Source organism: Mercenaria mercenaria, chromosome 17, assembly GCF_021730395.1.
Source record: "Mercenaria mercenaria strain notata chromosome 17, MADL_Memer_1, whole genome shotgun sequence".
NCBI classification, from domain to species: Eukaryota; Metazoa; Mollusca; class Bivalvia; order Venerida; family Veneridae; genus Mercenaria; species Mercenaria mercenaria.
Genome location: NC_069377.1, coordinates 58,006,855 through 58,069,747, shown reverse-complemented (window position 1 = coordinate 58,069,747; position 62,893 = coordinate 58,006,855). Strand labels below are relative to the sequence as shown.

Here is a 62,893-nt window from a genome sequence, read left to right as displayed (position 1 = left end):
GAGCAATGTCATTATACGATTTTTTTATTCATCTGACTTTTTTATTGAAACTCTTTTAACATTTCGTTGGAATATACATCCACTTGATCCAGCTAGTTAGACAGACAAGTAAAATTTATTTTTGACCAAACTAAATACGTTACTTGGTATCATGGGAGTGGTGGTCAAGTATTCAATGTTTCGGCTGTTCAACCTGGAGGTCTGCGGTTCAAGTACCAGCTCATATGATACCAGTACTGGAGTGTTCCACTTCAGTAAATGTCACAATGACACTGCACAGCTGATATGTACATTTCATTATTGTAAGTATTATAATATTACCTGAAAAGAATCACTAATTCATCAAAAATGATGTATTTATGTCTTGCAGCAACAGATTGTAAATATCGGCTCATCTTTGTCCCCCATATACTCACTTCTATTCATGCTATAGAAACAACTATTATTGTTAAATATCCATAACCTGTGAAACTGTTCGTTGGGAATAAGCATTTTATGTAAAAAAAAATGAATGCGTGAAGCGATTTCCCTGGCTCCCAAGTGATGGTCAGGGCAAAAATACCAATCTAAGGTCCCTCCATGTAGTTTCAGCTTGACATTTCAAAAAACGTTATTGGTTGTAACACAATTTTTCACTTCTGGGCTTATTATGCGCTTAAAGCGTTTTTGCCCTAGTTAAAAGAACTGAGTACATACCTTTATATATAGTTGTTAGGCTTACTTTGTATCTAAATTTACAGAAATATTTTGTGTTGTACATACTTTGAGATCAGGTCTTTTATTTACACTGCTATGCAACTCTGAAACATTGGAAGGATTAGGAGGAAGGTTTATTACACTTTTTACTGGTTTACTTCCCCTGTGGTGTTTTTAAATTGGTGCTCCTCTTTGTTCCTTTGTATGGGCGTTTCTTTCTCGTTGTCTATGTATTTTACTTTGTTTGTGTATTTCAACTGTAACGTTAATCATGTACACATCTTTACAATCACTGATATGGGGTTGTTGTTTTGAGGGGGTGGTTCTTTCTCCGAACGTAGCTTTTCTTAATAGATATTCGTCCTTGAGATTTCTAAAAATACTATCAAAAAGTAAAACTGCAACATCCATTCTTAGGACAGTCTAAGCATGATCTTTGTTGCATGAGCATGTGGCACATGTGTTGTAATTTATTTAACTACCACCTTAGAAACTCGTATTCGCATTAATTACATTTCGATATCGTCAGTAAGGAATACCAAATATCTGTTAAAGTCTTGGCACTGTTAAATGATTAATAAATTCACCAAGATGTTAAAATATGTTTGATTGTTTTATAAAACACTTTTGTGTTTGATGTTGACGCGATTACAAACATTTACGTGTAATGTCATACGAGGTTTTCTATATTGCCGTATACATCTAGTGATTCCACCATTTCATAACAACTGAATGTTAATTCGTTTTGTAGCATACCAATGCTTCAACAAAATATTTTTGAAAAACGCCTGTTCTGGACATGGATAAAAGCCGATAACGATTTTAATAGCAATAGCCAGTGCTCTCGACTATTCGACAACTTCTAAGTTAAACAACAAGACTTACGAAAACATGTTGCAGACTATTACAATTTAATACAAATTAACTTTTTATTCTGGTAATGACAGCAACTTGCTTTCAAAACTTCAACCAGATTTTTTAAGTCAAATAAAGGTAATATTTTTTTCAATAAATTTTAACCGAGAGTTCTGGCATCAGTTGTCAGTGTCTTTTAACAATAAATCTTTCAGCAGTCAAATCCTTTTTAACGCAAAATGGAAACATAATTTTTCATCTCAGTTATTTCCGTTGGCTTGATGACAGGAAGCACTCAGTGGAGATTTAATCAAATACCTGTAGGTACTGAAATACAGCTTGTTAGTTAGTCACAGGCCTTTAACCAAATTTTCTAGGTTGAAAAAGGACCATAATTCGTATTCAATTCAGCCAAGAGTTATCTTATCTAACTTTGTTATTTTAGTAGGTTAGATGACAGAAAAGACTTATGTAAGATTTTAATCCAACACATGCATTGGGTGCTTACATGTGAACGTACATGCAAAGCTGACACCAACACCAGAGTGAACAGAATAGCTCTCGCTATTCTTTGAATAGTTGAATGCATTGGAATTTGGTCAATTTTATATGTGTATCAATGTACATCATATATTTACATACATGTTGCAAAAATGAAATATTTGCCAAAAAAAATGATGTTGCGTTTTTACTTTTTTCAGTGTATAGGTCGGTTCAGTATTCCATATTTAGGCAATTTGACTAGCTCTATATTTGTCTCAAAAGTTAGTGTCATTAAACCGATATTTTATGCACTCTGATTGTAGTAACAATTAAATGAAAATAATGAAAATCAAGTTGCTTTAATTACAGATCTCACTGATTTATAATGTTATGCTGCAAATAAAATGACATGAAAGTTTATGTCGTGTACGTCTTTGTAACCTCAAAAGACGTCTGACGTCATTTTCGTCTATGAACGTCTCTTTCCAGTGCTGAGATTACATTGTGTAATCTTGGTGAGATGTATTCCATATTCTTTTAAAAGAACAAGAAATATCCTCTTTACCACGCACATTCTGATTGTGTACGGGTGCATGTGAGTTTGCAAATTGTAAAAACTTGCTGCTTCTGTATTGTGCAACATTTCAATTTAGAATGCTATAGCCTTTCTCCAACGTATGTTACTGTTTAATCATACTAGCGGTTGTATTCCTGGCAGAGTTGCGTACCCTACTTTTTACTGAAGAATGCAAATTCATTGTGTCAGGATTCGTTCCAAAATATTGGGATTGTCGTGCATTATTAGATATAGTGTGTAGTTTACCTTATAAGGAATATACACTTCAAGTAAATTCCATATGGACATTACTGACTGTCGGTGGATTGCGATAGCCAGAAGATGTCGCTTTCATCAAACTTTATAAGTCGTCCAAATAAATGGCACTTTTTGTATAACATTTCGTTATTTGTTAAAAAATAGTATTTCTCCAAAATACTATATATTTACTTATTATGAATAAATATATGTTTTAAAATCAATGGTAAAAAGTCAAAAGCCTATATTTATGTTTACAGCAATCAGGGTTTAGGGCAATCAGTTAAAAATAATTTGACGATGCTCTTGTCAGATGTATTGTCTTCCCTCAATATACAATTCATATCTAAGTCATAATTCATTTCCATGATGATTTAGGCTGTGGAAACATAAAAGAAGAGGGTATGATGAACGTCGATCGTTCACCCAATGTTGACAGAAGATCAAACTGGCAACAAGTTTTGTTAACCAGTCAAGAAACGTTTCCGCCAAATTACTTTAAAAGCTAGGCTACAGATTTTAAAGATAAGATTTTCAACATTTTCAATATTTTCCCGAGTGCCATATTGTGAAAACATAACCCAATCTCCGCCTCTTCCTCACCAGTCATTTTCAGTCTTTAAGTGCCGTGTGGCGGATGTAAGAAGTCTCTCTGTACTTGGACTCAGTGTTGTTGCATTGTCTCATGGAGTACTACATTCATTTTTTACTGTAATAGAGTTCCACTTAAACCGGGGTTATGGGGCGTGTTGCACATTTCATTACTTCTCAAGAACAGACTCGATCAAATCAAGTCTGCTATTATGTTGCTTGGTTGCGTTATATGCTTCCAAAGGATCTATTCCTATAAAGTGTCTATCTTTAAGATATCAGTTTTTAAAGAAATGATAGCGTTTGAAACCGTTTCTACTTTTATTTCTAGTGGCCTTTTAAATAAAGGAATTATATTTTTGGTAGAGTCACATTTGTGTGAAATTATTTTAAAATCGGGAAGGCGGTCTCTGACAAGAGGTGTTGTTTTTTTTAAATAAAGTTCCATTATCATAAATATAGGAAAAAGTGGCATCGTCTTCGGGTGCCAATGTTATTGACAAATACATTACTTGCTTGTCATCAAAGTAAGATCTGTGCAATTCAACGTTTTATTACATAGATATAGGAGAAGTGACCACGCCCTCTAGCGCCATGGTTTTGACGAAAATAATTCGAACAATCTTGGCAGAGGGTCAGTCAAGAAACATTTCTAGGATATGGTTTTGAAAGCTAGCCAATAGTTTCTGAAAAGAAAATTTATTTCTGAAAAGAACGTTTTAGAAATTACACTCAAGCATGATCGAGAGACCAAGTTTACTGCATTTAGAATGAACGAATTATGCTGTATTAAGAGATCAGTTTTTAAACGAGCCGCGTTTTGCCATTCCTTATGTGGTCTCTAATACATGTGCTGTAGTTCCTTTCCACGACAACCTAAGTATGGAGTGCATTTGAAAATGGTTAAATGAGAGTTTTCGTTCAAAGAAAGTACTGACGAACGACGGAACGGCTGAGTGTGGAGGGTAAGTGGTCACTGAGTTCATATTGAGCACGTTGCACTCTAACGGGTTAAATTAAAACATTTAAAAACATTTCTACTCCAATTTACCTGCTAAAATATAAACCTGTAGACTGTAAAAAATGACTGATTTTGCATGTTTCAACCTTAAAAACGTACTTCTGTAACTTCTAAAGCTAAAACAAACATTCCAGTGCTCAGTAAAACTACGCTGTTATCATTATTTTCCATGATTATATTATTTGGATTTTTAAGTAATTTTCATCAGATAAGTGAAATATATCTGTTATTTTCACAGTCAAAAATATTTCACATAAATGAGTATTTTTCACTGGTAGGCTAATGCACAGACTTGAAGATATATGAATTAAATATGGGTCATTCCATGAAAAAAAAACTGTGAACTTAGTAAGATAATCTGATCCATTGAAAATACTGAAAAATCATTGTTTTTCTGGCATTCATGCAAAAATTAGAAATCAGTAAACTGTAACCGAAGAAGCAAATGGACTGTAGTTTTAAGTTATTTTACAGAATAATATATTATTAGTGTTGATACGACAACAAGAATTCAAAATGGGAAGTCTAGCTAAAAGACCGTAGATGAAACCAAAAATATACGATTAAGTTATTTCTCAGTAGAACGCTTTCAAACGTATCTAAATGTTTTTAAACAAATTATGTCAAGTAAGTGTCAGATGACGTGACATACACATGCGATGAACGACGACGTCAGAATGTTTTCACAATGTTCTTAACGTCAAGTCTCTAAACGCGTTCGGCATTGTAATTTGTCAAAATTAATAGCGAAAATGGCTTCTTCAAATTTTCATATTTGAAAGATATAGATAATAAAATGTTCTTCGCGAATATTTCGTTATCTCCATTTCCGATTTTTTGTGTAGTTCATTTACAGTATCAATATATAAATAAACAATTACACTTCCAAAAATATGTATGGACACAGACGTACATAAATACTTAATAATTAAGAAATGTAAAACTGAATGCACTTTCATATAAATATAAAAGAAATCTATCTGCCGAGTTATCGCTTAAACAGTTACCCGAGAGCCGGATATTTTCATCTGTGTCTACCACCAGTGACTAAATCTTTTCCTTGCATGCTATATTCAACAAATAACAGTAAAAATGAATTCAAACAAATGATTTTCTTGTAGCACTTTTTTTTTCTTGCAGTAGCGTATTAACAAAGCGCGGGAACTTTACATCCGTAAACAGGAAGTACGTCGTGACGTTACATAGACGAAAACAACGTATTAGTTTCGGTTTTGTTTTATCATCTGTAGTGAAACGATATGTCCGTTAAATGACGTGTTTTTGAATCGAGAAATATAAGGAACGAAGAGAAACTATCAAGGTTTTGATTTTTATCCCGTTTTACGTAAAACATAATTATTACTACACAAATCTTATACGAAGATGTAGTTCGTTAGACGTCATGTACAGCACGAGAGGGTTTTCCAGCACCGGTGAAATCACCAGAAATTCCAGTCTGGTATGCAAGGAAAGATGTTTCCCTAGCTTGTGTCATTCCTTTACTGCGTAACTTTAAACAAGCAGCATCTATAAATGATTTTCGTTATATAATTTTGTAAAGGAAACAAAACTGAAGAGCAATTAAAATAACATTTATTTCATTTTTTCAGTGGTTGTAGCAATATTATTCTTGAACCACCAAAAAATGAAATAAAAGAACTTGATTGCAAGGGTACTTCAAAGTGTGAAGATATGCTGACAAATTCCGTAAAAAATGTTATTTTAATTGTTCTTAAGTGTTGTTTCTTTGTCAAAATGATTTAACGAAAATTATTTATAGATGCGGCTTGTTCAAAGTTACGAGGAAAAGGAATGATATAAGCTTAGGAAACACGTTAATGCAATACATAATTTCCTAACTTCTACACTTATTGGCTTTGAAAAAAAACCACAAGGTTGTGCCAAAACTTATTCGGATTATCTTAAATGAAATTTTTGATATCAACACATTTTAGCTCTACTACGTGCAAGTTCAAATGTTTAAAATTTTGAAATCATTTATGCGTGAAAATAAAGTGAATGATTTAGCGAGAAAATCATAGTGAATTCTATGCTACATAAAAGTAAAGTAAAGTGCTTGTTTATTATAGTGTCACCTCTACTGAAAGGGCCAGCCAATTTGGCTGATGAGACACCTACATACATTGAACAGCATTACTTACCGATTCCTATTCTTTAATGCTAGGCACCAGGCAGATAGGCAGTCGGCAACCATTATTTAACTAGCTGGCGTCTCACCAACCGGTCTCTCTTTAGTAACAAGACCCGCCCCTTACAGGACTGGAACCTTCGATTGCGGGGCAGGTGTCTTATCTATTAGGCCACCGCAGCTCATTATGGCTATATATGAGAGGAAAAATGAAGAAAATCTCTTGTCTTGCAACTGCCGGACTGGGCAAAACACTTTTCATTTCTCATGTATAGATTTTTTAATTGGTGGCAGTTTCAAAAATCAAAGCACACGATGATTTGAAACCACATTTAGAAACGTCGAAGTACTTTATTCAAATGAGTTATTTGGTTATACTTTTATATGTTAACGTTATTCATTATGTATTTTCTCTTCCTGTGTAAAATGGTTTAAAGTTCCTGTAATTCTACCCTCATTCTAAAAATGGATAACAAAAGTTTAAATGAGAGTTCTTTGATTAACACCAATTATTCAAAGCTAATATGCACGAGTGTAAGGTTTCGCCAACCTTTTAAACACTGTTTGACTGGCAATTATTGGAAAAGTTATTTTGACTTTGGTGATGATTCTGCTGATATGCTCAGCGTATTAGATTAATGCCAGTATCTGAAAGAATTTTGTGTCATTTTCGCAGTGGTTGTCTCCTCGTGAATATGCATTTCTTCATGTGAAAATCTATGCAGTTAAGAGTGACTTGCAGTGCTGTGTCCTTAAAAGAGCTATATATATATTTCAAACTTGTGCTATTCAGAGCTATGTTATGTGTGTGTTTTCAAAACCGTTCAGTGTACCGCAGGTCTTTGAAAAAGTAATAACAGTTTTGCATGCAGGTATTGCATATGTGACAACGTACATAGTAACAGATATTTGCATGTATGCGACAAAGTACATAGTAAATACATGTAAGCTGGCGAGCGAAGCGACCTTAACAAATATGCTGAGAAGTAGAATCTATATAAAAAAAGGCGGTAAATGTATGTTAATGGAATGAAATTTACAAACTTTGCTGAAAGGGGGGTTCTTTTGCGCCCGTGGCACAGCCACGCGTACCCCATCCCCGCCCCTTTCCCTTCTGTAGTGCAACATGTATAGCACTTAATTACAATGGTCAAGTAAGGTCAACAGTCATGCAACAGTCAAATAAGTCTCATTAGTCTGTTCGACTTAGTAAACAATCCACTTTACCTTACTGAGCCTACACTACGTAGCTGCCATTCTTGAAATTTAATTTAATCTTATTGCTTTTGAAACATGTGGATTTATCTAAGTTAAATTTACAAAAACAGAATAGAATAAGTACAGAAACAGAAACATAATTTGTTTAAAGCAAACGGGTCGAACCAAACGTTTTTACCAAAAATGACGCGCCAGCTCCAACAGTATTAAGGTAGTTCTGCACGTTTGATAAACCTGAAATAATGGCATAACATAATTTATCTGGAAAAAGTAGAATATAGCCTGGAAATGAAAATCATGTATGAATTGATGTCAACCTGCGAGAAATAAGCTTAAATAATTCAAAATAATGTCTTAAAATTAGCATGAAATGTGCGGTTCACTTTAATCGTGTTCAAACATCTCAAAAATATACACACGGACATTTACTTTTTATTTCACCATATTATAGGCCATATGTTTATTTACAACTGTGAGAAGTTTCATTAAAATCTACATAGTAAAAAAAATATATTCGCGAAAATGTTATGAAAGTTATTATTTTCCCATAGGCTCCCATTATGAAAACTTGCGTGCGGTCCAGATTTTTTAAATAAGTCTAGCAAAAAATCAAGCACACGACCCTATCTTTTTTATTTGCTGAATTTTCTAAGTATTTTCTATTCTGAAGTTTTGAAAAATCAGAGATTAATAAAATTCTACATTGCAGAAAAAAATCATTCCAAACTTGCAGAACTACCTTAAGAAACAACATATTCACCTCATTGACACAAGTTTAGAATCCAAAATTCTGTTCGCTTTCAAAGCCTATTGCAATTAGAGAAACCGTTAGCGAACAGCATGGATCCTGACCAGACTGCGCGGATGCGCAGGCTGGTCTGGATCCATGCTGGTCGCAAATGCACTATGTTGGTTTTCTCATGGTGTGGCTCATTTTATAAATAAAATCTATAAGAATATCCGTTGGAAGCATATAATACAACCAGGAAAAATAATACAACAGACTTCGTTTGACTTAGTCTACTCATGAGCAATGCAATGTTCTGCAACATTCATGCCCTCTAGTCCCGACTTAAGCAGAAATCCATGAAACAAACATACTGAACTGATTCCATGTTTCCAACGGACGGGTAAATATAACTCAAAACATTTCAAGTCTCTGCACAGTTTGATATCAAACGCTCTACTTCATAACGTTAAGTTGAATGCAAGTGCGTCTGACTTTATTACGTAGCTTGACTGACACATTTAAAAGCAAATTGCCTTGTTTTTGTTTAAAAACGCAAAATAAAACAATATTTTGCATTATTGTTTACATTTATCCAAAACTTATTTCAGCTCCCTTGTTGTCTATCAGTGTAAAGTATGCATTTCATGTCAAACTATGTGTCTATGAAGATTTTTTCTCCATATATATGTACGAGATACGTTAGTCTTTCCAATGAAATCATTATCAAATTATTTACACAGGTACGAGCGCAGTTGAACGACTTGATCCTGAAGGATAAAAAAGATAATGAGATAGTTATTGAATGGATCGACAGTAATGTTGATGTTTCAACTAGAAAACAGCCTCGATTCATAGGTGCTCTTATGACCGTGATATGTAATACCGCAATTAAAGGTTCGTTTTATTATATCCCTCAAGAGTGAAAGAATTCCAGATGGTCAATCAATATATAAGGCATCCTTTACTATAAATCCTTTATAGAGCGGACGCAGTGGTCCAATGGTAACACTGTCCAACTACAAAACCAGGGGTCGTGAGTTCGAGCCCCTGCTCCTCCAACTAAAAATTATTAACATTGGGATAAGAGTCCCGTGTATGTGTGCTTTACACCTGGCACGCTAAAGAACCAGGGAAGCTTCTGGAATTGGAGCGTCTTCTGTATCTTGCACTATCCTCCTACTAACATTACTAACAGTCTTCTGGAGGAGTCGCCAATATGGGTTACCGGTGGCGACTATAAATAAGCTTACAAACAAACAAACAAAATCCTTTACATTTGTTGATAAATCGATTACTGAATGCATATCTCAAATTGTGCAGGTGTAATCCCGTTAGTTACATGTCCCTGTGCTTCATACAATTCTTGACAGATTTTGGCCAAACTTTGTCGAATGTATAGGCATAACAAAGTGTAATGTTACTTGCACTATTACATGTACGAGCGTTGTTGACTATTTCAAGTACCACAAGAACAATGAATATATTCAAAGTTAGAAATTAATATGAATGTATTATTTTTAGTACCACAAGAACAATGAATATATTTCAGAAATTAATATGAATGTATTATTTTTAGTACCACAAGAACAATGAATATATTTCAGAAATTAATATGAATGTATTATTTTTAGTACCACAAGAACAATGATTATATTTCAGAAATCAAAATGAATGTTTGTCTAAAATTCAGTAGATATTTTCATATATAATTACGTTAACTTCTAGGAAACGAGGGCCATGAGAAATTAGAGCCAAAGAAAATCAGCGCTAGGAATGATTTATTAGAGCGGTATATCAGTCATGAAAGTGAGCTGGACCTACAAGCTCTTTACGCTGTACAGGCATTTATAACTCATCTTGGACACCCTAAAGGTATATTCCTACATATATGCTTTGGTTACTGTATTTTTATACATGACTTGAAATTGCATTATTTCAAAAGATTGTAAAATTTTGATTCTTTCCAAACATTTTGTGAAAAGAAAATAGCAGCTTTGCAATTCGTGTATCATATAACTTATATATATGAACAAACTGTCAAAATATTTACAGTTACTACACTATTCAGTTTAATCCAATATCCTGTAGCATAAATCTTTTATCTTGACAAGGAATGGTACTACTATATTCTCTTAAAAACATATTCCAGTGGAAATAATTTACCCTGACGAGTTTCTGCTGGAGCTGTTCATTTACCTTTTTATTACGATCATGATTCCAATCTTGCATTCTAGCATAAAACTGCTGTCGCTTTAACAAGAAAAAAACATGGGCTAGCTCACGCGCTGTTAACACACTGTTTGACATATGCGAGCGTGAACGTGCTGCGACCCCGTAGCGGATAATTCGAAAGTAAATAACGTCAACGTGATCAAACAACACTAACATGCCCGCGCATTTCATGAACGATTAAAGACGTTGATGGACAATATATTCATTTTTTTCAGATTTTTAAACGTTTTATGCCAGATGAGCGCTAGCGCATGTTTATTTCGTGTTATAATAGTTGAAGAATTCATCGGGATACGTTGGCACCCCGCCCTGTAGGACTCAGGCACCAACCAATCCTTAGAGATTCTGCAAACGTTATAATACTAAAAACATGCGTTATCCCTACAACATAGTCAGTTTGAGAAACAGTACCAGTCTTTCAGGGATATTGCGCGGATTGTTCGACACATTATATGACGAGGATCTTATAAGTGAAGATGCATTTTTTAAGGTACGTTAACTAAATCCATTAACTGTTTTATGTCAGCAACCATTTTATAAGCGTTTATCTGTTTATTTGTTAGGTTGAAGGTCAGTAATTCAAATCTTCTTTGTTTCATATAAAAAACGACAACTTCAGGTCGTTTTTACGTATCTCTATAGAACATCACTTTTTCCTACATGAAAGTTCTATCATAAATTAACGAAAAAATGAAAAAAATATATAGGGGGTTGAATAGTTCCTAGCGAAATGCCAGTCAGTTGTAGTCTGCTACCCTAAAAATGGCGCATATTTGCTCTTGTCCGCACAATAAACCACTACTTTCGGTTTCGATCAGTAAAACTTGCCATATGAGGTTTATAAACATGAATGCCGTCTCATTTCATGCTGAATGTATTCTAGCAGTAAAAAGTGTAATTTAAGCACTCGTTCTGTACGAATTTGCGCAAAAAATGGGAAAATTAGAATCTATTTTCTTTGGAATTCTTTCCTTTCGACTACACCACGGAAGCACATTTTTGACCAAATTACTGATCTTATTCCTGTTAGGTAGCAAGGTACACTTAGATGCGAAAATTTTGGGCACGGACGGTCTTACATGTAGCGAGTCGCAATATTACACTTCCCCTATGAGCAAAATTTGGGTGGCCATTTTATAAATTGCGTGCATGTTTTGTGCTTTTAATTAATGGCAAGATCAGGATTCTCATACAAGAATAAAGAAAGTTATCAAAGCGAAAGGTTTACATCATCCATGAAAAATAGTGTGCCAAAATCATCAATTTTGCACCTTTTGAACAGTCTACAATGATCCCGCTGCAAGAACAATGTCCAATTCTATTGCATTTCTTAATTTAATAGTCCTTACTGAACGTCAGGACATAAACGGAATGGGGGCCCATCCAGCTCGGTTTTTTTTTCAGAAAATAACGAAAATGTTCCTGAGTATCAATCAACAAGCATAGAACCCTTCCGTGAATTGAATTTTTCCGCGAAATGGTGTATCATTGATCATACAAAGCTACCAGCAGTTAGTTTTCCAACTGACATCAGAATTTTACATGTATCGGCTGTATAAATTTTCTAAAGAAATAATAATCATTATCTCTCACCTTAATTTACAGACATCCAAAATCACGATGTTCTCTTTATAACAAATATTGACGGGGGCCAAAATTCGAAAGTGTACCCTGCTACCTTAGTCCTATAACAATTTTATTCTATGGTGGTCATGATCACTTTGCTAAAAAAAATTCAGGCGAAATGTTTTCATGTTAAAAGGGACAAAATATTCTTGAGGTCATTTCAAGTGGATACTGTTGAACAAAGGGACAATAGGATAGCTTATTAACAAAATAATGGAACAGTGAAGGTCTTGGTGTTATTTGGTATTAATTAGTTCTGTCACAATCACCGTATTTTATGTTACTACAAGATAAACGGAAATTATAAGTTATTACTATAACGTCAGAACGTTGATGTAATTAAATATCTACATCAAAAGTAGTTCTTTTAATGTCAGCGCACTATTTACATTTTATTCAGTGGGAAGGTCCGAAAGATGAGCCAGAAGGAAAGGAAGAATGCATGAAACAAACAATACAGTTCTTTACATGGTTAAGAGAGGCAGAAGAGGATAGTTGATTGGATCGGTTGCTGGTGTTCTTAATCAAAAATAAACTATGTGGCGTCATTAGTAACGTCAAAATAATTCAAAAATAATATAAACTTTAAAAATTGTTGTACGGATACGATAGGAAGGAAATTCTGTACATATTAAATATAGTTTCGTCTGAAAAAAACTGTACCACTCATCATATATAACATGTTATAATGTTAGTCGGTGACTATTTCAAATAAAGCATGACTTTATCTGCGTGTGAGTTGTTCCCGTTCTACTTGTTTTCGAAATAACAAGCCCTGGTTACTGGTACGGGAATTATTGACAAGAAGCACATGTATACTGCCTTTTGTTAATTTCGTTCTGACAGTAAAAGCTTCATTCGTGTCAACTGTAATTATATAGCATAAATTAGTCATTTTTCTGTCTAACCTAAAATAGTAAAAACAGTCCATCGGTAACCTTCAACCTAAACTGCTCAACAAATGATTTATCTACCAATATCTTTAAAAAAAACTTCAATATTTATACTAATAGCTAGACTGGTTATTGCAGTAAGGAGAGCATAAAACTGTCATTCCAAAGGTCTCGTGTTCGGTCCCCGATCGAGCCGAATGTTCATCATATTGACTTTGCAGTGAAAAAAAGTACATAGTATTTACTAGTAAAAAGATAATAATTATTTATCGGCAGTATGTTTTCTCATCGGTTTCTAACACCGTATATCGGCTTTTCAGCTTTAGTGCTTGAGGCAGAAGATCCCAGGATAACGTTCTTTAAACATATCATTGCAGTAAAATTCATGTTACTTATAATTAAACTTTTATTCTATCCACTTTTTAAAAATACTTTCAAACGATTTTTCCTGATATCCTACTCGCATAAATCATATCTTATTAAATCAGTTGAAAAGTATATTTATAGAACAGACAAAGAAGAGTTATAATTATAATTGAAAAATAACAAAGGATTATAGTAGAGGGTGTTTAAATCAATATAGTGGTTATGACTGAAAAGTTTCGCTTTTCATCGAGTAAAATTTATTGCGTGGCGCATATTCATATTGTCATAAATTTTGAGAAATGTTTTTATACATGTCTATTGTAGTATTTACCCTTATTCGCGTGGCTTCCCACAGAATTGAACTAAGATTCTTAGAAAATACGGATTTTCCAAAAAAGTATCAAAGTAAAAGTTGTGTAAAGTATACATTCTCGAAGATATAATAAATAACCCTGACTGTATCAAACCAGAATCAATGAACGGAAGTGACAGTAATTTATATTAATGAGACTTCACTAAAAAAATTATGATACAGTCACTGATTTCTTTATTTTAGTACCAATTACACGCTAACTTAAAACAAGAGGGTCATGATGACCCTATATCGCTCACCTGTTAAACTTGGCCTTGGAAACATCAAGATAAACATTCTGACCAAGTTTCATGAAGACAGGGTCATAAATGGGGCCTTAAGAGTGTTAACAAGCTTTTTCTTATATTTGACCAGGTGACCCAGTTTCGAACTTGATATAGGAATCATCAAGATCCTTTAAGGAGCCATAACTCTGGAACCCATGATTGGATCTGGCCAGTTTTCGAAATGAACCGAGATATGCCAATACAAGTTGTATGCAAGTTTGATTAAAATAGATTGCAAAATGTGGTCTCTACCGTGTTCACAAGCCAAAATAGCAAATTTTGGCACTTTAAGGGGCCATAACTCTGGAACCCATGAAGGAAGCTGGCCAGTTTTCGAAAGGAACTGAGATATTATGCCAATACAAGTTGTATGCAAGTTTGATTAAAATCGATTGCAAAATGTGGTCTCTGTCGTGTTCACAAGAAATTGTAGACGGACGACGCCCACCTTGTCACTACGTGACAGGTGAGCTAAAAAAATCGTAAAGAAGTCATTGAAGCGAAATATTTTTTATAAGCTATTACCGTGTGAAGTCGCAAAAAGTAAGACAAATCGTTTAATCAAAACAATTTTTTTAGCTGGCCGAAACTTCGAAAACAAATGTGGACAAAGCATTGCAGTTCTTAGGGTATGCACTAAGCAGGGTTATGTATGTGAAATTTTTTGTTTTAAGCGTTCCGCCTTTTTGTAGAAGCCCAAGAAATACCACTCCATTGCCCGTTCTCACAATATCATGTTGAGGGGTGAACTATGTCCGTCCCAACAACATGCATGATCAAAGTAAGGAGGGTCGAAAGATATTGCACTTTCATTTACATGTAGTAATACAAGCAATTAAAATTGTATAATTAAAACTTAAAGGGTCTCATGCCGAGAGAAGTCAACATTGGCCATAAATACTATACATTCACGCACGAATAGCTATAATAGTGGCCATATTTATCATAAAATTGCAATTTTCAGTGCATTTTGTTGACGAATGAATACAGTGGGTTTTTTTTTATATGTCCAGCGCTTTGCAAAAATAATTTTAAACGTTCATGAAGAACGCGAAGTACCATACCCGTGCAAATGATCCTGTCAATATGCTTTAAGAGTGTATTCCGCAGCTAGGAATTATTATGGGCTGGGGGTTTATGTTGCTTGCCTTCACAGCAAAATGTCTTAGGTTCATATATAGTACGTTACGTTACGCTAAAATAGCGGGAAACAGACGACAGTAAAAATGTGACGGACGTCACATGTATTACATGTAACGTGTTATAATGAAAAAAATTACATGTACATGTAAATAATTGATACCTATAATTAAGTAAATAAATACGTATAGCAGCAATAATGCAGCGTACTATAAATTATCATCGGATCAAAAAGATACACATGTTCCTCTAAAGATATGGAAAAAAAGGAAGAATAGTAACAAACGATTCTAAACAATGAATGATTACATGTACATTGTATTTACATTACTACATGTCATATAACAGTTATAATATAATTATTGTTGGTAATGAGTTTGGTCGTTTGTGTAAAGAAACGTTTTGGATACACAAAATACAAACTATGTATCCAAAAGGGCTCAATGCAAAACTGTTATATGATATGTAGTAATGTAAATACAATGTACATGTAATCATCCATTGTTTAGAATCGTTTAAACATTCTATATCAAATTTGTCGCCAAAAACTCCCATAGACTAAGTTCTTGTATAAATTAAAAATGAATGTTTTATACGCAGATGATTTTTATTGCAGACCGATTTATACACAATGGTCACATAGGGTCCTGGAACAAGAAAATCCAGGAGTCAAGTCCAAACCTGTTGAGCCCAGTAAAATAAGTATAATGAAACATGACATACTTTCCCTCACGCCAGCTGTTAAAACTAACACAGCCAAGTTAAAAGTTTAAGTTGTCCTGTCAGCAGTCCTCGAAATTTTGATCTACTCACTAACCTGGCTTAGTATCAAAATTTCTGAACTCGCCCCGGGCTGTCAGGCTAGTGTGAATATAAATGGCTATTACAACCAAAGATGTACTGGTTTCTGGGTTCCTGCTTTAAATATCGGCGTCCATTCAACTGCATACGTACAGATGTGCATACATCATGTATTTAAGTATTTGTTTGTTTGTTTGTTTTGGGTTTAACGCCGTTTTTCAACAGTATTTAAGTTATGTAACGGCGGGCAGTTAACCTAACCAGTGTTCCTGGATTCTGTACCAGTACAAACCTGTTCTCCGCAAGTAACTGTGTTGTTTATTATTATTATTATTATTCCCTGAAGAAGGCATGTAGCTGAAACGTTGGAACTATAGTAAATTTTGAAATTGACAGCGTGTTTGGTCTTTATCTACTTCATTATTTGTATAGAATGTTTAGAATTCACACACAGGTATTGTGTAAAACATACGCAACCTAGCAATATCAATGTATGAAAATTGCAGAACAAAGCATAGTGATGCGACCATTTAACAAACAGGGATTTTGAAGTGTCTATGTAACTTACATCATAACAGAGGTCCAAATCAAACAAACTTTTTTCGCTATATATCAGTTTATTTCTAGATAGTTTTATATAGAGGACACATGTCTTTTCGTTACCGCCATAAACAGTTACCCTCGAGGCCGGATATTCCCATCTGTACCTACAACCAGTAAAAGTATCCTATATCACTACAATGTACGATACATTTCTTACTCTGCTATTCCATACCACACTCTTTCTGATCTTACACTAAACCAGCGTAGATAAATATTGCATTATCAAAATGCTGTCAAAATACATGTTTTGGGGTTACACAATGCTATATTATTACTTTGAATCCATGTGCATGTAGAACCTGATTTAAGAAATAATTTATAACAAAAGAGTGCTTTAGCACTGTTTTTGCACGATGGGCGGTTATACGTCGGACATAATAATTTCTCGAGGGCGCAGCCCGAGTGGAATTATTTGTACGACGTATTACCGCCCGAGTGTATAAATAGTGTTAAAACACGGTTTTGCTATTAATTATTTCGATTCTAATATGCCATTAATCTAAAACAGTAGATAAAATAAAGGAGCGCTCTTTCTTTGTCGCAACAAAAACTTTGACGTCATCGCACGTTAATGTGACGTCATTTTAGCGTAGGAGTGTTTTAACAGAGACAAGCATATTAGAATAACAAATATATTACTTAGATCATAATGCTTAAAATATCAATTATATTAAAAATGTTCGGTCATTTCCCTTTCTTGAAAGCAAAAGATCTCCTAGTCTACCTACGTACCTTAATTTGTTTGGCAAAATGTAGAGAAACACGCATATCGTTGTGGCCTTATGATATATACAGTCAATCTTTTCAGAGCGTTCAACAATCATATTCTTTTGTGATTCTAGTTCTATGCTCGTCATTTGAATGTTTTTGTTGTGTGACAGGTAAAGTAGAAACACGTTTATAATTGTAAAAAAAAAAGAATTAGATAATGCGAGTGGGTTATAATCAATAAGTGTTTTTATAGGCCGGTTATTCTGAATGTCAACGTTAAACTAATTCCAACAGAAACTTTCTTATGATAAATATGTTCTTTAATATGAAGTGAAACACTAAAAAAAAGTCCTCAAAAATCGGGCGACAGGGTTTTCAGATACAACGTCGGAAAGTTTATGTTTTGTTCGTTTTCTGACGATGTCCATTACCATACACCATATCGCTCGTTTACCTAGATCTACTTCCGGTTCTGACGTAAACAAAGCGTCTGCAAAGTTTACTGTGAAAGTGTTACATTATCCGTTTATTTAACCACCAAGACGAATATATTTCAAAGGATTGGTAAATATACGTTTATTTGCAACAATAAATACAACATTTACGCCACTATGACTTTTTAAAGAGGCGAAAATAAGCAAGGTCTTTTAATGTTTTATGTTTTCGCGATTTGTTTACTAGAGGCTAATACACTTTATTATGTCCAGTATTGGCCACATATGCTTTAGTACAGTAAACATACGTATTTATATCTATAATCGTAATGAAAAAAACAGGTATTTATGAAAAAAAATAATAGAAAAACACGTTGCCTAATAAGGAATATAACCAAAAAATAAATCTACGGAAGCGTTTTTGGGTCATAAATTTAAAAATGGAAAAACTCTGCAAATAGGCTATTGCGTTTATTTTTGACTGAAAGTAACGAATATATATTATTATTATTCGAAATAATATTTGTTTTTCGTTAAATTGATTAAGAAAAGATATTATGATTCATTGTAAAGTTTTAATTGTAGTGAATTGTAACATAGTAAACCCATTTATTTCTATTTAAAACGAAAAAAAGTAAATTTATTTTATTTATTTTTTGTTCATTTCAGGAAATATGGAATGCGTAGCACGATTAATTATATTAGAAACACTGTTAAAGAGAAGCTGATGAAACAGATGTACATTATCTTTGATTACTGCTGCTTACTGCTTTTTCTGGCGATGAGCATGAAGTAAGACCATAATGATTTTGAAATTTTATAAGTTATATCTGAACGGCATTCATGAAACTTAGTTTAGTTTTGAAAAAAGGATAATGATTCCGTTTTTATTTCAAACCAGGTAACTATTGCAACGGAAGTCTGTTCACATCAATGCGATATGTACACTAGATGTCTCGATTTTTTTTTTGTCATTATAAAGTATTAATGAAGTACGCTGTGATATATTAAAGAACTCTCCATATTGTTTTCCAGCACTGAGCAGCAAGCCTGTGTTATTTGTAAAGTAAAAGATGAAGGTCCTACTGCCAAGCTTGGTACAAAGGGGTGCATGAGTTTAGTGACAGTTAGCAAGAAGAAAGGTACACAGTTTTATATTTTTCTAATTATTTTGCGTTGAAAGATTTCAGTTCTCAGAGGACATGGAAGAACAATGAAGCCAGTTATGTCCTGTTTTATACATGAACAATTATTTGTTATTATCAACTTAAATTTTTTTTACCTTATATATGTAATTAAAAGCATGCATCGAATAATGCATAATTTGATTATGTCAATTTATAATTCATGCATAAGTAAAATATAATCCATACTTTGATCCTAGTGAACACTGGTAATATTAGACTGTAGATTATTGAAGTACTTGTCAAATCAGGTATGTACTAAATGATAAGTTTTCTTTGCAATTTCAGGTGATCTGCTATGTGTTTCTCCGGGCCAGATAGTACATCTTGAGTGTAGGAGGGTCTACTGTCACCCAAACCAGCTTAGAACATCAAAAGAAAGTCTGATTTAAGCTCTAGTGTAAAGACACGGAAATTTGGTGAAACAGCATTTGATTTTGAAAGTAAATGTATCTTTTGTGGTACTGACGCAAAACAAAATGAAAATAAAGAGGTTATGACGTTTTCCCAGTTAGAACTCTAGAATTTCAGCAAACAATAAAAAATGTGTGTAAACAGAGAAATGATGAATGGGGAAATGATGTACTTTGTAGGCTTGAATTTGTACACGACCTTCCAGCTGCTGAAGCTCGATATCATCAAGTTTGTAGCGTTAATTTTAGGACAGGTTATCAAATTCCTACGCCATATAAATCTCCTGTTAATTCTCAAAAAAGAAAAAAAGGTAGACCAACTAAAAAAGAAATAGAAGACGCATTCTTTGATACCATGAAGTATTTTGAAAATCATGAACATGATCAGGTAACACTGTCAGATCTTGTGAAAATTATGTCAGAGCTGTGTGGGGATGATGAAGCATATGGTACAGCTTATATGAAAAAAGAATGATTGAATATTTTGGGGATGCTATCATTATATCAGAACTGAATGGGAAACATGACGTTGTAACATTTAAAAGTACAGCTCATTCCATTTTACATTCTTTTTATAATAGAAATGGCAAACAAGATAGTGAATCAGAACAGAAAGCTATCATACTAACAGCAGCAAAACTTATTTTCAGTGATATAAAGTCTGGCGAGTATTCAAAAGAAATTTATCCAACAGCATCCGAAATTATGTCACTTGAATCTAACCTTAAGTATGTCGCTGAAAGTCTCCAAATATTCCTAAATAAGATAATTGATAACAAACAAGGAGAAAAGAAGATTGCATCTATAGGTCAAGCAATTGTGCAAGCTGCTTGCCCAAGGAGTGTTATCGCACCACTACAGATAGGTTTAGGTGTGCAAGTCCATCATCTAGTTGGCTCTAAAATGCTACTTGAATCTTTACATAGTCTTGGTTTCTGTTCCTCTTATCAAGAAGTTCTGAAATATGAATCTTGTGCTGCAGTTACACAGGGAACAACTATTCACACAACTAATAATGAATTTGTGCAATACATAGCCGACAATGTCGATCATAACATTTGTACATTGGATGGACTGAACACATTTCATGGGATGGGCATAATTGCAGCTGTTACTCCTAGACTTAAAACGAATCAAATTATCCCACGTGTACATGTAGCAAATGAAGAGGTAACTGATATTGCAAAAATTGACATTCATTTCTACAAACAAAAGAGTAACAAAATGGAAGAGATGATATTTAAACATTTAATTGATTTAGCAGACATTGAAGAACCACTGAGAGAACTTGACTTCCTGATTAAAATTGCACGACCGTTGGGAGTACAGTCACCAGGTTGGTCCGGATTTATGCAGATGGTACATCATGGAAAGTATCCCGGAGAGTCATCCTTGGTGTTCATGCCTATGATTGATATGAGTGCAAGTGACCTGTCTTGTATCTTTTCAACGCTGCACTTTGTAGTTTCACAATCTAACCAATCGAATACAACCCCGGTTCTTACCTTCGATCAGCCTCTGTACTGGAAGGCACTCAATATTATAGAAAATGAACCAAGTGAAAGCAAGATTAAATCAGTCGTGGTACGGTTGGGTGGATTTCATACCGAGATGAGTTTTTTAGGGTGCATTGGCAGAATAATGGAAAATACTGGCCTGAAAGAACTTCTTGCGACTGCTTATGCTGAAAATACAGTTGGACATATGCTTGATGGTAAAGCTATAAACAGGGCAATCAGAGGACATTTTCTTGTAGATGACGCATTAAATGTTCTGCTGCTTGAAAAGATGCTGGCACAGAAAGATCAATCTTCGGATAGTAACAACAATTCTATCCAAACTAAAGACGACACAAATGATAACATTGAACCAGAAACTGGAAGTGACATTCTCAAAGAAGAAGACACAGATCAATGTGACATCCACGAAGTGGAACACACAGACCAAAATGACATTCGCAAGGTAGAAGAAAGGGGACAAAGTGACATTAACAAAGTAAAAAGCACAGAACACAGTGACATTCCTAAAGTAGAAGACATCCTTCATGATATATTGAATAAGAGACGAGCCCCGGAATCTCTGCAAAATAACAAAACAATACTTGAATTGATGGAAAGCTATGAACAAATGAAGTTGGACCTTTTGAAATATAAAACTGCTAGGCTTTGCAATATATGGAAATGATAGATATACTAAAATCATTTATCAAAGCAGAGCGAACTGGAAACTGGTGTCTACATCTGAAATCCATGCAGAAAATGCTGCCATTCTTTGCAGCAGCCGGTCACAACTTGTACCTGAAATCAGCTTATCTGTATCTGCAACAGATGATAAGTCTTCCTGATAGCAACCCACAACTTCATAACGCATTTTGCAATGGGTTTCATGTTGTACGCAGGAGCGATCGCTACTGGGGAGGTCTTTCAACGGATTTGGCGATAGAGCAGGTCTTAATGCGAAGTGTTAAGTCGGTCGGTGGTCTAACTAGAGGAAGAGGGATGACAGAAGCACAAAGAGCACATTGGTTACTTTCTGTCCCTGCAATGGCTGAGATTAATAATGCAATGCAGGAATTTACAGAGCATAGATTAATAACAAGTGAGCAGCATAAGGAAAGTACGGAATCAAGAATTAAAAGAGACGAACTGGACAGAAATACATTTATAGACTTTTTAAAAGAAAGAAATCCATTCGCAGAAGAAGTAGAGTTAAGAAACATTGAAACAGGAGTTATTGCAGATAAAAATGTAAATGCGGATACAGCAAAAGAAGTTGGTGAGGGTATTATAAAGGGGATGACAGATCAAAAAGTTATCGAGTATACATTTAAAAGGAAGAATGAAGCTGTAACGTTAGGAAAAAAGAACAGTGTGAAAGTTGACGGAGCGGAAATACATGTTGATTCACAACTTCTATTCCAACGTCTTATTGCTGTTGCTGACATAACATTAGATGAGAAGGAAGATATTTTCCAGTATGAACTTTGTGGCAACCCATCATCTCTGTTTGATTCTGCTGGACTTTTGCGCGAACCACAAAAACCATTATTGGCCAAGGCTATATGGGACCATAGCAAATGTGGTACAGACATTATATCAGATGAAACTGTTCATTATGTCTTAGATGGTGGCTCGTTAATTCAAAGAATTCCTTGGTCATGTGGATCATCGTTTGATTCAATTTGTTCAAGATATACAGATTACGTCGAGAGGAGCTATGGTAAAGCACATGTAGTGTTTGATGGCTACTGCAACGGTCAGTCAACAAAAGACGTAACTCATGAGCGAAGAACAAGGGGGGTCGTTGGAACAGAAGTAAAATTTGATGGGAAAACACCATTTAAAACAAAAAAGGAGTCAGTTTTGTCAAACAAAGAAAACAAACAAAGATTTATCAATCTTCTAACAAAGCATATGCAAGACCGGGAAATTTGTGTTTTAAACGCTGGTGGTGATGCTGATGTTCTGATAGCTGAAACAGGAGTAAAATTAGCGAAGGATTTTCCAACTGTTGTTGTTGGTGAGGACACCGATCTACTCGTTTTACTTCTTTATCATGCAAACGAATCAGACAACAGCTTGTACTTCACATCCGACTCGAAGAATTGTATGAAAAAGAAGAGAATATGGGATATAAAAGAGACAAAATGTGCATTAGGTTCAGAAACGTGCAGATTATTACCATTTGTTCATGCTTTCAGCGGGTGTGATACAACATCACGAATATATGGCATTGGTAAAGGTGCGGTGTTTAAGAAGATAGCAACAGATGCTTATTTTAGACAACAGGCACATGTTTTTGTAAATAATGGTTCATCCCATGAACAGGTAGCGAAAGCCGGAGAAAATTCATTTAAGTGTTTGTACAATGGATTAATTGAAACACCACTGAACAGTTTAAGGTACAGAAAATTTATAACTAAAGCAGCTACAAGCACATGTGTAGTTCAGGTACAGACATTACCCCGACAGAAGCAGCCGCGAAGTACCATAGCTATAGAGTGTACCATCAAGTTCAAACGTGGATTGGCAATACAATAAACCCTCTGGAATGGGGCTGGTGTTCAACCGGTGATAAACTTGTTCCATTTAAAACACATTTGTCCGCTGCACCAGAAAGGTTGCTTAACATCATTAAATGTAATTGTAAAATCAATTGTGATACAAAAAGATGTTCTTGCAGGAAACATGGACTTTCCTGTTCTGTAGGATGTGGAGGATGTAGAGGCATCTGTTGTTCAAACAGTATGAAGGTTGACAGTGAAGAATTCGAGCATGTTGGTGTTTTTTAAGTACGCTTAACTGTTTGAAAATTATTAGCTGATACAGTTGTATTTACTTAAGTGAACGTTATTTGCCAACTGTTGTAATCAAAAGAAAACGAGAACTAAATGTAGATCTAGGAATATTTTAACTTTGAGATTGAATTGAACGTGGATAATATTCCGACATACTCCTACGTGAGCCTGATATGACAGGCAGCATCACTATTTAAATGCATTGTAATTTATATATAATTCATAAAAGTTAATACATATGTTCGTATTAATATATTTTTTTGACAATGGAATGTTCAGATAAGAAATTTTATACATATTTTATCTAATTATTCTATAATACAGGCTAAGCAGGTTAGATTGTTGGGCTGCTCTTGTGTTTTCGTCACAATGATACACTGGGCATAATACATTTAAAAGCGCATAGTAAAGAACAGTGAATATACTAAGGGGTTTCCTTTATGATTATAATAATGTTATTTGAACACCGGTTGCTATTGTAACAAGATAAAGATGATGCGAAAATAACTATTTTTAACACTTCCCATTGTTAAGGAAATATCATATCATATGGCCCCTTTTGCTATGATGTGGTTCATCTTATAGTGATTTGTTATCTATTTAAGTACACATGCATACTTTTTGTTTAGTCTTTAATACAGCAACCTGAAACTGTTACTGATGTGCTAGTTTTACTGGGCAAATTATTTAATGCTTTTTGAGTTGCAATGTAAATGCAAGTGGGTGGGGTATTTTGACCCCACTGGTATAAAATTTACTGGAGATAAATGTATTTCTTGTTGAAAAATATGTTATAGAAATATCAGAATAGCATAAGTATTATATAAAAATAATAAATCACACAAAAATGTTTGTTTTTCTTGTATGCTTATTATTTTGACAGTACAACTAAGAATTTATGAGAATCGTTCAAGGAATAAAGGATGCCATTAAACATGATGCATTTTCTGAGTTTCCGACAGGATTTTTTTTGAGGACTTTTTTCTACAATACTACAATGTCTAAAGATTGTAAGGAAATGAAGAAAGTCTCTGTTGGAATTTGTTTAAGGTAGGGCCAATATTTTTGATAGAATGACTTGCCTATTATGGTTTCGTCGCCGCTGTTGAAATCGGTCACAATTGGCCTACTGTTTTTAATTTCGAGAAATGCTCTCAGCTAATGCAAAAACTTTCAAGTTGTAGTATTTAACCTTATACAAGTGTCCATACTATATTTTTTGCCTATAGAAATTAAACCAATTTGCGTAGCAAATGTTGGTAGATCTATGTTAAAGAAAATAAAGACATGCAAAAACATATTTTCTCGGAATTACGATAAATAACACTGGTATGGTCACGAACACCATCAGCAATAAACACTACTTTAATGTTATTTATTTAAGAAATAATTTATAGCAAAAGAATGTTTTAACACTATTTATGGACGATGGGCGGTTATACGTCGGGCGTAATAATTTCACGAGGGCGCAGCCCTCGTGAAATTATTTGTACGACGTATTACCGCCCGAGTGCATAAATAGCGTTAAAACACTCTTTTGCTATAAATTATTTCGATTCTAATATGCCCTTAATCTAAAACAGTAGATAAAATATAGTAGCGCTCTTTCTTTGTCGCAACAAAAACATTGACGTCACCGCACGTTAACGTGACGTCATTGTAGCATAAGAGTGTTTAACAGAGAAAAGCATATTAGAATTTGATGTTATTTATACAAATTCGACTGCATGGGCCTAAGTAGCCGAGTAGTTAAGGTCGCTGACTTCAAATCACTTGCCCCCCAACCCCCACCGATGTGGATTCGAGCCTGACTCGGGGCGTTGAAGTCTTCATGGGATGAAGCTATCCAGCTGGCTAACGGAAGGTCGGTGGTTCTACCCAATGAAATAATGCATGGAGAATCATCTGGGGTCTTTTTCCTTCAACATCAAAGCTGGAGTCGCCATATGACCTGAATTTTGTTGGTGCGACCTGAAACCCAATAAAACCAACTGGACTGCCATCTAAATAATTAAGCAATTCTAGAATTCTTTTCAAAATTTTGAAGGTTTCTTTTCAAAAGAAATTTTACTTCCGTTGCTAAGGATCGCGCCATGTGTAAATCCATCTATAATTATGATGACTTAACATAACAGTAATAACGCACGTACAACAGTTATACAATGATATTTCAGGAGATACCGGCGTCTTCCGCGAATATCTAATTTTCCATGATGCCAATGGTTGTCGACATAATAAACACGTAGGAAAAAGTGGTATATGCGATATTTGTCTTCGGTGTCCTCAAAAGGAAGCACCGCCTCTCCACCAGGGAATTCACACCACTTTCATCTTTCGATGGTATATTGGAGCGTTGTCTACTGCATTGGCCTAATTCCCGGAAAGCAAGTTTTAACTTGAATGAGACTCATAACATATCGCTTCGCTTGTTATTCAGCGCACTTAAAACAAACAGTTTGGTATAGCACTAAACTTCTAGCTCAATAAGTTTTCCACAACAATGATTCTCATTACATATTTAAAATGTAAAATTCTATTTATACCTCAACATAGCAACCGAGACTTGTAAAACTAATGCCTACATATTGAAAAGGGTCATTTTTATAAAATCATTGACATTGTTAAAGAAACAGAGGAAAATAAGATATGGAAAGCAGGAATGTTTCCTTGTGGCTGTGTTTTGCTTTAACTTCTATGGTGCTTGGAATTTCCCTTGCACAAACTTGGACACCATATAAACAAAGAAACAACTGTGGAATTAAAGCGGACTTCATAATAGAGCGCCAGATCTCCGGATCATTACTGGTCTGCGTATTAATCTGTACTAAGACGGGAGGATGTATCAGCGTCTCCTGGAACGCTGGGACAAATAGCTGTCTTCTGTCAGGTCATGATACCATATCAGAGGAAAATGATCCCACCTATAGGGCTTATGAGATGGCGTCGGGCTCGGTGTGTGCATCAGAAGTGAAATTCCCAGGTAGGTGCTCAAGTCGTCTTAAAAGTTGATTCAAACAGCTTCTATTTCAAAGTAAGAGCTTTTGTCTCACGATAGAGCTGATACCTTTTGATCTTGATTGTTCGTCATTGAAAATTATCGGCTGCTGCGTTGTAATATTTTAATATTTCTTGATAAAGATTTTTTTTATTTACAGTCATTGGTATAAAAATAGACATGCATAGTTATACTTCGCTATTGACCGGCATTTCATCTTTTCTAACCTTGATACTATTGTAGGGAAACCTATTTGACGAGTATGCCAAAAAAGGCATAAAACTGTCAATAGAACTGAGATCGGATGCATGAAACTTAATGAAATTAACGAAAAAAGCACTCCAAACATGCGACAAAATAAGAACCATCAGTAAATTCCATGAAAATCTTATGTAAGATGTTACGATACCAAAACAGAACTTAGTAAATTAAAACATTTCCTTTTAATACGTTTTCTTTTTTCATTTTTAGTCAACAAATAGTTTTCTTTAAAATAACAAGTTTTTAAAAAAAGTATATGAAGTTTATGTTTAACCGCCTCGATAGCCTAGTGGTAGAGCGTCCGCTTCGAGTGCGGGAGGTCGTGGGTTCGATCCCCGGCCGTGTCATACCAAAGACGTGAAAAATGGTACCAGTAGCTCCCTTGCTTGGCCCTCAGCATTAAAAGGGAAACTGACCTCTTCTCTCATACCCTCGTAGCGATGGATTCCATCATGAATGAGGTGTCGAGAGTGATTAATATAAGTTGTAGAACTTCCTAACAATCGACCTAAAATAATGTATAAACTAAATATATGTTGAATACGTTTCTTATAAATCACACTGTGTAATCAAATTAAAACCACTTTGACGCACTTGCATGATCAATTGTTATTCTTATAAATAATAACCGCTATTAATTGGGACCATACTTTGAAAGTTATTAGTCCCCAGCTGTACTTTTGATGACAGAAATCCGTTGACCTACTGCCAAGATCTTTAGCTAAAGTAGTTTCATCCCAACTAAAAGTTCAACGTCAAGACCAGTTTTACAAGACAAAATTCTATTGAAACTTGTGGGGGAGGGGTACAAAAATCACTTGGTAGTACTGAAATTATTTATTTTCAGTTTTCATGGCAAAGAAAACTACCTATGGAACAGCCAGATATGAGATGACATACCAAGATGCCGAAAAGCGTTGTGCAGAACTAGGAACCAGCATGGCAACTGAGGATGACGTCACACAAGCACAGAGTCTAGGACTGCACTATTGTGATTGTGGTTGGTTATCAAACGGAAGAAATGCCCTTATACTGTCTTACTATGACGGCAATTGTTGGGGGAGTTTTTACACTGGACCAATCTATTGTGACTGGGCTTTAACAGATGTTTGGTGCAAAAACTAATATCCGAGCACTATATAGCAGAGCAGCGCTTTTCATCAATGCCTCTTCGCAAAAAATGATGATTATATAAAATTCTACTATGAAAATATGCATGCACATTGCCGTTAAAACACGACAAAAAGTGTTTCCCTAATTCATCTATTTGCTTACATAAAAGACATATAAGAATCGAAATAATATACATTGTATAGCAAAACTATGTTTTAACACTACCGTATCTCGACAATACGAATCGCTTATACTCCGCGTGTATAATTCACTCGGGTTACGCCTTCGTGAAATTATTCCACAAGCGTAAAACCTCTTTGTATTATTTCAATATGTTAAAGCATGGCTATGCTGTAATATAAATATTGTCTCAGGAATCTAAAGGGAAGTAACTTGGGCGTTTTCAAATATGTTGATATCTTTAAAAAGATAATCCGGCATATGAAAGGTCTAAACGCATCAATGCTACATTTTGCAAATATATTCTATCTTGTATTCTAATATTCTTGTTTCTGTTGAAGCACGCTTGCACTTAAATGACGTCATCGCACGTTTTTGTTGCGACAAAGAAAGAGCACTACTATATTTTTCCTACTGTTTTAAAAATGTATAGGGCATATTAGAATTGAAATAATGTATAGAAAAATTGTGTTTTACTTAAATTAATACACTCAAAATCCAGAATACAATGTAATTTACTCGGGCTATGCCCTCGTGAAATTATTCCGCAGACGTGTAACCTCTTTTCGTGCATTAATAACGTTAAAACACGGTTTTGCTATACATAATTTCTTCAATATATCTATGTCAGGACGACTTGGACTAAAGAATCAGACTACTCGCCATATTATGTCATAACTATATACCGTGTGACAAAATGCAGCCAGTCCAAAACTGAATGCTAAAACCTGTTAGTGAGAAAAACTTTTAGTAGTCTCATTTCAAACAAAAGTCTTTTTGAACCGGTCATTTTGATTTTTCTTTACATTACATTGTAAAAATGAGATTATTGTGTTATATATCATTCTGTCTCCAACAAAACAAGACAACGGTGAGCATGTACAATAAAGTCACAAATGGCGAATTCCATTACGTTCAATTGAGGACTTTGATAATATTTTGAAAAAAGTGGAAAACCGCAGGTCGCCCAACACGACATAAACGAAAATGTTGCCGTTAACCTATTTTATTACTTAAACAAATAATTCACAAACATAATGTTCAAACCTGTGTTTTACCAATGCCCATGACGATAGTAAATAACACCATAAAACAATAAAAAGAACTGTGTTTCGGATTAAAGACTATTTTACATAGAAAATATGGAATTATTTAGTGTAATTTGGTTTTTAAGTGTACAGTAAATTGTAATTTGGAATTTATGAAAACATGAAACTAACACTGTAGATTGGATAATCTTGTTTTCATGCTTCGATACTTTTTTCGCGAACAGAGGGCGAACCGAAAATCAAAACTAACTAAATAATTGTTAACACCACGAGTATGTCTGGTGTCTTTAAAACTGTCAATTTTACCCGATTAAAAACTGAGGGTCAAAATATATTTGAGTTTGCAAGCGTCTACTGAGCTGTGTTATGATTTAAAGAAATAATTGGCCTTTTGTTGTTATATTTTCTGGTTCTTTAGTGTCATGGAGTTCATTTATAGCCGGTTCTAGGGGACATGCATTACTCATATCAAACCGAATCTGCTATTGTTTTTCTTGGTTTTGTTCTATGCCAAAAGATCCAATATTAAAATCTCACTTTTTTCTTTATTTCGTTAGCCATTTTTTCTGTAAATTAACATAAATACCAGATGCCAGTTAGGAAGACATGATCATTGTCTTTTTTATAACTTTTATAAAACTATCTATTCGTATTTTTATCTATGTTTAAGCAATATTATGTGAATGCAAGTCACATGTTAGTTTTAGAATTTGTTCGCTTAGTTTTAAATATCTTACAAAACTTATCTTACTTAATGCGATATTTGTAATTTTAAATTTATATATGATCTTATACCTGAATAAATATATCTATCTATCTATCTATGACACATCATATAATAAATTTTATTTGTCAAAGGAATCTGCTTTGTCAAATTGGAAGCTTTATAGAACATATATAGAAGGAATCCGTTGATTGAATTGCTGAGTTACTTAAAAGAATAGAAATGTAACACGCTTTCATACATATAACAATACAAAGGTCATTTCTACACATACTAATAAACTTTGATGCTGTGGCAGATAAGTCCAATAAGTCCAGGGGTGTTCAAAGATAATCCGTCATAAAATTATCTTTAAGCTATATTTCAAAGTACAATGTATATTTGTTACCTGTATTAGAAAATAAACAGTGTCGAATGTATTGAGGTCAATGCCACATTATCAACCTCTTGAAGCAAACAATGTCAATGTGATTTTCTGTTTTAGCTGTTTGTTTATACAATAGAATCTGAATGATCAATGTGATTCTTGCGCTCGAGATTTTCACATATTTGCCATGTGTTGGAAACCGGGGCAAGTCGGAACAATGGCGATTACTTTAAATATTAACAATTTAAACAATATCTAATGGCGCATAAGACTGGCGTTAGCAGTGTCGACTAATTCCAAAAGTTGAAATGGCTGAATGATTTAAACAAATAATGTTGGCGGAGAAAGTTTAAATGTTAGATGCTTAAGTAAAAATACTCATTCTGTATATAATTTGTTTCAGGTAATTTGTGTATAGAGGTGTTGTTTATCCTCACAGATAACTTGAAAGACCGATTTGTGTACTGTTATTTAAACACATAAGATTTAAGTCATTATCATTAGAAATGCTTTCAGAAGATGAAGGTCAAAGGTATCACGTGGTTGGGGTTAAATTGAACAGCGTGCTTGGGGCATGTTGGACCACTGTTCCAACTTACCCCGACGGGGATAACTTATACGAATTTAGCTTTCACATTTACGACTTACCTGTTTATATTTTATTTACATTCAAGTCTAAAGCAAGATGCGGTGTTATGAACGAAAAACATCTTCGAGAACGATATTGAAAGCTAATACTAGTATACAAGCAGCAGTACTGGAAATCTTAGTTATCAAGAAAGTTTAAATTGCATTGCAGAAAGGTTTAACATACAGAAAACAACATTGCATAGATATGGCTACTTAAAAATAGTAGGTGATGGCGATATCGAAAATGCAAACTGGTTATTCTAAACGCCTCCAGATATTTTTTAATGAGCAGGAGCTAGATTCTATATTTTTTAGTTTGTCAGAAGCCATATTCATACGCATAGAGAACGATGGATTCAGTGCGTTGTCTGCAGAAATAGTGGCCACACGTAGAATGTGTTAACTCGAGCCCAATCTTAATGTTTAATCTGCGACTCAGACGATTCCGATTACTTAAAAACACTTATACCACCATTGTTACTTTATTGGTGCTAAATGAGTGTGTTGATCTCTGTTCAACGTTTGATTAGTACATATATATACGAAATTTTCGACTCTTAGTTTTTTGTGTAACAATATTTGATCCGGATATTACATAAAGCGTTTACAGTTTGTTTGGGTTTTTTTCAAGTTCTACATTAATTTGTTAGACAATTGTTCTGAATATATCCGTTCATTTCCAAACCCATTATGCTAATCCGATGTACACATGCGGTATACAATGCTCCTAACAAAATGGGAAGGGTATATAAGTATAATACATGTCCGTTCGTTTAATTAAACGTCCATGTTCTCACCAACTTTTTCCGACTGCTGGGTGTGATCCATATACGTCTTGCATGCATAATGTTATCTCCTGTGGATGGTTTGGCGTTGTATGTTCGTCCGTCCGAAGCCATCTCTATGACAGGATTTGGAATATTTAAATAAAACATGATAGAAATGTTAACTGCTCTAGGGAAATGCCATCCTAAAAGTTTCGATCAGATCGCCTGAGTTGCCCTTTGTACATGTATATATATTACATATATAGTGTTTTTATTCCATTTTTTATCTGTCCAGAGTCATAACTCAGTCATTGACTGTTTAAAAGATTTCAATAAAGCATGGTAGAAATGACTGATAATGGAGAATTTATGACCCACATGTTTCAGACAGATTGCTTAAAGAAGACAAGATTTATGTCCCTTTGTACATAGTAAATAAATTTCTGGCCGTCAGGAGTTTTATCTCAGATATAGTTCGAAGGATTTCAATTATACATGGTAACAATATATTATATTACGACCAAACTTGGAAATTTGGAAGCTTGCATAGAGGCCGTGGTTTAAGTTATATTTTTGGTTGCTTTGGTTAAGGTCAAGATCATCGTTACTAAAATGGAAAAGTGTCTTTCTCACAATGACTTCAGTTAGGAAAGAGGTAAGGTAAACAAACCTTGTTAATAGGTATTTGAGATTATAACACACTAAATAGTTCTTGTTCTTTATTCTATATAAATTTGACCTATTTCCAATGACCGCAGCACACATCAGGACCCATTTTAAATGTCTGTAACTTACATTTTCTTGAAGAATATTGTCAGTGCTAACTAAAAATCAAAAGAAAAGTGGGGGTCATGTTTGATGCAAGAAAATTAATTTCAGTCCAAACACAAACTGCAAAATCAGCTAAAAATGAGACCCCAAACTATACTGGTGGTGTATGATCTAAGTTTCCATGAAAAATTTTGTCATGTTGTTATTTCATTATGAAAATGCTACCTACATGTCAAGCATAGATCTGTCATGTGATTTTAGCAAAAAAATGCAAAGAAAATAAGGAAATAGCTCTACAGGGCAAAAAACTGAGCACTATATGCGATACCATTTTTTTCGCGCCATTTTTTCTATTTAGTGTCTGTATGCCAATATAGAGACCAATGTGTTCGAGCTTGGATCAATGTCATTGCTAAATATTGGAAAAGGTATTCGATCAATAATATGTACTAGTTATAGTATGTGTGAGAGTGTGTTACCAGGATATATCAGAGCTAGGGGTACATCGAGGGTATTTTTCTCTGCACATATCGTCGAGGCCGGTAGGCCGAGACAGATATGTGAAGAGAAAAATAACGAGATGTACCCCTAGCTCTGATATATCCTGGTAACACACGAGCATTACATATTATAACTGTTTTATCGCATAGTTTATCATTAAAATTTATATATTATTTTCATTTAAATTTGTTTATTATTATTTTTACTATTTTGATTCCCTTTCTGCGCCTCGCTGACTGAAACACTAAAACTTCTGTTTTAGAAAATGTGTTCCCCAGATAAAAGTACCCAACAAATTTCTGCATTGGTTTTAAATCTTTGCATTTCATTGGCCAGACATATTGTAAAACTTGTTGTTTTGTTTGTAAAAAAAATCAAAGAAAAAGAAACATTTGAGAAATCTCAGAATTTCATATATTCCATGTGTTTTTGAAATATTCTAGTTTATTTATTCTTTTACTTTATAAATGTAGGTGTTTGTGACAATTCTTTCTCTGTGAACTGTAAATTGGACTGAGCTAAAATCATCTTTTCTTTGAAAGGAAAAAATTATACTCCCTTGATAGGACCTCAATAGAGAAAAAGTGTTCCGATATATATCGGAACAGTTTTACTGTGCTGATATATATCGGAACACTTTTTTTCTTATGAAACTCCATAGAGATTTCCGTGTTGATATATATATCGCAACAGTTTTGTAAGATATCAGCACAGTTTTGTAGTAATAATGTGTGTTACTATGTATAACATGCTGCAAAGATCAAAGGAAAATTGCCGCACTATGCGATAAAGTTAGGAATGAGTAACTTTCATGGAGATCATATTCAACTGCATTTATATGCTTTTTGTAGACAGAGAATGTTTTTTTCAATGGTGAAACCTTTATCCCGTTCGACAAGGGATTCCAATTTTACTTGTTTCCTTTTTAAATATAAGTGAAGATTAATATTAATTGCAATTTACTAATTATTTAAAGTTGTGTGCCTTTTTAACGAATAAAATGGGAGGCGTTCGTGTCCATTATGTATGTTTTTGGTGATGAGGCTGTCTCCGACAAGTTTTATGACTGTTCCTGTTTAAAGCTGTTCGCTGCAGATTCTACGTACAATACATTTATTTAAAGTAGTTTTTCAAAATTTGTTCCATTTTACTCCAGTACGTGTTCCAATTTGCCCCATCGACGGGACTTATTGGAACGCTACACCTTGTCACTTTGAACCAATATAATTTGTTACCCGTCCGCTCAGTATTTAAAATAAGTCAATATTTTTGGAGCAGATACGATGTCTGATCAAAACATTAATGGTCAAAACAAATACATAAAACGGTTAAAACTGTATTTTCTGTTCCTACTTGCCCCGGTCTACCCTACAGATATTATTCCAGTCTTCATTTGGAATCACGGAACCACACGATTTGAAAGCTCGAATAGTTGGCACCAGACATAAAATTACAATAAAAATAAGTCTGTTTTCACAGCATAGACACTTGACATACTGATACACGTGTACTGTAAACATATTCCTTGTTGTTTCTTTACTTACTTGAACATTCATTGAGCAAACTATTCATCCTTAAACTTCTTAGTACAACTTCTTTTGTCCCTAAAAAATAACGTCCCTTACGCCTGTAACTTTTTATAAAGTTCTGTAATTTGTTTTGCAATATTTACAACTGAAACTTTTTCATTTTTACAATTTTAACTTTTGTACAGCTATATCTAATTTTATTATTCGAACTATTTTACAGCCATCAAATGAAATTTACAACTGTAGTATTATGTTGTTGTATGAAGTCTACACGTGTAAATTTGAAATAATCATTTTAAATTAATATTTCTAATGTCAGGTAATAGAACACTTACTTAACACAAAAAGCTACGAAGCGCGAATTCTCCACATTTCGTGAATACATTTTATATATAATTAGAAATAAATTTAAATGTCTAATGTCTATCAAAGCAAAATCAGTGGAGAGAATTATTATAAGCTCTAGCGGTTTTCAATTCAATCCACTTGTCTTGATATTTGTATTGTATGGATGTTATATATATATATGTATGTTATATGTAATGTATATCTTGATAAATGAATATGTTTAAACCAAAGCAAAATCATTGGAAAAATGAAAATCGGCGCAGAAACGCGTTAACTTGGACTATGTGCATCAATATTTTTGTGGTGTTCGTGCATGTGTAAACCCTATCTTCAACATACACATATTTAACATAGAGCCCGCGAAACCCTACCTTTAAAGCCGAAGGGGCTTTATGTTAATATGTTTTGTTAAAAGTAGGGTTTAAACCTGCATGATCACAAGAAACAATTAGTTTAAATCTGTAATGTTTCGTTCAGAAAGAAGAAAGTTATTGATTTTCTTCGAAATTTCGGCATTGACCCAGCATGCAATAAGCTAGGGGTTCATCGATCGTTGAGTGAACGTCTCGGCTAAACGAATCAAATTGCTTGGATTAAAAGAAAATTGAATTATAATGTTATGCTGGAAATAAAATGTCATGGAACTCTATGTCGTGTGCGTCTTTGTAACGTCAGAAGACGAGTATAACGTCATTGTAGGGATAATACACGTTTTTTTGTGTATTAACGTCTGCAGAAGCCCGCGGGATTGTTTGTGACCGAGACCGAAGGTCGAGGTCACAAACATATCCCAAGGGCTTCTGCAGGCGTTAATACACAAAACAAACGTGTATTGTCGCTATTCTTGCATAAAAAAAAACATTACACGACGACTAAATGCATTGTTTTCATATGTGATGACTTGACGATTCCGGTACATTTTTTATTTACCATTCTTGTTGTTCTTGGAAACGGTAAACATGTTTTAAATATCCATAAGCGGGGCACACATAACAACAACACTACTAAAAGCGTGATTTGGAGGTTTTTAAGCATCTTATTTTTATTTTTAGTTTTTACAAACGTTACATTACACATAATTTTGCATATAACTTAAAAATTTGATAAACAGGAACACAATTATTTTAAGAATAACAACTTTACATTCGAATTATTTTGAGTACGAACAAACAGAGTACGGATGAGTACGAAGCTAGTGACTAGCTTTCGAGGTTTATTATATGAATTCTGCGAACAATCAGGTGAAAACAAACCGACTGATACTAACAAAAGTCATTAATATAATACCTAAAAACGGGCAATAGCACAAGTTACACGCGATACTTATTTATTCACAGTTATTTACAATAACTGAACAGACGCTTTGTAAAGGGAGTAAACTCTAAGAGAAGCTAGTGCGTACATTGATGGGGGCAGTACGTTTGGGGTTGGAAACTGATACAGCTAAACATACTATGGATTACATTGTGTCTATAATGCTACAAGAACAGGTTATTACGGAAGAAACAAGATGCAGATGCCAAATATCAGTCTGCGCAGAAATACATACATATGTCCCTGGCAAAGCATTTCAAAAATAAAAATCGGGTATTAACAGCACGTGAATTGCCTTGTTTGCACACGATTTTTCTCCCGTTAATACATGGGCGGATCCAGTGAAAAAAGTAGTTTTTATGCAAGAATGTTCGTTTATGTGCGCCTGTTTCCAGTGATGAGATTAAAATTTGTTGCAAACTGCGTATCTGAACAAAACTAATCATAAAATTAAAAAAGAAAAGTGCTTCTCTTGAATAAGGAAAGTATCACACCTCGAAGTGAGACAACTTACGCGCTCGTGAAAATTATAACAAATTGTCCCGCATGTTGGTGAGATTTATTCCATATTCTCTCAAAATAAACAAATATCCTCTTTACATCGCATATTCTTATTGTGTAAGGGTGCATGTGAGTTTGCAAATTGTAAAAATATGCTGTTTCTGTATTATGCAACATTTTAATTTAGAATACCTTACTGTTTAATCATACCAGCGGCTGTATTCTTGACAGAGTTGCGTACCCTACTTATTTCAGAAGAATGCAATTTCATTGTGTCAGGATTAGTTCCATAACATTGATATGGTCGTGCATTAGTTAAAGTGTGTAATTTACCTTATATGGAATATACACTTCTAGTAAATTCCATATGGACATTACTGACTGTCGGTGGACTGCGATAGCCACTAAGTAGCTGCCCTTCTTACAATTTAATTAAATCTTATTGCTTTTGAAAACATGTAGCACGATTGATCTAAGTTAGATTTCTAGCAATCTGACTAAAGTACTTGATCTTCTAAACGAAGATCTGGGAACGACCCATTCACATTCGTCTTCTGTATATTTTGGATTTCCATTATTGCTATTTTATGTTATCCAATCAGACGACTTGTTCGATTGTCAAAGAGTAAGAAAAATATGCAGTTATTCCAGGACTCGAACCCGGGACCCCTCGCTTACAAAGCAAGTGCACGGTGTATGATCAATCCTATATTGTTGGTACAAAACTTGCGGTGCTTTCACTTTCTGGTATAAGCAACGGACTTTTACGTACAAAAAATGTAAACATGCTACGGAGCAGGAGACGAGTACGTGGAAAAATACGACTTTAGAGACGTAAGTTGATTTTACTGATGTTATCACGGAGCTTAAGTAACTTCTAAGCTTGCACCTGCATAAAAACGAAATGAAAAACTTCAGCAGTTTTCGCTAAATAATCGTTACAGTTTGAGTACTGCTGTACAAATGACGCAAAAGTAAATCGTTCATTGCAATTCTTTTACAGATTCGTGATGTTTAAGCACAATGTTTTGCAAATATATTAAAATTTTATCCGTAGAAACAGTAAAAGAAAAGAAACCATTTTTTAAAATCAATTTATACTCTTAAAAACACGATTTCATCAAAATATGAAGCACCTGTATTTTTCGTATAACACTGAACTGAGGCACCTCCGTTATTTTTCAAAATTTTAATGTAATATTTCGCAATTTTTTATATGTTTTGTTTTTCAGTGACAAGACTGGTAAGCGGCGTTCATCGCTACATTGGCTCCATACGCCAAAACGTAGAAGATCATTGACAGACCGTGTAGATGTGGTAACTCAGAAAAACGCAGCTACGCTCTCTCTTGTACCGCTGCTCATCACACTATTTACAGAGTTAGATCTACTGTATGAAACAAAAATATAGTCCGTGCATTTAGAATGCTAGTAAATGATTTCTTTAATAGATACTTTGTGTTGAAGTAACTAATTGTGCTGAGGGTACCAGTATTCTTAAAAATTGAAAAAAATGTCGTTTCAGAGTTACGTAAAAAAATCTTGACATTAGTTGCAGAGGTGAATGTGAGTGTAAGGAAGGACAACTGCGTGGCGATTGCGCGATATACGCTGTGGAAGGCGAAGGGCAACAATTTAATTTAAATGTCACGTAACAGGATTACGCAAACTATTTCTGTAAATTAGATGTTTCAGACGAGGCAGTCATGGCTTTGCCGTAATATGTACCACATACACTTGTGTTCAAGCGAGAGATTCGGCCGGGAAATGTATCTTGTATTTCTTGTATTATATTAAGCATTCATACACTATATGAACCTAGTATACATAACAAACAGACTGTGTCACCAAAGGACGAGTTTGAAAAACCTTTTTTGCTATTTGATAAGTTTACATTATGTAATGGCAGTGGCTAGGATCACGGTACCGATTCTATGATTACCGAAGTTCCGTATCTAAAGATAACCCCATGAGGACAGGCTAGAATTACGGAAGTATTTTTGAGACATGAAATGTATACGTAGATATATACATTTATGTTGTTGTTAGCTTACTTATTTTACTTAAAATAGCGAATTACAGGTCTGCCGTTGATTTCTACATTATCTGTTCGCCATTTTTTGATTAAACCAATTGCATGGAGGAAATATCGTTCTCATTCTCGAATGATTTAAGCTCAAAACATGGTAAATAAAACGCCATTTTTTTCGTCGTTGCCTTTTTCATTAAGGATTTTTTTATTAACTTTAAGCATGTTTTAACGTAAATTTCATGCTCATAAACACTTCTGTACCCTTAGCCTATCCTCATACATTTGTATATATAGGTTTACACTACCTGATGTAAAGCAAAGCTTGTATGTAGATCGAGGAGAACATTTTTAGCCCAAAAAAGGATTATTAAGATAATCAATGTGATCATGAAAATTTGTATAATATATGCTAATACAACTGAAAATACAACATTGAAGTATTTATTCTCGAATGCGAATCAAGAATGATAAAATGAGAGATTGTGTGTGTTCGGGTTTAACGTCTTTTTCAACAATTTTTCTGTTATATAAACGACGGTGTCTACTTGTAGCAGTGAGCACAATGCTCAACTTTATAGAACTTCCTCACTGGAATATCACGCCGTAGACACGTGGCATGATACCCCACCCAGTCACATTATACTGACACCGGGCTGACCAGTCCTTGTACTATCCCCTTAATGTTGAGCGCCAAGCGAGGAAGCTGCTAGTACTATTTTTTATGTCTTTGGTATGACGCCGCCGGGAATCGAACCCACGACCTCTCGTACTCGAAGCGGACGCTCTTACCACTAGGCTACCGAGGCGGTTAAAACTGAGAGAGAGAGAGATCGCTACATCTACATTTACTCAGATACACCCAATGAATACACGTACAAAGTTTGCGTCTTCTTTGGCCTAGCGTCCGCTTTCAGAGCGGGAGATCGAAGTTCGAATCCCGTCAGGCCACCTGACCTACAAGGATAGGATTCGGTAGGTAATGCGCACAGAGAAAATGTGTGTCATAGTCCAAATTTGACTTGACCATTCATTAAGTCGACACTATAATAATAAAAGTCTTATACAAAAATTAAAAACTGGCACGCGCATGTTTTGACAATTAGGCCTTTATGCCGAAGGATTAAGGAAGGATTTTTCCAGTCAGAAACAGTCGCCCCTCACAAATACCTCCCTAAATTATTGTTTCCTAAGTTCTGGGACGAAATATTTGTGACATAATATAGGTGCCTTTATACAAAAAATATAGCTGACTTACTAAAAACTAAATATTGCAAGATTTTTGCATTTACGAAAAGTTATTTCCGCTATTTTTATGTATAAACAGTATTCTAATATTAAATACCATATAATTAAACATATGAACAATATCAAAATACCAAGATTCGTATTTTAAATGCATTTTCAACACACATGCTACCTTCCTCTACTATGACATGAAACTGAAAACACATTTTATTTCATACATTGGATACAAAATTTGGCAAAATACTGTGTCGATTACATTTTTAAATCTTCGATTTGTTCCGTAAAACTATCCACGATATGAAATAAAGACGAATCTAAGAAGAAAGGGATGATAAATAAGGTCACTACACTTCCGACTTATCTTGTTTATCCATGGCTAATAGGAAAAGTTAGGTGTTTGTACGCACCAGTGAGTTGAAGACGCGACTTTTATACCAACAATATAGGATTGACCATACACCGTGTCAATGCTACAGGTAGATTTGCAAGATGTTGTAAGCTAGCCTCTGGTTGGCTAGTGAAAGGGCCGTCAGAACGAGGCAATGAATAGGTCGTTTTCAGATCCTATGCGTAGCGTAATAGGAGATGTACTTTAGTCAGATTGGATTTCTAGTAACTTACATTTACAAAAACAGAATAGAATAAATACGGAAACAGAAACATAAAACATAAAAAGCAAACAGGTCGGACCAAACGTTTTTACCAAAAATGACGCGCCCGCTCCAACAGTAGGCCTATAATGTTAAGAAACAACATATTCAGCTCATTGGCACATTTTAGAATCTAGAGCGCTCTACATTTAAAATCTGAGAAAAGATCCTTTGGAAGCATAGAACGTAAGCAAGCAACATTATAGCAGACCCGATTTAATTATGTCTGTTCATGAGATGTAATGAATTGTGCAACATCCCTCACACACCTAGCACCGGCTTAAGCGGAACCCTATTAGATCTATATAGTTAAAATGAATGTAGCCGATCCAGACATGATTCCAAAGGATGAAGACTTTTATCTCTAGCTCTATCAAATAACAATATTATTGAGCTCCTGAAGACCAGGGAGTGGTCATTTTCTAATGTTGTCTTAATCTATTAATGAATGTCAAGCATAGTTTGGAAAGAAATACATGTAGATCTATATTGAACAAATCCTATTCGAATCCACTATTTTTCGCGCCACCACCAAGTGCGTGATCACGTGACTGAAACGGAACCGGAAGAAGAAATATGCAAACTTGCGAGGTCGTGACCCTGGCACGGAAAGAGGAAAGAAAGCGTCGTACTGCATATGAAATTTGATTGAATTTGTTTGAATAAAAACTAATTTTAACGTTTTTCATGGAATAAATTTTGGGGCAATCATGACGGAAAATGTCTTCAAAGGTTTGTTTTTATTTTTTGAAGACTAATTTTTCGTTTCTTTCAGTAATTTTAGCGTATGCAGCGATATTATTGGAGCGGTGGTCCGCGTTATGGAATTTGATTTACACAAAAGATGGTGCAACCGACTAAAATCATTGAAATAACAAAAAATTAAGGGTACTTATTTCATGAAGAATGATTGCAAGCACATATTCTACCAAAAGTTTCTGTTGACAGCTTTTATGTGCTCTGTTTTGAATTGGATTCCTTTCGAAAAGCAAACGATCGTCTCCTTTGTACATTTGCCTCGACTCTGGCTGAAATTTTCAGTGATCTTTTGAAAATTAACCATACATATTAAGTTATAATATAAGAAAAATTCTCTTTGCAGCTCCAAGAAACAAAAGACTTCCTAATAAACGCGATTATGAGGTATGTACAGCTCTTTTTTCTCTTAAAAATTTGTCATCATTTTACTTTCAAAATGGCGGACAGAACGTCTGTCAGCCATTTTGGTTGTTAATATTTTCTAGTATCTCACGATCTGTTTAAAACCTTTCCCTCTGGATTTCCGCTATTTGTTTTCATTCATATATTGATTTTTATGAAACTTGATCAATGAGTAACTTGACTGAAATTATGCACACATGAAAAATTTCATTCTAAGATTGCATTGATCAGAGCATTTATTCATATTATTGTATGTTTTATGTATAAAAAGCCATGTGGAGTTTCCAGAATGGGCGACTTACATGCCCTTCATTTTTTGTGGGTTTGAGCTGGGCATGAGGTCAAACGTATCAAGTCAACTTGTCCCTGAAATTTGTTAATTTCGTCCCATCTCTTGAAATATGTGGTCAACTTGTCTCTGTTTTGGACATTTCGTCCCCCCTGCATATATCATTTCATTTCATCAGCGCTGTTTTTACTTTGAAATCCTTTTTTACTCACTTTATTTTAGGAAAAATGATATTGGAAATTCTTCTATTTACTAGCTAAGGCTCCAAGCCTCAATATTGTTTTCGATTATTTTGCCTCCCCAAATGTAGTCGTATCTACTACAAGAAGTCATGAAACAGAATATATCCAAGCGGCAGGATGTAAGGAGTCCACCGATTGGTCACTCCTACATGCTTTAGTCCAGCAGGCGCTAACGTTTTATGCGTCTATTATTCAGGGCTCTCGTTTGGCAAATTTTGGGGCAGAATATCGGCCCCATTCCCCCCATAAAATAGTATGTTTTTTTCCCTCCCATTAAAGAAAATTCCCCCCTCAAAATTTTTTTTTAAAAATTGGCAAGCCGACGGGGATCGATCAGTATGCACCGTGTACCGTAAATGGCACTTTATACTTTCTGCGGTGCAATCGAGACAGATTTTAGCGCATACATAGTTTCAATTTCGTGTTCTGTAAAAATGTCGCGCTGGTGAAATCACCAATCGACAAGTAAATATGTCACATAATTCAAAATCCTAACAAGGGCAAGTGCCGCGAAGTGTGCTAAAATAGATCTGTTATTTCGTCAGCAAATTTTAAATACAAATGACAGTCACACATCCGTACGAGATTCTCGCTCTTCGAAAATTTCGGAAAGTCAAAAAAGGCCTTTAGATTCCGTTGATGACAGTCCAGTGACAACCGTACAAGATTCGTCCTCGCCGAAAATTATTAAAAGTCAAAAGAGTCCATTAGAATCTGTTGATTCACCCAGTAGTTATAATCATGTTTTCCACCAGTGGTAAGGGGAGAAGTTATACATTCATGAGTTAGTAAAAATGAAAAGAATGTCTGTATTTGTTACCATTTCTTCTAGCGTTTGGTATTTCTGAAATTCCCCCCACAAAGATTTTTTTTTCAAAATCATGCGAAATACCCCCCTTGCATAGACCCTGGCCCCAGTCCCCAAAAGCAAACGAGAGCCCTGATTATTAATTCAAGGGTGTTTCGATCATGAACAATTATATGTTAACAAAATGTTAACTAATTACATATATTAAGATTTTGTTGATCGTTTATTAATTTCTGACTTCACATATTTTAGTTATTTTAGTCACTGTTGTAAAGAATTTATAGACATTTCAGTGATTTTTCCTTATATAAGTGGAACCAACTATCGGACCCGTTCACAATTGCAAACAGTCTTTAACAATTTTCAAATTGGCCATTGGCAGTCGAAGTTAGTAATCGACTCTTGCGTGAAAAAGCATCTCATTGATCAAGATTTGTTACAAGTAAACTTTTCCTATTGTTACGCAGAACATATTTTACAGAACACATATTTTACATCATAATATAAGTATAATAATAATTTTCTAGTGAAGTTTGACAAAAATAAGTATAAAAAAAAGGGATGAAATTACCAGTTTGAAATCGTCAAGGGGACAAAATGACCAAAATGGGGACGAGTTGACTGTAAATCAGATCATATACTTCCTTGCAAAAAGCAGTGTGGCTGGCTTTAAGGTCATTGTTTCTATCCAGGTGCCAACCTTAGGGACCTATGTTTGAAAAACTTCTTGAGTGATCGTCACCACCATCATAATTGTCTGAGGGACTCCCGGGAGATCTGATATTTAAGATAAGATTTATTTAAAGTTGGCAATATACGAACAAGTACAACATTATTATGCTCATGTTAGCTTTTGAACAGAATAAGAGCTTTTGAACCATGGTATTCCATGTGTCAGTGTCAATGTACGTATCCACAAGCTTGTAATTGCAAAAATCTGTGAATCCCTATTCCATGTGCATGTTAATCATGTTGTTTCAAACTTTGAGCAGTTTATGACAAGGTTGCATAAAGTTGGAAACGGGAGCCTTCAAAATAGCATTTGGGTTGTTTAGCAGTTACCAGGGTTTTTTCCTTCTATAAATCTACCTTCAGTAAAAGGTGGCAACTAAGATAAGGAGAGTGTGTTAGGGGAAAACTAATGCAGATTGTGGTACGTGGTCTTGCCAAGGAAAATGCTAAATACTGCATCCCCAAATTGATAAAAGCATTTTACAAGCACTGTAATAGGCAGGTGTGACTTACATCAAATAAATGTTCCTATATGTACAAAAGTTTAATTCGTGGTTTTTGCTCCATGAATGCTTATGAAATATGCCTACCCTTATGATTTCCATAGACAAAATTACTTGAAGCTAATAGGTACTTTAGCATGAAGATGAAGATGAATACCAGTGATGTGGGTTCATGCCAGTTATGATTTCCTCATAGTTGGGTACACCTTGATTAAAAATAGAAATAACAGAATAGAGTAATTCAATACGTTTTTGAAGAATTTAGGTGAGAAATAAGGAAAACATTGTCATAACTTCCATTGTTTTTGCATGACATGTGTTTTTTAATAGCAAATTTAAATTCCTTCCTGCTGTCTTTGAAAGGCATATCCTTTACTATCTGTAGTAAGGGTAGTGCAATATTTTGATTATATATATATATATATGTAGATATTTATTTTTTGACAAATTATTTTTCAGCCTGGAGGTATTTCCCCACCTAAGAAAGGAAGAACTAAAGATGATTTCTACACTTTCTGCTCATGGGTCCTGACATATACTCAGTATGAACAATGGAAGCAAGATGTAAGAATCTGATCTGTTTGTCAGAGTTAGTCATTCAGAACTTATTCCAGAGAAGAAAAAAATCACCATTGTTGATATGACTAACAAAACTTTGTTTTCTGAATTCAGTTTTTAGAATCTGCTTAGTTTCACACACTTTGGAATAATTAGGAAAGATGTTTAAAAATACATGCACTGTAAGGTTTATCAGTAATTCCTACAAAATACTGAATTGCAACTGTGAACATAATGATAATTGCTTGTAAGTTGGTTAAAATAGTAGTATTACTAGTAAGTGAAAGTTTTAGTCAGTGTTTTTGTTTTTTCTCATTTTTTGTGTAGGTTTTCTTAGCAGTTAAAAACACTGTTAAAACTTGAATGTAACTAAGCAAGACAAGAATAAAAGAATGAGAGTGTTAAGAGATATATTTGGCATTGTAAAGATGAGTAAAATTTCATTTCTGTTTCAGGAATTGAGAGCAAGAGATAATACAAGTCCTATGGACAGTGCATCAAGTACAGCAGAAAGCTACACATCAGAGTCAACTTTGTCATCAAGCAGTAAAGATGATAGCACACATAACATAGATCTGCAAGATTCAGGTATACTACCGGTATTCACAAATTGTGATTTTTTTTCTTTTTATTCTGGAAGGATTGCAGAATTGCTGCACATGTTTGGAGTTTTGTCGTGTACAATATTTTGAAAGTATCATTTTTCACTAGTAAAAGGTTATAATCTCAGAGCTATGTCTTAATTTTGATATATTCTGGAAACAAAATGCTTTATAAGGTATTAAAACAAATACATGTGTACTTATTACTGTGATATTTTTATGCCCCAAGAAAAGAGGCATAGATTAATTAATCTCACTGTTTAGTTTGTTCTGTCCATCAGTCTGAAACCGCCAAGTCTCAACTGTCGCTATTAAACAATCCAAGGAATTCCAATAAAACTTAACTGATTTCATGCATAATGAGAATGGATGTTACATACAAGTGGAAAAACTGTACCATTAATCTTTAGCCTTCTGGCGGCAAGTGATTCTGCCTTTCCAAACAGTGCACTGTTTTCTGTTCAGCCAATAAATTTTCAGGGAACAAACTTTTCAGTAATAAGTGGTACTATCCCAATTGAATGATGGACCGGTCCATTTTAGAAATTTAGGAGCCATGGTAAAGGTTAATGTAGCATGCAAAGTCTTTAGGACATTAGCCCACAGGCAAGAAAACTGACCTTCATCACTTACTTGCAATTTCTGTTGTTTGTTTAAGCCAGAAATTGAAGATCTTTCATCAGTGTACAAGAAAATCCACACAGTTGTAAAGAAAATTTCCAGAGAATATCTAGTAAAAGAAAAGTTACTCAAAAAACACCTATTTACCAAGCACAAGATGTTAATAATATTTGATCTTTTTATATATGTCTAGTAACATACAGCATATTTGTATCCAAACTCCTTTAAACATGTTTAAATTGTATATATTTCAGATGACGAAAGTTGGGAACTAATTACATGTTTCTGTTTGAAGCCGTATGCAGGAAGACCTATGATAGAATGCTCGCAATGTAACACATGGATCCATTTATCTTGTGCAAAAATTCGCAAATCCAACATACCTGACACTTTTGTGTGTAACTGTTGTAAAGAAAAAAGATTCAAATCACGGAAATCAAATCGAGTGAGAATCGAAAATAAGCGAATCACAATATAGCCCAGGCCTCCATTCATTACATCATTATTGTTATTATTTTGTATGTTAGTTCCTTGTTGATTGTGATGTTTTAATGGTGCAAATACTTGATATAGATAGTCAAGAGCAGCATGTGCGACATGGTAGTCCCCGAAGCAGCATTGGTCTTTTTCTATATACGTCATTCAGTTCACTCCTATTTATATAGAGACAAATAGTGCTTTAAATGATATTTTTGTTTTGGCTTGGATAAAGTCAGTTCAGTTTTCCATTTACAATTCAGATGTGAAGCAATTTTGCCTTCTAAGATGCTCAGTATTAGTTTCTGGTTTATATTTTATTTAAACATAAAAGTTGAACAGGGTCCCAAGGTTTTACAAGTATGGAGACCAGTTTCAAAACTCTAGCTTCTGATTGGCTGGTCCTGAGCTCAGTCTTGAAATGGACCAATCGCAAGATGTTAAGACTTGTATCCAAATTCAGTGTTCATTGGACCTAGTGTGGACTGTATATATATATATATATATATATATGCCATCATCTGGAGTCCAAAATTTAGACTTTGATAAAAAAAAAGACTTCTGTTTGTTTTAATGATACTCCATTGAAAAGGCTACAAAATATAATCAACTTGTGACAAATAAAGGATTATTTATAACAACAATAATTCTTTCGCAAGTATTTATTTTTGCAAATATGGACAGTAAGGGAATAACAATAACAGGATAATGTGAGTGCAATCTACTGTTTCTGTAATTTTATGATTGTTCAAAGGTATTTAACTGTTGATGAACTTGAGTCAGGTACATCAAGTTCTAGAAGATATAGTTTATGTTTGCTGTAGTTTGTTTTGCAAGTACCTCTCCAGCATGTAGGTGTATGCTCATGCAATTTCAAATGTCTGACATTTTAGTCTTTGCGGGACTTGACATACATGTTTCAATAAAATGATTAGTTTGTGTTGCTAAGAGGCTAACTTCAACATACTGAGACTGACACAGTATTGACAGTTAAATGACACATGGCATTGTCTTTAACATAAATGTTATATTTAGCTAAATGAGAACAATGTTTATTTTTGTATTTTTCTGAATTATATTTATTTAAATAATTAAGCACATTTATTTTCCTATTTTCTGAATGAAATCTTGAGAAATTTTTCTGTACACTTTATGCATGATACTTTATCTTCTTAATTTTGGTCCAGAGTTTGATTTTTTAGTATATGATATTTTTTCTTATACATTTGAAATTACAATATATACTAATAGTATTGAGTTTCACTGATGTGTTTTTGGTGAGTTATTGTACATTTTATATCAGACCGTGTAAAAATGGAGTTATTTTTAGCTCATCTGATTTTTTTAAAAAAAAATGATGAGTTATTGTCATCACTTGAGCGGTTGTCGGCGTCGGCGTCTGCGTCGGCGTTGCCTGGTTAAGTTTTATGTTTAGGTCAGCTTTTCTCCTAAACTATCAAAGCTATTGCTTTGAAACTTGGAATACTTGTTCACCATCATAAGCTGACCCTGTATAGCAAGAAACATAACTCCATCTTGCTTTTTGCAAGATTTATGGCCCCTTATGTACTTAGAAAATATCAGATTTCTTGGTTAAGTTTTATGTTTAGGTCAACTTTTCTCCTAAACTATCAAAGCTATTGCTTTGAAACTTGGAATACTTGTTCACCATCATAAGCAGACCCTGTACATCAAGAAACATAACTCCATCTTGCTTTTTGCAAGATTTATTGCCCCTTTTGGACTTAGAAAATCAGTTTTCTTGGTTAAGTTTTATGTTTAATTCAGCTTTTATCCTAAACTATCAAAGCTATTGCTTTAAAACTTGCAACACTTGTTCACCATCATAAGTTGACCCTGTATAGCAAGAAACATAACTCTGTCCTGCTTTTTGCAAGATTTATGGCCCCTTTTGGACTTAGAAAATCAGTTTTCTTGGTTAAGTTTTATGTTTAGGTCAGCTTTTATCCTAAACTATCAAAGCTATTGCTTTAAAACTTGCAACACTTGTTCACCATCATAAGTTGACCCTGTATAGCAAGAAACATAACTCTGTCCTGCTTTTTGCAAGATTTATGGCCCCTTTTGGACTTAGAAAATAACAGATTTCTTGGTTAAGTTTTATGTTTAGGTCAAGTTTTTCTCTTAAACTATCAAAGCTATTGCTTTGAAACTTGCAACACTTGTTCACCATCATAAGCTGACCCTGTACAGCAAGCAACATAACTCCATCCTGCTTTTTGCAATAATTATTGCCCCTTTTGGACTTAGAAAATCATTTTCTTGGTTGAGTATTATGTTTAAGTCAACTTTTCTCATAAACTATCAAAGCTATTGCTTTAAAACTTGCAACAGTTTTTCACCATCATAAGTGGACACTGTACATCAAGAAACATAACTCTATCCTGCTTTTTGCAAGAATGATGGCCCTTTTTAGACTGAGAAAATCATGGGTAGGACAATATTTCTATTACACAAAAAAATCAGATGAGCGTCAGCACCCGCAAGGCGGTGCTCTTGTTCATCTTGGCTTTCAAAATTTTTCAGCCCTGTCCTGAACAAGTGTTTTATTTTAAAAAATTTGTATTTTGGAAATAACAAACTTCAAGCAGATTTCAAATTATACTTTATACCTCAAATGCTGTGCTATAATTTGCACATTTAGAGATACTTTTTTGCATTTAATAGTTTATTTCCTTGTGATACATATAAACTGTTGCTTCTTTCTTTATTACAAAGCACAAACAAGGCTGCACGACTTGTTAATAGGTTTAGGTATTTTACCTGATCTTTTGTTTTGTGATATTTGGTCAGCTGTTTACATGTTGCAAGAAAATGAAATTTGCGCTTCCTTTTTCAGTGTAAATTTATTTATATATAGCCAGTTAATTTTAAAATGTTACAGATTTACAGGTACAGATTTACAGATAAAGACCTGTTAAAGGAATCATAGTATATTGCAATGCCATGAAATAGAAGACAGTTGCCTTCACATTCTGCAGTTCACCTTCATCTAATTCAGCAAAGTTTCAGGCTATAAAAGACCTTTTTTGTGATGACAAATATTTGGCTCAATTTGGCCTACTGTTCAAATATTTGGCACTAAAATTGCATTTTAGAAAATAGTTGTGAAGGATCTGCAAATGTCGAAGAGATTCTGATCACAAAATACCTTGCACTATAATTACTTTTCTAACTGATTTGTGGATGAACTTAAACCGGAATGATGCTGTATGTTTCAAGTTCGTTTTTAGTATTATATTTTCATATACATGTATTCAATGTGCTAAAGGCATTATAGATGTGCTGGAAGAGTCCCGTATTTACTGATACTTTTCCTTTACTGACTTGGCCTTTGTTTAAGAAATAACATTTAGTTCTTTCAGAGCCTATAGATGCAGAATGATAGTCTTGTTTGATTTTTGGTAACAGTCCAGTTTTATTTACATCAGTAGTTTACTATTATTGCATTAGTATGACAAGGGTGTTGTCTTAGGAAAGCTTTTATCACCACTTGTTTGCAGGGATCTTCTCCATGTTCTTATGGAAAAAAATACAGTGTTATGCCTATTTATTTATTTGAGAAATTTAGATATTTATTTATTGTTGGAATTCAGATGGTCTTTAGAGACATTAGGTTAACACTATAATAAATTGATACAATCATGATTTTTGCATGTAGATACTTATGTACTGTATACAGTGAAAAACATTGCAAATTAGTGTTTGAAATGAATTATAAATCTTGTGTAATTTACTCCTTCCATTCTTCATTGATGTATTATCATATCAGTTAAATTTTAATTGATTTAGCTAAGCTGAATTGTATATGAGCCGTGCCATGGGAAAACCAACATAGTGGGTTTGCGACCAGCATGGATCCAGACCAGCCTGCGCATCCGCGCAGTCTGGTCAGGGTCCATGCTGTTCGCTTTTAAAGCTTATTGCAATTAGAGAAACTGTTAGCGAACAGCATGGATCCTGACCAGACTGCGCAGATGCGCAGGCTGGTCTGGATCTATGCTGGTCGCAAAGCCACTATGTTGGTTTTCCCATGGCGCGGCTCATATGTATTACTTGAGTATTTCTGCTAGATTGATGGACTAATTGCATGCTCTGAGGGAATACCTATTTCAAAGAAGGGACTTATTTATTTTGAATTGTGTAAATAGTTCTGTACATTTGTAAATAAATACTGTCTTAGAAAGAGTACATTTTATATAATGAGAGGCCCCTCAACTTCTCCACAGAATCATTGTAATTTTGCTGCAATAGTTGTAAATGTTTAATTGCATTCCTCATGAAACAAACTGGTTAATCCTAACCTAATTTAATACAAACTTCTACTATAGGTGCTGGGTAACCTTTAGCCTTCTAAATTTATAAAATGGACTGATCCATCAAAACTAATCAGTACTATTCAAGTCAATAAAATTAGAGTAACAAGTATTTCACTGCTAAATTTTTTTACTGCCTACTGTTAATGCAACTCAAAGCTTTCTACAAATTTACGATTGCAGGACTGTTTTACATATTTTTCTAAATTTTAAAGCGTAGTGTGCCCCTTTAAGATCACCACAAGGTTATATTTATGCTGTAAGGGGATTTTAGCTGCTGGTCATGTTTTGAATTTGAGTGAGTGTGTACACAGTCAGTTCCTGATCTCATATATGTACTAGAGTATAAACACTGGAGTCCAGGTAAATAAAGCTGAGCTTGGAAACCAGTCTATGACAGCATCTGATTGGTTGATTCTAAGTTTGTGTTGAAATTGACCAATGGCAGGGCTGCATTTTAGACTGGTCTCCAAATTTGGTTTTGAAACCATGGAACCTGCATTAATACTTGGCATGAATATGTCCAAGATTTATTCATACAACAAATGTGTCATATGTCCAGTCATCACACATTTTACAGTTTCAGCTGTCAAAATTGAATGTGTAGATTTATTTCTTGAAACACTTTTCAGCTGTGCCTTGCCAGTGTGAAAAGGGTTTATTTCTACACATAAAAATTCATTAGGTCTTATACTTCATCTAAAGGTTAAAACTTCATGTGCTTTTCGTTAATTAACAGTTTACGTCCCACTCCCTTAAGAGAACTCGGACATACACTGACAGTCACTTGTGTTTACAAAAATCTGTTCATTTACCTTGAAAATCATGTGTTTAGTGCAATAAGTAAAAGGCTAAGAAATTATGGATCATGCACATACCTTGTTGTATTGAGCATAGAAGGTAGAGCTGACCTGTAATTATCCAAAATTAATGAAAGAAACTTGATCAGACTGCGAAATTCTTAATATGTAATAATTTTTCACAGCATTTTCTTACAGAAAGCTTTTTGTACGTGGCCCATATAGTTTGGTAAAGCAGTTCAAATGACCTTTCTAAAATATCAAATGCATGAGTAGGTGGGAAGTATGCTATGTAGCAGTTGTTAGGAAGTTTTTATTAATTGTTATTTTGTATGCTATTGCAAATTAAACCTTGTTCTGTGTAAAACCATTGAAAATCGTCTGTGAATAAAAACATTTTCATTTCATAATTCAGCAAGTTTCATTCTGTATCATGATACCATTTAAGGTAGTGGTCCCATATTGACTCTAAGCAATGTCCGCTTGTTTATATGTATTCTTGTTTTGTCAATTCGGCATTTTTCAGGCGTAAAGTTGGTCAACACGCACATAACTTTCCGTAAAAAAACCCACAGAAAATGCCGAAGAGGTATACAGAGAACGGATAATTTGCCTATTCTCATTACGGATCCACTGCCTTAATGTTGTTAATTATTTAATGTTTTACACAACAGTACATTGTTTCTGTACAAAAATGTTCTTTAAGTGTTTAAAATACATTAAAATATTTTATTAGATTAATAGTGTTTGTTTTTAGATTATCCAGGGTCTCCAATTTTGTTAATCCCAGCAGATTTTAGTCTTTTTCATAACAAATTGATCCCTGTCCCGTGTAAGTGAATAGTCATTCATTTGAACACCAAGCTTTGACATTTAAATATTGAAGAATTTGCACAAAGAACTTCCATGAAACTGTGAAAACCATTATGGGGAGTACTTCTTGTGCACTAATGAAACATACACATGATCACCATCAAATGTAGATGTGTAGGACGTTTTTAGCTTGTCTATACACTAGGTATTGATGCTAGACGAAACAGTCCCATTTGGTTAACCTCGTACGGACAGACAGGACAATCACTATATGCCTCCCGCATCAGTAGATGCCGGAGGCATAAAAATCTATGGACAAGGCACAAAATGCAGGGTTGAACGTTCAGCTTTTAATATATTAAATTTTGACCTTGACCTTTGGCCAACACAATTGAAACACCGGTTCTAAACATCTTGATGATATGAATGTTCTGTTAAAAGTCATAAATATGCATCAAGGTGTTTTGAAAATGACTGGACACAAAACTGAATGGATACAAACCACACCAAAAATGTATCCCTAAATTTTTTTTTGAACACCAGGCTCAATAGACAATACATTTCTCTTCCATCTTTCTACTCAACTGACAAATAAGGTAAAAACTGGAAATAGACTTTCCAAAGTGGCCTTTATATACAGCTAAACTATAACAGGCAAGTTGGATGGGGACAAATCACCACAGGTCTCTAGGAGCACTGCTGAATGGAGCAAAATTCACCCAAAGCATTGTGCATATAAAGTCTGAGGACCTGATGTCAAAGCATTATTAAGGAGGTAGGATACCTTTATATTTGTATGTGCGCATGTCCAACCGGAAGCTAACGTGACGATTTACGACGACGTTTACGACAAACTAAATGTGTTTGTATATTCATTCTTCTAAAAACAAATCATAGGCCTGTCTTCGATCTGACGCTTTATGGTTTAATAATGCAGAAATAATGAATAAATTGCCGCAGAAACGCTTCAAAACAATGTTGCCTTAAAATGACGTCATTGACGTCATGACGTTACGTGTCAGTTACCGCACAAAATTAATAGCCTTTATCTTGAAAGTACGTAATTCTGTGCATTTTCTTTATTCAAACTATTTTCAAATAACCATTATTTGCTGAAATATTTTTTATGAGTCTTTTGCTCTGAATAATGATCAATATTTTGCTTCTTTTATGTAGTTATATTGAAATGTTATGCGGAATGTAAGAAAATGGATGATGGTAACCAATGTTATTTGGAATATAGTTGGGTGAGAGGTTACTTGTTACGGCCATTTTCAAATAAAAAATCTAGCAGTTTGATTTGTAATACCTATTTTTCAGGTTCCGTTGATAATTTGTTACTTATATACTAAACTAAGATCTAAAATTGTTCAATTTCAGTAGAAAATTGTGGTTTCTTGAATTGAATTGATGTTACCATGGAAACGAAGCCCGTGACCTATGTATCTAAATGTAAAATTCAAAGCGTTGACACTAGTCTATTTAAGAAAACACAGCTTCGGCTTTTTATTTTCATTTCAACAATATCCATGAGAATAATAGTAGCATGCTGAACGATTTTTCCATGAAAAATGCCCGACGAAGGGCACTGCTGTAAGTATTCTAAGCTTAGAAATTTGTTTGAATAAATGCAGATAACACGAAAATATAACTTACGTTAGAAATAATATGTTTTAAAGCTACATCAACTAGAAAGATAATCTTATTCAATATTATTTAATAAGAAATTACGACAAAAAGCAAGATATAAGCCATTTTAAACATCTCTGTTGCCATGGTTACTTTAAACTTTAAGAAAAATAGGGTACCATGTATAGTGCTTGGTATTTTGCTAATAATATTACCCAAATATTCCATGTTGGTCATTAACAGAATGGCACTGAAGCCGTCGAAAACCCCTATTTTGATACACAGTTGTTTAAAAATGAGAGAAAATGCGTTACCATGGAAACACGAGCCCCGCGACATATACATTTTAAGCTTATATTAGAAAGCTAACGTGCATACCAGTAAAATTATAGATTATGCTGACTTCTACGGATATCAATGAAACTAAAATACACTGAAAAGTGTTAAATATCCGTATTTTCCTTCTTCTTTCAATATGAAATACCTTTGGAGGGTCATGTTCTTCAAACCTGGATAAAAATTGAACTTGAAGGGACAGAGACAAACAAAACTGAGATTTTAGCAGTTAAAACTTCATATTACACGAAATACAAAAAGATGCTGCGGTTCAATTAATTTGAATTTACCCTTGTAACAAGGTAACCTACCTCCTTAAGTTATTTAGCAGAAACTAAATTGCTAACAGAAGGACAACCAGAGCCATAACACATTATGCGCTTTCATGCATATAAAAAGAATAATTTCAAAACTATGGCACATCCCATGAAAATGCTTGATGAGTAAAGTAGTCAAGAAAGGGGTGAATTAAACAAGAGGGTCATGATGACCCTGGATCGCTCACCTGAGTAATATGAGCTACATGTTTCAAAGATCAAACTGATGATAAAATATTAAGGAAGTCAGTAGGTCACATTCATGGTCAATGAAATTCAGTTTTATGATTGGTGTGCAAAACTGTATATGTCATCAAAATTTCAAGGCTGTATCTTAAAAAACAAGAAAGTAGGTCAAGGTCACAGTCAAGTGACATCATATTACTTTGGGTCATCAGGTAATTATAATTAAACAGCCTTGGAAATAGGATCAAATGATTTTTTAAGTATTTTTTCCTATATAACTCACATAGTAACTAAGTGACCAAAGGGCGGGGCCTCTTTTAACCCCAGGGGCATAATTTGAACAATTTTGGTAGAGGACTCCTAGACAATGCATCATGCCAAATAACAAAAGCATAGGTTGTATGGTTTCAGACAAGAAGATTTTTAAAGTTTTTTCCTATATAAGTCTATATAAAACAGGACCACCAGGGCAGGGCCTCTTTTCACCCCAGGTTTGAACAATTTTGGTTGAGGACCATAAGACAATGCTACAAACCAAATATCAAAGGTCTAAGTGTTGTGGTTTCAGACAAGAAGATTTTTAAACTTTTTTATTTACAAGTCTATGTAAAACTTGGGACCCCCTGGGCGGGGCCAGATTTGACCCTAGCGGGATAATTTGAACAATTTTGGTAGAGGACCACTAGATGATGCTACATACCAAATATCAAAGCCCTAGGCCTTGTAGTTTAGTGCAAGAAGATTTTCAAAGTTTTCCCTATATAAGTCTATATAAACCATGTGAACCCCGGGGTGGGGCCATATGTGACCCTAACGGGATACCCCCGGGGTGGGGCCATATGTGACCCTAGCGGGATAATTTGAACAATTTTGGTAGAGGACCACTAGATAATGCTACATACCAAATATCAAAGCCCTAGGCCATGTGGTTTTGTACAAGTAGATTTTCAAAGTTTTCCCTATATAAGTCTATATAAACCATGTGACCCCCGGGGCGGGGCCATATTGACCCTAGGGGGATAATTTGAACAATTTTGGTAGAGGACCACTAGATGATGCTACATACCAAATATCAAAGCCCTAGGCCATGTGGTTTTGTACAAGAAGATTTTCAAAGTTTTCCCTATATAAGTCTATATAAACCATGTGACCCGCGGGGCGGGGCCATATTTGACCCTAGGGGAATAATTTGAATAATTTTGGTAGAGGACCTCTAGATGATGCTACACACCAGATATCAAAGCCCTAGGCCCTGTGGTTTTGGGCAAGAAGATTTTTAAAAAATTTCCTTTCGGTTGCCATGGCAAACACAGTTCTGCATGGAATTCAATTCTTTGAACAATTTTGAAAGGGGGCCACCCAAAGATCATTCCTGTGACATTTGGTGTAAGTCTGCCCAGTGGTTTTCAAGAAGATTTTTTTTAGAAAATGTTGACGGACGAACGACATACACCGCACGACTGACGACGGACATCGAGTGGTCACAATAGCTAATCATGAGCCCTTGGCTCAGGTGAGCTAAAAAAGAAAACATCCAACACGAAATTCCCAAAAATATATGCAAGTTTACTTTTCCATTTTGAACTGGATGGACATTAAGTTGAGTACACAAGGCACTGAGGTAGTATTAAAGACTGTATAAAAATGAGGGTATAAATCCAAAAGAAAATCCTGATAGTATGCGTGTGTCCACTTCATGTTGGCAATCTTTACCATATTTCATTTGAACTGGATGGAAACTGTAGGAGTTTAGCACACATGGTACAGAAGAAGTCCTAATTTGGCTTAGTAGGGGCATAGCAAAACAAGAGCTGTCACTAATGGTGACAAATTCCCCCGCAGCGCTTTGACATGGTTTGACCTGGTGACCCCAAAGTCAATAGGGGTCATGTACTCAATAAGTACTATTAGCATGTGAAGTTTGAAGGTCCTGGGTGCAGTGGTTCGCGAGTAAAGTGCCTTCATGCAAAAAGTTAACACTGGCCCGTGACTTTGACCTGGTGACCCCAAAGTCAGTAGAGGTCGTGTACTCAATAAGTACTATCAGCACGTGGTATGATGGTCCTGCAGTGTTTCGCGAGTAAAGTGCCTTCATGCTAAAAGTTAACATTGGCCCCTGTGACCTTGACCTTTGACCTGGTGACCCCAAAGTCAGTAGGGGTCGTAAACTCAATAAGGACTATTAGCATGTAAAGTTTGAAGGTCCTGGATGCAGTGGTTCGTGAGTAAAGTGCCTTCATGCAAAAAGTTATTGTTGTGACTAACGAATGAACGGACGGACGGACAGTTGAGAACTAATATGCCTCCCTTCGGGGGCATAAAAATAGTAACCAGACATGAAAGTCACGATAGTGGAGTTCATAATATACAGATGTAGTTGTAATATGGCTAAGTCCGAAAATGGGGTGTAACTAAAAAAAATAATGCTCAGACATGAAAGTTCCAATAATATGCACATGTCCACTTAATGTTGATGATGTATACAAAGTTTCATTTGAACTGGAAGGAAATTAGGAAGAGTTGAGTACACAAGGTACAGATGCAGCTGTAATATAGCCCGAGAAATTCGTAAAATAATTGTGCACATCGTGTGAAAAGCATGAAACTTGGCATGATAGCTGATGAATATATTTCATTTTATTTAAGAGTGGGAAGCGGGCTGTGAAAATCAAAATGGCTGCCAAAATCAAAGATGGCCGCCAAAACTTACAGTTCTATAGGAAAATACTGAGACGACTGTTAAGATAGCATTAAAATAACATATTTTGGCATAGTATTATATATCAAATATCAAATAAGCATGATGTAAAAGCAAAAATAAAATCCAATATGGCTGCCAAAATCCAAAATGGCGGCCAAAATATTATGTTTACGAAACAAAAACGCACTACAATTGAGCATTTTTTGTAATTATCTCGAAACTTGGCAAATAATTGTATACAATCATACTCAGCTCCCAATAAGAATGACAAATTAATAAAAAAGTCCAATATGGCTGACAAAATCCAAGATGGCTGCCATAAAATCATGTTTTCATAAGTGAATCACGCAACCATTGGTGTTTACTTTTTGTGTGAATATTTATGAAATTTACATAATTCATGCATAAGTGTACACTCCTGAAATAACATTAACATTTGTTAATAAAATCAATTAGTATGGCAAACAAAATCCAAAATGGCCACCTTAAAAGTTAGATGTAGTTTTACATATTACAGAAAAGTTATCATTTCCAAAAAATGCCATTTATCAAAGTTCATTGGACCAGTTCTGACCATCGAATGTTTTATATGCATTCATATATATGTATGTATGTTAAAACAAAACTACAAAACAACATCGTTTAGTGGATACATACTGATGTTTTACATATTTCAAGTGTCATTTCAATTCTACCAAACAGACCTTGATATTTATTGTTCACAGCGCGGTGCATTTTAAGTTTGCCTTCAAGCAACTAGGTATTGATATATCAGAAAATCGAAGAATATATTGATTATGACAATAATGCAGTCATATCATGTAAAGCAGCAAACATTGTTCGCCGGGATATGTTCAGTGGTAAAAACTGTGCTTTTAATGGAACATTGCAAGAAACTTGCCAACAGAAGGCTATACCAAAATTCCTACAGACTATTGTAGAGATGATCTTAGGGGGTTCAAATATTAAGACTAGGACATCGAAAGTTGACGAGTTAAATATCATAAGCACTTTTGAACGTGTACAAGTGCATGAAAAGAGTGCTATATAAATGTGGTATAATAATAATAATAATCACAAAATGAGGTATACTCCTTTCCAAAGCCTGGATGAGTAGGGTTAAGGTTAGCAGGGCATTGTAGGGGTTCTCTTGTAGTTTCTTGGCATATGATACAGAGATGCCAGTTGATTTCAATACCCTCCTTATCTGTGTTTAGGTATCATTTGACAAGTTAGTAGTTTATAAGCATATTAAGTATGTTATTTGTCCAACAATGCAATAATCTATAGCAAGAACATGCAGTAATAACCTCCACCAACAAGAGCTGTCGGAGGACAGCAACGCTCGACTATTCAACAGCCTTGTCAATTGAATGAATACAGAAGTTGAAAAAGGGGCATAATTTTGTAAAATGCAAAATAGAGGTATTGAACCTCTGTACTGCATGTCATATCATGACAGTGAACAAGTGTGTGAAGTTTCAATCCTTTCCAATTTGTAGATACTGAGATACCAGCTTACACACAAAAACTTAACCAAAAACTGCTAAGTCGAAAAAGGGCATAATTTTGTAAAAATGCAAAGTAGAGTTATGGGACCTTCACAGTGCATGTTAGATCATGACAGTGAACAAGAGTGCGAAGTTTCAATCCATTCGAATTAGTGGATACTGAGATATCAGATTACATACAAAAATTTACCGTAACCAAAAACTGCTGTCGAAAAAGGGGCATAATTTTGAAAAAAGAGTAGAGTTATGGGACTTGCTTAGTGCATGTCAGATCATGACAGTGAACAAGTATGTGAAGTTTCAATCCATTCCTATTAGTAAGTACTGAGATACCACCTTACATACAAAACCTTAACCAAAAATTTCTAAGTTGAAAAAGGGGCATAATTTTGTAAAAAAGCAAAATAGAGTTATGGAACCTGTGCAATATAGGTCAGTTTATCACAGTGAATAAGTGTGTGAAGTTTCAATCCATTCCCACAAGTGGTTACTGAGTTACCAGCTAACATACAAAACCTTAACCAAATCGGGACGCGGACGCCGACGCAGACGCGGACGCCGACGCATGGACGAGTCCAATAGCTCTACTATTCTATGAATAGTCGAGCTAAAAACTATGTCTACTACTACTACTACTATTGTTTCATGCTGAAAGTAAAAAATGAACACTAGTTAAGGCTACAGTTTGTAGTTATCCAAACAACAAATGGGTAGAGTGCTATATGTTAGTAGCATACATGAAGGATTGAATATATACAGATAAATACATGAGCTATAGTAGGTAAACATATACTGAAATGCATGGAACTATGTGCACTGCATGTTAGACTGATGTGAAATTATACAGTCAGGGTATCTAAATGTATAGATAAACAGTTGATATATCTTTGATAGATTTACTTGGAACAGAAATTATATTTGTTATTTTGAATTGCGGGAACATGTGTCAGTATTAATGTTGTTGACATATATTATAAATGGCTAAATTTAAACAAAGGGGAACAACTTTTGTTAATAATTGATGCATTTAAACAAAAGGAAGGAACTTTTTAAAAATCTGTTTTAAATATCAAATCAAATAGTTGATATATAACAATTTAACTTTTATTTTGAATCCATACAGCATGAACAGTATTTCTTGTATACTTCAGTAACAAATTTCTGTTAGTAGTACACTTCAATAAAAAGTTCTATTAGTATTTATTCAACAAAATGGCATTTTCATTTACTTTGTTCTTGAAATATGGTAGAAAACATGTTTTGTTTATTTATCTGTGTACTAGAGAGCATTTCAATTAAGTATTATTGTTAACAATGCATTACTTCCACCTAAAGTAAACAATGCTTTGTATTTTTTGGCAGCCATCTTTTATTTTGGCAGCCATTTTGGATTTTGTCAATACAAATGATAGACTTATTCCAGGTATTATATTATGATATTCTACTAATTCCCATGTGCATGCTTATTGCATGTTTTACTTAGCTGTTTAATGATTTCCTTAATTTTTTCATAAAATTTTGAATTATGGCGGCCATCTTGGATTTTGGCGGCCATTTTGGATTTAAGACGCTGCTTCCCACTCTTAAATGAAGAGTAATATATTTATCTACTACCATGCCAAGTTTCATGCTTTTCACAAAAAGTGCACAATTCGACCCTTTTTAGGAACGGATTTCTTGGACTAATACGGGCAAGTCCAAAAATGGGGTATTACTTAAAACATGAATGTCTTGATAATATACCCATGTCTGCTTCATGTTAATGATGTATTCCAAGTTTCATCTGAACTGGATGAAAACTATGAGAATCTGAGTACATAAAAAAGTGTGAGCGACGAACAGAATGATGGACAAAAGGACAGTTCAAACACTGTATGCCTTCAGGGTCTTCAACACCAAAGGCATAAAAATACAAGAAATTGATTATGTGGGTTAGTAAACAAAAACCACTTCTTTATTATGAATGTGTTACAAGTGCTGATGCCTTATTAAGAATGGTCACGTAACTGTTCTATAGAGTTATTTCAACTTTTCTCCTCAATACTCTTTGACTGCATGTTCATATTACTTCAGAGTGAAAACTGTCCTAGAACTTGGTAACACAGATTTTGTTTAACTCTTATTTTGTACGATTTTTGTCCGCAAATCATGTCTGTACAGCATACATTCATACCAAAAAGGTTTATTGTTGTGATATTACAAATTAGAAAAAAAATCAAATTCATTTATGAGTATAACATAAAATTCAGAATTCAATATTAGCTTTCACACTTTGCCTTAAATCTCCTTGAAATTGGTTTTCCCTGTCACACTGAAAAATGTCATGATGTGAGATCAACTTATGAGAAAAATTGTCAATTAAGCATCTTTTGATATCCCCTTTTGTTACCTTTTGGCAAAACTGTATACCATGCATTGTTATCAAATAACTTCTTAACTAAATTGTCCTGAGTTTCAAGTTTGTTGTTTAAGACTATATTTAGCCATAGCAATAACTCCCTCATAAGTTTCATTTCCTCCAATGAAACCATTAGCGTGTACAAATATACATCCTGGTATCCCCGACTTGTCTGACAGCTCCTTGTCTCTTATACCTTGCCATTCTGCAGGTAGTGAAAGTCTGAAAAGAAAACGAACAGTTACAGACCCTTGACGTCTTCTTTAATAGAAAATTAACTAAGAGATAAGGAAAAGGCTTTACAAGTCATTTCACTCAAGACAAGCTATTTTCTCACATTTGAGGAACATGTCCTTAACAACTCATTTAGGAATAATAATTCAAAGACATTTTTTTTCAAACTTGGAAACATGTCTGGTTTATCTGAATGTAATTTACCCTAATTCCTACATAAAGTCAAAACCTGTAAAAACAATACAACTGGAAAACAATTGAAGTATAATCGATAAGGAAACATGTTCTTGGTAAGTACACAAATCATCCTTTGTGTCTGCCTTGATTTTTTTACCTTAAGCATGGAGAAAGATACTTTTTCTTTTTCTAACTGGAAATAAGATCCAATATTAAAATCAAAGGTACCCTGCAGATAGACAAATAGCTGCTATGCCGACTACCTGCCATGATTTGATGGTAGCCATAAAGGCAGCTGTATGTCCAGCTGCCGACTACCTGCCATGATTTGATGGTAGCCATAAAGGCGGCTGTATGTCCAGCTGCCGACTACCTGCCACGATTTGATGGTAGCCATAAAGGCGGCTGTATGTCCAGCTGCCGACTACCTGCCATGATTTGATGGTAGCCATAAAGGCGGCTGTATGTCCAGCTGCCGACTACCTGCCATGATCTGATGGTAGCCATAAAGGCGGCTGTATGTCCAGCTGTAGAATACCTGTGGTTAGAATGTAAACAAGACTTCCACATACATGCATGTCTCATGCCT

The 62,893-nt window shown here is 34.5% G+C and overlaps 4 protein-coding genes across 4 annotated transcripts in view; 3 read left to right on the top strand and 1 right to left on the bottom strand.

Annotated features, from left to right (window-relative positions):
* Positions 1–18,040: 18,040 nt before the first annotated feature.
* LOC128550022 (uncharacterized) lies at positions 18,041–19,578 on the top strand. The gene is made up of 3 exons (XM_053527862.1): positions 18,041–18,794; positions 19,038–19,144; positions 19,475–19,578. The coding sequence occupies exons 1-3, from the start codon at positions 18,682–18,684 to the stop codon at positions 19,576–19,578; spliced, it is 324 nt and encodes a 107-aa protein (XP_053383837.1). The 5' UTR covers positions 18,041–18,681.
* Positions 19,579–26,487: 6,909 nt separating this feature from the next.
* LOC123537485 (uncharacterized) lies at positions 26,488–30,036 on the top strand. Its single transcript, XM_045321218.2, has 2 exons — positions 26,488–26,876; positions 28,000–30,036. The coding sequence occupies exons 1-2, from the start codon at positions 26,543–26,545 to the stop codon at positions 28,275–28,277; spliced, it is 612 nt and encodes a 203-aa protein (XP_045177153.2). The 5' UTR covers positions 26,488–26,542; the 3' UTR covers positions 28,278–30,036.
* An 11,433-nt stretch (positions 30,037–41,469) lies between these two features.
* Positions 41,470–52,739, top strand: LOC123537649 (PHD finger protein 23B-like). The gene is made up of 5 exons (XM_045321478.2): positions 41,470–41,604; positions 41,975–42,015; positions 45,067–45,171; positions 45,621–45,753; positions 46,643–52,739. Exons 1-5 carry the CDS (start codon positions 41,583–41,585, stop codon positions 46,864–46,866), a joined length of 525 nt encoding a protein of 174 aa, XP_045177413.1. The 5' UTR covers positions 41,470–41,582; the 3' UTR covers positions 46,867–52,739.
* A 9,059-nt stretch (positions 52,740–61,798) lies between these two features.
* The window catches only part of LOC123536433 (MYG1 exonuclease-like), a 20,275-nt gene continuing 19,180 nt past the window's right edge, over positions 61,799–62,893 (bottom strand). The window contains exon 8 of the mRNA XM_045319625.2: positions 61,799–62,115. Within this exon, the coding sequence (XP_045175560.2) occupies positions 61,950–62,115 (166 nt within the window). The 3' untranslated portion in view covers positions 61,799–61,949. The remainder of the gene's footprint in view (positions 62,116–62,893) is intronic.

Excerpts from the sequence above, each read along its gene's own strand:
- LOC128550022 (XM_053527862.1), top strand. The coding sequence starts at position 18,682 with ATGCGTAGCACGATTAATTATATTAGAAACACTGTTAAAGAGAAGCTG. Across the intron at positions 18,795-19,037 it reads TTTCTGGCGATGAGCATGAA|CACTGAGCAGCAAGCCTGTG; the intron begins GTAAGACCATAA and ends ATTGTTTTCCAG. Across the intron at positions 19,145-19,474 it reads GACAGTTAGCAAGAAGAAAG|GTGATCTGCTATGTGTTTCT; the intron begins GTACACAGTTTT and ends TTGCAATTTCAG.
- LOC123537485 (XM_045321218.2), top strand. The coding sequence starts at position 26,543 with ATGGAAAGCAGGAATGTTTCCTTGTGGCTGTGTTTTGCTTTAACTTCT. Across the intron at positions 26,877-27,999 it reads ATCAGAAGTGAAATTCCCAG|TTTTCATGGCAAAGAAAACT; the intron begins GTAGGTGCTCAA and ends ATTTATTTTCAG.
- LOC123537649 (XM_045321478.2), top strand. The coding sequence starts at position 41,583 with ATGACGGAAAATGTCTTCAAAG. Across the intron at positions 41,605-41,974 it reads GACGGAAAATGTCTTCAAAG|CTCCAAGAAACAAAAGACTT; the intron begins GTTTGTTTTTAT and ends TTCTCTTTGCAG. Across the intron at positions 45,754-46,642 it reads CATAGATCTGCAAGATTCAG|ATGACGAAAGTTGGGAACTA; the intron begins GTATACTACCGG and ends TATATATTTCAG.